We start from the raw sequence: 72089 nt of genomic DNA, 5'->3' as shown, positions 1-72089 counted from the left end.
GGCCAGAGACTTAGAAGCCAAAGTACAGAAAGCAAATCCATGTGACATTCCTCAGGCCCCTGGATAGTGGAATAGATTCTTGCCTGCTATGTTAGCCGGAGAAAGGTTTGTTTATCTTAAGACTAGGAAGTACCTGAAAGACCCGATCACCCTCCCACAAAGGAGAGAACAGAGCGGCTGGTGGGGAGGGGTTCCTGGTGTCCAGGATCAGCCTGTTCAAATCCATCACCAGCGCTTGAAAAACGGCTCTCACCTCCCTGGGGGCGGCAACTGGTCTGCTGAAAGGTAGCGTCCATCAAACATGTGGTCAAAGGAATGACATTAGAAAACATTTGGGAGAGACCAACTTCAGCACAGAAACTTCTTCAGTCACAGCTTCATTCCTTCAAGTCCTCAGACTTTCAGGTTTTAATACAGATATTCCTGGGAAACCATGAATCTAGGTGTTTGCATTTAGCTTTTTTCAGGTGTGTTGAGTGAAACTACCTCAGTCAGAATCAGGCGGGAAACTTAAAAATGTGTCTTCCTGCCCCAGCCCTACCAAATCAGAGCCTCTAAGGGATGAGAAAAGGGGAAGGGTATCAGTATTTTAACAAATGCCTCAGGTGACTCTGACATCCTTTGAATTCTGAGACCCTCTTGGGTAGGGTTGGGGGCTGGGCAACAATTGATAATAAGCATGTGGGGCAGGGTTGACCTCCTGGGGTGGCAAACCAGAAAAGAATGGCTCCCTGTGGATATGTGATATGAAGGGTTTTGCCAATGAGCCGATAGGTCTTTTTCAGGGAAGAGAGATCTTGACCCCCATCAAGTCTCTTAAGCCTTACTACACAGAGCATGGTCAGAGCAATGCAGCCTCAGCGACACCCTGGAACTTGTTAGAAATGCTGACTCTCAGGCCCCACCCAAGATCTACGGACTCAGAATTTGCCTCTTAATACAATCCCCTGGTAACTCTCTTTCAAGTTAAAGTTTGAAAAGCACCGGTCTAAGGCTGGTGGCAACACCATAAGATTGTTTTTGCGTGTTGTAGCAGATGCCCCTGTCTGGGGCTATTGCAGATCTAAGAGCCCAGGTCTGCTCCTCTTTGTGGTTCTGCAGCTCAGCCAGCCTGGGCCTCACACTGAGCAGACAAGACTATCCCCTGTCCCCTTGCTTGCGGCTCTCCACCTATGAGGTGAGGTCAATGTGGGGGGTGCAGAGGTGCCTTCAGCTGCAGCATCCCCCAGCAGCTGGCAGCTTTGCCCACCTGTTCCTGAAGAAAGAACAGGAGGGTGCAGAGGCAGTCACCCTGGTTTGGCAGAACTGAGAGGTAATAGGACAAATGAGTTAAACTGTACCCCCACCCCTTTGATTGCAGACTATGTAGGTAAGAGTCACAAGGGAGAAGCCGGGCTTCATCCCTTAGCATTTTCCCTGCAGAATCCTACTGAGTTTACTCCTTCTGAAGTTGGTCCTGGCTGCCCACTTGCTGCTTTAGCGCACACCCACACCATCCTTCCTCTTCACATGCCTGCCAGGAGATTTGTTACTCTGCTCCCAATATGTGGCTGGCCAGGGGCCAGAGTCTGGCTGCCGACAGACTGACTAAGTTAGCCAGAGCGAGGGCTCCCCACTCCATGAGCAGCAGCTGGCACGGGCTCTCTGTCCCATGGGCTGCAAAAAAGTTTCTTGGCACATCTTGGCCTGGGCATGGCTGGGGGCTGCTCTGGAAGTGTGCTTCAAAGTCTTTTTGGTTCCATTCTCTGTGCATCACTACATTCCTGTCTGTTCTCTCTCTTCCTCTTCTTTCTTTATTCATCTCTTTAAAAATATGTGTCATTCTATTACAGTTGTCCCTGGTTTTTCCCCTTTGCCATCCTCCACCTAGCACTCCCCCTCTTCCCACAGTCAATCCCCACCCCACTGTCCATGGCCATGGGTCATTCATGCGTGTTTTTTGACTGATCCCTTCCCTTCTTTCTACCATTATTCCCCTCTCACCTTCCCTCTGGCGGCCGTCAGTCTGCCCCATGTTTCCATCTTCTGGTTACTCTTTTTTCATCTCTATTTCCTTCTACTCTTCTTTCTCCCCATCCCACCCCTCCATCCATTGTTTATGTCTATATTTAGATATACTGCAGTCTCACACAGCTCTGAGACATCCTCCTTCAACCTCACCTACCCTTTCAGGTACTGCCCTAGTGTTCTCTCCCCCAACACTGTGACTTCTTGGAACAAGTGTCTTCACATGTTATTTCCCATTCCTGACTTTCATTTGTTCCTTTACTCCCTGCAACTTGCCTTTATCCTCACTGCTCCATCCAAATGGCTCTGACAAAGGTCCCCAAGCATGCCATGTTATAAATTCTGCGGTCATTTCAGTATTTCTGTACTTGAGTGCTCAGTAATATGAGTGCTCAGTGACAAGTGCTCAGTGACACACCCTCAATCCTGAAATGCTCCTATCTCTTATCTCAGGAAGCACCCCAAACTCCCTGCTTTCTTCCTAGCTCCTTCTTGGCTGCTTTTGTCTCCTCTTCGATTTGACCTATAAATGTGGCAATTTATTTACACTCAGCTCCGGGCCCTCTCTTCTTCTCCTGAAATTTAGAGTCTAAATTATTTCATTATAGGAAAATAAAGTCATTTTTTTTCTAGAGCATCTCAGTGTGGGCTGAGACTCATTTGTAAAAAACAAGCAAACATAAATATTTAATTTCAAACCATTAAGTGCTTTAAAGGAAAAATTTAACTAGAGAGACAGTCTAGTGGAGAGCCTTGTTTATAATGATTTATACTGGTAGCGAGGTAAGGAGTGTCTCTGAGGAAGCAACATTTAAGCTGAGACCTGAATGATGAATGGGAGCCGGGCAGGTGCAGAGTCAAAACAAAAACAGTAAAGATTAGTGCTGATGACATCCATATTCTTACCTCCAACCAATACTATTCCTTGTGCTCTAGACTGTTTATACTTTCTGGCATTTCCATTTGGTTGTCTCTAAGGAATCTGAGACATACTGTGTCCAAAACAGAAGTTTGGATTTCCTCATATGTGCTTGTTTTCTCCCCAGACTTCCCTACTTTAGTAAATGGCTCTATTTTCCACTTGTAGCTCAAACATAAACCTGAGTGTTCTTATTGACCCCTCTTTTCCCTCTATTCCCACTCCAATGAAAAGACCTGTTAATTCTACCACTAAAATATGTGAAGAATCCATCCAGTTGCTCAACTGCCATGATTCTGGTTTGAGCCATCATCTTCTCTGATGCAGAGAATTGCAGTAGCCTCTCAACTGCTCTCCTGGCCTCTGGGCAGGCCAGCATCCCATCCATTCTCTATGCAACAACCAATGTGGTCTTTGAAACATGGGGGTTGCTTAAAATCTTTCACTTAAAATACGAATTCTCTGACATGCTCTACATAACCCTGCATGATCTGGCTCCTACTCATCTTCCAAACCTCACCTAGGGCTACCTTCCCCTCACTCACTGCCTTCCATCCTCATGGCTATCTTTTAATTCCGCCAAACCACCCCACTCTTGAATGCTGCTTGTGACAACTCAAGTGATGAAGACATATGTATTTCTCTAAACTGTTGCATTCCTGTTTCACAGAGCAGTGGAAACTTACCTCAGCCAACTGGTTTGCTGGTTTTTTCCCCCCTTTCTGATGTGGTCTAACTCCCTAGACATTTATGTTGTACCAGGTAACTGGGTTGGTAAAGGCCCACTGGTCTTGAGTCACCTGTCCAGGAGGATATTCACTGAGACGTCCTTTGTTCTCCTAATTGTTGGCTATGAAGACATGCAGGTCACCCTTGCAATGAGTTCCTAATCCCTTTGCTCATTCATGAACAGTAGGGATGCTCCTTGTGGCTTTTGTGATTTGTTCAGAAGCCAGGACACTCTGCCTGACTGTGTAAGAACTATTTAGATTCCCTGCATAACCGTTGCCTAACTGAGGCCTTGCTTCCTCTTGACCCATACCCCTCACCTCCCATTGGATCTTCAGGATTGACAACACCTCTGGCTTATTCATATTCCCTCCACCTCCCACATGCCTGGGTATCTTTCCTAGTCCAGGGGAGACACTACTCTCCTGAAACTCCATGTCTCCCAAATATCTCGGCTCTGAACAGAGTCCTCTACAGACACCTAAGCGCTGTTAGGCTTTTGGAAACTAAAGCCAGAGATATTCATTTCTTTCTGTCACATCTGCTTTAAAGCAATGGACACTTGGCACCGAGCAGCCTGACTTGAGGAATGAGCAAAGGAGAAAAATAATAGGAAGATAAAACATCAGTAAAATTCCAGGAAGATCATCCTACCCCATTTCTTCACTGCCTGCCATTCCCACCTCATTAGTTAGGATTTCCAGAGAAATAGCAACAATAGGAGGTAGATAGATGGATGGATAGATAGATAGATAGATAGATAGATAGATGAAAAGTAGGTTTTAAGGAATTGTCTCACACAATTGTGGGGCAAGTAAGTTCAAAATCTGCTTGGCAAGCTGGCAACATAGGGAAGAGTTGATGTTGCTCTTTTGAGTCCAAAAACAGAACTCCTTCCTTCTCAGGGGATTCCAGTCTTTTATCTTAAGGCCTTTAAGTGATTAAATAAGCAGGAATGAAGAAAGATTGGCACTGGCTTTGCTGTTGGTTGAAGCGCACGCTTATTCTGCTGTGTGGATGATTCTGTAGTGCCTTTGCTTCCATGGTGGTGTGGAGTAATGGGAAAGCTGGTGGCTCCCCAGTATGGTAGCCACTGTAGCTGTGGAATCCCCAGGAGGCCAACCTGTCAGCTGCCATGTGCTAACCATGCTCCTGAAGGCCAGATGCTCTCTTGCACAGGGATACAGTCTGTGTCTTCTAGCTGTGCTTTTGGAGCTACAGCTGAATGAGTGTAACTTACAACCCCAGGTTCCTTCTACACAAAGAGAAGTATTATTTGTATAGCAGTGAATATATAGTCAAGAGATTAAGGGATCAATCAAGTAGGAGCTGGGGGCCAGTACTTTAACCATCTCTAGAAGCAAAAATGGGAATTGAAGAAGTAGTTGGTAAGAGCAAAGGCAATAGCTACCAGGATCAATTTACAATCACTTAATTCTCTTCAAGGTCCACTCTGTTTTGATTATTTTAACTAATATCCTAAGGCGCAATGCTAATTCTGTTTATGCTATACTGTATGTAACCAAAAATATAAGAATCAGGCAATTCTGGTTTTAGATTTCACTTAGAATCTCCCATACCTTGCTCACCTGATAGTGAAAAGTACAGATAAGACTAGTTGAACACCCCGATGATGTCTAGAACATAAACAAGTATGGTAGGAATGAAAAGGTTGTAAGTATTCCTTGACTTCTTAAGGAGACAGAGGGTCTGATCAGATGATCACCAGATTTATTACTTCTCCTCCACAGAACTGAGCTGAACCATGCTTTTAGTCTGTTTTTTTTCATTATTATGAATTTTGTATTCCAGAATGTTCTGAGGATTTGAAAGAATTGACCTAAACAGAGTTTAAACATCCAAAAGTTGATGGATCAGTTTGGTTTCATCTTTGACCTGCTAGGGGCAGCAGGCACCTTTGTGTCTGTCCCAATAAACGCAAAGTCATTTTTCCTATTCTAGTTTCCCCATCCCAAACTCTGAAGATGAAATCCAGGTTCTTTGAAATAGTGTAGATCTGATATTGAGATAAGATTTGTTTCCTGGGTGTAGGTAGATACTGAACTTTTGAATTATCCAGTTTTTAAGGTAAACGACTTATAAAATCTAAAGAACATTTTAATCATCAATAATACATTCCAAATTATAAGAATGACAATAATAAATAACAAAAAGCATAAAAAAGCTGTAAATTTATTGGCTAAGATAATTATAAAAATAGCCTAGAACATAAAATTGGACCCAAACTATATAATGCAATTTATACAAATAGCATTTTTTAAAACATGTTCAGGCAAAGAGCTAATAAATTAACTAGATCTTTAATATGAAATGGTAATTTTAATTCATTTCCCTAAGTTTGTAGCAAGCAGATTGATTTCTATTTGAAGTCTTTATATTCACAAATGAAAAAAGCATGATAACGCATCACATCACGCATTTTCTGGCTCTGCTGTTAATAATGAGTATGACTAATGCTTTAAAAGCATTCTTTTTGGAAGTTCTGGTGCTAGAGGAGTGCTTTTCTGTTACTGGGGGAAATAGGGTGCTCTGGAGTGATATTGGTAATAACATGGGCCTGTTTGGTGGTGACACCAGGTAATCTGTTGCCAATAAAAGACATGTAGAACTGGGTAATACTGCTCTACTGCTCTACTAATACAGTAGACTTAAGTCTACTACTTAAGCATATTTGAAAATATTTTATTTTGGACATAAATGACTTTCCCTACCTTCCTGCATCAATATATGAAATATTTGGGCAAAAGATTTTTTTCATGCCAGCAAGTTAAATTCTCTCTCTTAAAAAAAAAGTTAGATTCCTAATAGTCAGAATAGTACTGGCTCCAATTAAGATGTAATATCCAGAGTTTTTCATTTTTATCCACTCAGGGAAATAGTAGGTAATGAAAAACAATCTCAAAGGAAAAAAATAAGAAAGCCCCACTCAAAAAGAAGCCATTCATCTGGAATCAGCTTGGGTTCATTTCGGGGGCAGTGGGGTAGCTCCTCCAAATGTTGCCTTTTCATCTCCTTTGGCACTCCATAACTCTACTGGGGGGCTGGAAACTGAGGGAAAGTGGGAATTCACTTGTGGACTAAACACTGAGAAAATCTGTGTAGAGAAAGAAAATCCCTCAGTATTCATGCTGAGAAAATTGCTAGGTGAGCTACAACTGCTGATTATTTACCAAAATAGCTAATCTTATTTCCCAAGGGTCCTTCTTAAAAAAAAATTATGAAATGATGAAGTACAAGGCGAACCAAGCAGATGCCAAATGCATTTAGCCAGTAAATCTGAGATTGGAAAAAAAGTCTTGCTGTTCTCTTCTGTATCTGCCCTGCCCCAGATATGACTCACTCAAATTCACAGAGCCCAATCACAGAGCAGGCAATCAGTGGCTAACTGTGACTAAGCACTTCAGGAAATTAGTACTCTGGTTTCTCAAATGATGGGTCTGATGATATTTTCACATCTTGGGACCTGCCTCACTGTGGCATGGCATCATCCAAAATGCCCCTCAGCACTGGTGAGGGGCAGACACAAGAGGATCCCCAGCTTGAAAAGGACTTTGAAAGGCTAATTGTGTGGAGATGAATGGTTACAGTCACTGAGCTCTTGAGATGGAATGCAACTTATGAAACAGAGCATTATTATTCCAAAACTTACATTCTGCAGAGGAAGGCTAACTTCTCCAACTGGTTGGTGAGCTTCTCAATTGTTTACCTCTGTGATTCGTTTCCAAAGGGTAGCTTATTTCCTAGCTCTCACTGGCCAAAGGGAAAGACATCAAAGATCCAAGTTACAAAGAGGTATTTGATTTCGGGTACCACCTGATTACCAAGATGTCGACTTTCACCACAGCTCTCAGAGGCTGCTTGGGTGGTTTCTGCCGGGACTCTGAGCTTTCTGGCCCCAGGTGGAGGCAGGCCTCCTCACAGACTTCCAAAAGCATGGACCTGGTAGTTTCAAGCCTACTTACTGTTCCATCCAATGAACCAGAGACCAGTCCCAACTGGACCAGTTGGGAAAGGGCCAGGGTTTATGCTCAAACCCTTTTTGTGATTCTAGGCCTCACTCAAGGCAAGTTCTCCATCATATAAATGAGTTTTAGAGAAGTCTTTTCTTTTCTTTTTTCTTCTCCTTTACATGTGGGTTCTAATCCCAAAGTCCAGAACTTGGAGAAAGGGCTTTCTCAGACTCCTTTGGAGCAAAGCCCTGGTGATTGTTTGAATGTCCCAGGTTCCTGAACCGGGAAGGCAGTTTAGTTCTGGCTGCTGCCTTCATTGTAAACAGGTATTTAGGTGACTTTTTTGTGACAATACTTGCAGTTAAATACAAGTATCTTATTCAAACAGGAAATTCACATTTTTCACATTCTCTAGGCAGAGCGAACATGCTACAGAAACAGCAGCACACTGATTAGGAATTTGTGGAATGTGAACATTCTTCATACCTTTCCCTCTGTTGAAAACAATGCTACTTTCTCCATCCTCTTCCATCCCAGGTATGTCAATGGCCCCCCTTCCAGAGCCTGCCCTGGAAGGTAGTTCATTGTTCACCTGGAAACAGCTGAGAGGACTAGAGCATGGCACAGTGCTATGGAGTCAGCCTTTGGAGTTTGAAACAGACCTACTTTCAAATCTCCAGGTCCACCCATCATTTAGAGAGTAGGGCTTGAGGAGGACCAGGAAGGCCTGGAATCCAGAGAGCCAAAAAAGTGATAGGGTCTGCTGCAAAGTGGACAGGCAGGACAGGTAAGACAGGTAAGTGGGCAGGGCCATGGAGAAATGACTTTCCAGAAGCTTGGCTGTGAGGGAGCTTTTTTTTATTTTAAGAAAGAAGAGACCTGGCCATGTTTATAAGCTTCAGGGGAAAGTTCAAAAGTGGGGAGAAGAAAGAAAAAGAAAGAGCAAAGGCCCAAGAGCAAATGGATTCAGAGTGCCAGAGGGAGCTCTAGGCAAGAGAAAATGCAGCTTTTTCTATGAAAACAGAGAGGGCTGGAAGGTGAGTTTGGCTACAAAACAGCCTAAAGAACTGAGGGTGGATGTTGAGGGAGTTCATGAAATAGAGGCTGTTATGGACTAAATGTTTATGTCCCTTGAAAATTCATATGTCAAAGCTCCTAATCCCTACTGTGTTGATATTTGGAGGTGGGGCCTTTGGGAGAGTATTAGGTTAGATGAAGAAAAAAGGGTGGAGCCTCCAGCATGGGATTAGTGTCCTTATAAGAAGAGGAAGAGACCAGAGCTCTCTCTTACCCTGCCCTCTGCAAAGCAGAAAGAGGGCTCTCACCAGACACCGAATCTAAGGACACCTTGATCTTGGACTTCACAGCTGCCAGAAATGTGAGAAATAAGTATCTGTTGTTTAAGGTACCCAGTCTATGGTATTTTGTTATAGTGGCCCAAACTGAATAAAACAAAAGCTTTGGTCACCTGCTGAGAGAAGTGTGATCACAGCTGAGGAGAGTTCAGGTCAGTGCATTGGTGAAGGTTTACAGTGGCAGCCGAGAGAAACAGGGGAAGAAAGAGCTTGTGAAAGGATGACTGTGCTAAGAGCCCAGCTGAGGTCAGAGGACACAGATTGTTGTCAGAGGACAACAATGTGTCAGAGGACACAAAACCACAAAAATGTGAATTCCTCTGGAGCCCTCCCATAGGTGGGAAGGAAGAAAATACAAGGAAGAAAATACTTTGACCCTTGAACAATGTGGGGATTAGGGGGTGCTGACCCCCTTTGCAGTTGGAAATCTGAGTATATCTTTTAACTCCCCCAAAACTTAGTTTTACCTAGAAATCTGCAGGAGATTGGTTCCAGACCCCTTCAGATACCAAACTCTGTGGGTGCTCAAGTCCTCTACATAAAATGGCATTGAACAATGCACACAGTCAGCCCTCTGTATTTATAAACTCCCAACCATAAAGTGAAAATAGTACAGGTATTTATTGAAAAAAAAAACTTCAGTTCAAACTTATGATGTTCAAGGGTCAACTATAGTTGGGTAGACCTATGGGAAAGGGTTTGTGGGACTGAAACAGAGAAAGAAAAGCAGCAAGAAGGTTGAGGTTGATGGAAAGAGAGTGACAGAAGAGCTAGGTCCTAGGATCCAGTCACGATGTCAGCAATGGGCTAAGAGAAAACAGTGGAGATGAGTGGTGGATGGGCTGGGAAAACCTGGGTGGTGGACCTGGATGAATAATGGATAGGTGTGAGATTAGATGGCTAGATAGATAAATAGAAGCAGAATAAGTCTGAATTGCTAAAGTGGAATAGAGTTGAAGATTCTTGATAAGACATTATCAAATACTGCTTTTAGAAGATTAATTTTCCTTTTCTGGAAAATAGAGGTAAGGTATGACTTAGAAGACGAATACAATGGTTCAGATCAGAGTATGTGGGGCAGCTTCCCTTCTGTGCCCATGGCAATCACCATTAATGGACACCCACCTCTCCTGCTAAACTCAAAATTTTTTTCAACATAGGATTCTAGTAGCTACTGCCAATTAATTGGAATTGGCCCATGAGGTGGAACATGCTCTCAGTTTTGGTCCAGATGAAAGGGAATAAGCTTGAGTTAAGTTTTTAGCAGCAAAGATAAAGTGACAGCAACATAAAGCAGACAGACCCTAATGGAGGGACATCTCACAGTCCAGCCTCAGTTCCTTGGTTCTCAGAACCCTGAGAGAGCCAAGGGTGGCTCTAGGGACAACCCCAGAACTCCGAGTTGCTTTGGGAATATCCACAAACACAGCTTCTACTAAAGCCCCAGAGCTCATCTGGATGTTCCTCCTTGTCCCAGATGGAAATCCCAGGTCGGTTAGCTTTGGCTGGCTTCCAGAGGTGGAGAATGAGGCAAAACTAAATAATCTTCCACAGAGGGATGGATGAGCATTTCTGGCCTCAGCTTGGTTGGAGTTCATGGGAGGAGGCAGTTAGTTCTCTGTAGTCACTCTGGGTCACAGTGTTCTAAAAGCTATACCCAGCCTGAGGCTACTAGAACAGCAGTTTGGGGCCCATCTCTGAGAAACACTTTTCGTGTTAATCCTTTTATCCTTTGAGCTGAGAGACTTCAGTGGCAGGAAGCCTATTTCCTTTCTCTCTGCTGGAACTCCTTGCTTTTAGGCCTTTGTTTTCTTCAGCCATTGCAACACTGACCTCTGATTATACAATATGGGTCACATGCAATGTCACAGTGACCTAATGATAGTGACTGAGACTATGGAATCCCAGTAAGCCCAGTGGTGGTAATACATCAGATATGAATATAAATATTTAGCAATACTAATCCCTGACTTGTCAACACAACTTCCTTTACACTGTTATTAATATTAAACAGGAAAAGTCACCTTTATGTTATTCTGGTCTCCACTTGTTGAGGAATTTTTGTTGTTACATAATGAAATGGCTTCAATGTAAAGGACTTAGGGACTCTTTTTTGCTATTTGTCTCTTTGTTCCTGTTTGTTTCTCTTTAGGCACTCATGAGTCCCAAGAACTAGAGATAGAGGAAAACTTTCACATGTTCAGTGATACAAAAGGGCCTAGATTTAACTGAAATATATAAATGTGTAAAGGCTTATTGAAAGAGTTAAAGGAAAGCACAACACTGAGACTGTGTGTGTGTGTGAGAGAGAGAAAGAGAGAGAGAGAGAGAGAGGTGATATCTCAGCAGAGAGAGGATGAGAGAGTGAAACAGTCTTGAATGAGCAGGTGGAGGTATAACCTGAAACACCTGTGACCAGACACACATCTGACAGGTTTGAAGCGCGACAGTAACACATGCCACATGTTACTCATCACCCTGGCATTTCACGGAGGCTGAACTATATTAGTGTTCAGCTGCCCACACTTTCAGGTGCAGTCTCTTTCGGCTAGGACCACAAATGTAACAACGTCCCTGTCATTTCGGATCACGGTAGAAATCTAGTAATTGATTTAAAAACAAGTCAATATTTAAGATAAATACCAAAATTCCTAAAGCTGAAAGCCACATTCCCAACAGGGCTTTAATGGCTACCTGAGAGATTCCTGTCCTTCTCCCTCTCAGTTTAGCAGAAGGATCTTTCCTCAGCTAGTAGGCATTAATTGAGCATCTGTTGATGAATAAGAGGCTACATGGATTAAGACAAGCTGACCTCAATAAGTTTACAAACTAATTAGGGATGCAAATTAACCCACCATAGGCCTGCTGTTTATAGACTTACTATATATAGATATCCTACATGTTTGGTCTCCCCAAATTCAAGTGTTGAAACCTAATCCCCCATATAATGATATTTGAAGATGGGACCTATGGGAAGTGATTAGATCGTGAGGGTGAAGCCCTTTAAGAACAGCATTAGTGCCTTTATGAAAGAGACTCCCTCACTCCTACCACGTGAGGACAAAATGACAGATGGCCAGCTAGGAAGTGGGCTCTCGCCAGCCACCAAATCAGCCAGCACCCTGGTCTTGGACTTCGTAGACTTCAGAACTATGAGAAATGAAGTTCTCTGGTTTATGAGGCACCCAGTCTATGGTATTTTGTTATAGCTACCTGAATGGACTAAGACCGAACCTCTGTGATTCTATCCATAGTTACCAAAGAGCACGCAAGATGTGCTAGAAGGAAACCTGTGGAATCTAGGGTAAAAAGAAAAATTTCTGAGGAGATGAGCTGTTAACTATTTCCAAAAGCAAAGCAATACAAAGTTTTGGGTTATAAAGTAGCTCTGAAATTTTTAATTGCAAAACGAATAATTTTACTTTAGAAAATACAAGTTAGCACCACCAAGAATTAAATACAAGTTAGCACCCTGCACCCTAGGCCCTGTATTTTTCACCCCCTCCCCTTCCCTTTCTGCCACTCTGGTCTGATCCACTTCGAGCCAAGAAAGTGTCCTCATTAGATTTCATTTCACAAGAAGTTTCTCCTGCTAAAACAAGTTTAAAAACTACTGCTAACCCCCCAGGGCAGTTAAATCTGCCTGAATCCTGCTTTCCTGAATCCCTCACTTTCTGATCCCTCCCCTTAGCCTAGCCATTCAGGCCATTCTGTTTCTGGACACAGCTATCTGTGTACCCTGGTTTCTCATCGCCCTCCTACGAGACTCTGTTTCTAGAATACAAGGTGCACATTCCTACTCCCAATCTTCCGCCCACACCTTTCCACCACAATATGAGCCCAGCTCTTTCCTTCAAGTATTTGCATTCAAACTCTGCAACTCAAGTTTATCTGGCTTTATCGGCCTATGAATCACAGCAGTAGCAGCTCCCTACATTGCTCCATTGCAGTGACACAAGACCTCCAGGGGCCCTCAAAGTCACCCACAGAAATTTCACCTCAATCTGCATTTGACATGTACTCACAACATGCCGAGAACAGGTGGGCCCTGCTATGTTCTTCATTTCCTGCTCTAGCCACTCTTATGTCCCACATTTATGCATCTAGATATGACTGCCACTTCTGCCCATGCCTTCCATGGATCCTGTAAAGTTATTTCTCCTAATCCCAAGACTCAACTCTCAAGGTGCCAGAACTGTGGCCTGTGGAGTCCTCAAAGCACAGGTGTTAGGTCAGCCTCCATTCCCTCAACTCCAAGGGACACTACTCTCAGCCCTGCTAAAAGCATCTCTCTGGGTATTTGCCCTTTTCTACAGGTTCATTCCAGAGTCCTTCTCAGTCTCCTAACCTTGATCCTCCAACGAGGCACCCCTAACAATTCACTTAGTCAAGTGGAGAGCTATTTGCCCAGCAGGCTCATCAGACATGCTTGGGAATATTCTAATCTTGCTGGTGTAAAGAGTTTAAGTTCAAACAAGGATTCCTACTACATTCCCCTGAAGACCCTGACACTCAGCACCAACCTTTATAAAACCTTCTCTGACTATCTCAGGCTAAATAAACTCACAGTCTGCTGTAGCAGTGACAGTTGTACAATTAGTTTGGTAATTAATCACGCATTTCCTTGTGACAGCTTTTGCATTCTCTCATCAAATTGGTGTTAAAATTTTTATTATACTAGAAGATATATATATATATATATATATATATATATATATATATATATATAAAGAATATCTTTCTAATTCTGAGAAAGGAATGGAAAATCAAGCAAGATAGCCTTCTACTCTATCAACCCTTAGGACACAAGAATAACTCAAATAATTAAAAGTATCAGCATTTCATGTTTATATCTTGCTTCATCACTGATGTAAACACCATGGTGTTCATTGTTTTGTATTTGTAACTACTTTGTATTTGTGCATGATATTCAGCAGGCACTCAAATACCAATTGGTTCTTTCATTGTGGGGTTGGGTGGGGGTTAGGTCATTATTGATAGCTTAAGATGGTAAGGAGTGGAAGACAAGACAAAGTACAACAGGAAAGAAAAAATTACACAACACAAAAATGTCCAGAAAGAATAATTGTGAAAAAAAGTACTTTATCATTTTGGTGATAGAATAAAAGATTCCTAAAGTAATCTCCCATTTTATAGGCATTGCTTCAAACACACATATTGAGTATCTTATTCACCCATTCAACAAATACGTATTAAGCACCTACTATGTATTTAAGAAGACAGACAACATCCCTTTACTCCAGAAACTTCCAGTTTGGTGTAGAGAAGCATACTCATCATTTTAGACTATGATAAATACCATAAAAGAAATAAGCAGAATGGGGAATAAAGACGCAGCTCCTTTGAATTAAATAGCCAAGAAGTCTTTCTGAAGAGGTGATATTTGAGCTGAAACAGACAGATGACAAGGCACCAATCACACACAGAGCCATGATAAAAATGTTCCCAGGCCACTACATGCAGTCCCACAGGTTGTATGTGATCGACAATGGTGCTCCCTAGAGTTGTGCAGTGCTGTAGTGCAGAATATTTTAGGCATGTATAAGTCAATTCATTAGCATAATTAATTTATTTTGCTCAAGTAGATTTGCACATCTATCAACATGAACTTAGTCCATCTGAATACAAAGGCAATCAAATTAGGCAATCACCACGTGGTGATTCAGGTAAGTCAAGAAAATGACTCTCAGCAAACTGTAGGCTGCAACTCATTGTTCAGTTTATGACTATACGTTTTCCATTTCTGGAGACAAGGGAAATGAGTCTAGAAATTGGCATACTTTAAGTGGGGAAAGCTTGAGATTACTTTTGGAACCGATCCATTGTCTATTCCTATAGGCACAATGCCAAGAAAAGGAACCATGGGTAATTGCCATCCAAGCCTATAGCTGGCTTTCATGGTGAGAAATCTTCTCGCTTCAGGAATGATCAGATGTGGAATTTTTGAAAATAGCTTCTATAAGCACAGACTGTACTATTAAAGGCATGCCACTCAACCATTTGACTCCATGGCTTGGTGATATCCCATAATGACAGGTTAATGGATTTCATGCTTAATAAAAACAAAAGGGATCATTAGACTTCTAGTAAAGTCAACACTATAGCTCCTTGCTGGCCACAGATCCCCTATTAAACTGGCTTCAAAATCAAATGCACCAAGAACCTTTAAGGTCACAAACTGGTTTAATGGCTTTCACAGTAAGGGTAAGCTTTCTATCAATTGAGAATTGAGGCAAGGGAGACTTAAATAGGAGTGATGTATTGACCTCAGGTCACTCTGGAAATGAGATAGCAGAACTGAACCCCTATTCCCTGAATCCCTCAACTGATTGTACTTCCTCTCTAAACTGTGCACATCAGTTCTCATGTGTCCAAGTCAGTTCTGAGGAGGAAGTTCCAGTCACTCCTTCCCACCTTCTCTGGCATGTAAACCCCAACAGGCAATCAAAGAAAAGGGGACCTGGCAGAAATGCAGGGCATGATGGAGCAGAAGCCATGTTCCTGGGAAGGTGCTTCTTTCTGTTTCTGGGGAGGAACAGAAAGTCATGCCCAACTACAGGGGAATGAAAAATACAGTCCAGTTTTGGCAGATAGTATTATTCAGGAGCCTCCAATTGTAGGAAGTAGGATGGAGTTGTCCATCCACCAGTGACAGGTGGAGCAGGGTTGTTCTGGGAAATCAGACTCAAAATAGGTGGTTAAATGGGTCAGGGCTCAAGACCTGAATTATGAAGGTAGAAGGACTGTAGACTCTGGAACATGCTTTGCAAACTTAACTGTGCATATGAATCACTTGATATGTTGCTAAAAATGCAGACTTTGATTCAGTAGGTCTGGGGTTCTGCATTTCCAATGAGCTCCCAGTTAATGTCAGAGCTGCTGGTTCATGCACCACATTTAAATAGCTAGGGGCCTGATTTCTCCCCTTTTTTCTTAACTATCACTGGCCCAAGAGGAATGGAGAAACCCAGTGCTCTACAGACTGGGCAATAACACCACACTGCTGACAGGACACAGCAGCTCATGGGCTGGGAGCAATCAAAGCCCTCTCATTAATCCCAGGGCGGGGATTGAATAACTGGCTGCTGGATGAGGCTCAGAACAGAAAGAGGGCATAAGGAAATTATCTAGTTAGAAACAAAGATGGGTCATATTTGACAAATCAAAGGGAGAGACTTAAAATCTCTGTTATTCCATCTCCCTGTTACAGTAAGGAGTAGGCCAGACTAGGTAATAGCTGGAATGCATTTCGGCATTTTTAATGCAATTTGGATGATGAGCCCCGAATTACTTTTCCAATGTAAACCAATCAAGCACATTCCAGTTGGAGTGTCTCTACCAAAAATAAACTTCTTTATGAATGTATAAAAAGATAATTAGACTGTCTCCCAGGCATTGAGCCTATTCCCAAAGGTGGAGCAAAGCCAGAATGTCTCAGAATAAAATGAAGGCACCAATTTAATGACTACAGTCTCCCCTCCGCCCCCTGCCCCACCCGTCTGCCCTCTCTCCTCTGGAGTGGCAGTTTCAGTCTTCTCAGAGCTGTGGTTATCATTCTAGGCTGGTCGACAGCTCCAGGCTCCATTCCTAATCTAAATTTGTCATCTTCCATGTTGTACTGTTTGTCTCAGGAGAGACTGGCAAAGAGGATTCGTGTCCTAGGTCAAATCCTGCCCAACTCCTGGAATACCACCCAAGCTCACACCGTAGGTAGGGTGGGTTAGCAGTGCCAGCGCTGAGAGCATCACGCACCTTCCCCCTTGTGCACACTTGACCCCTGAATGAGGCTTGAAAAGGCTTACAAATAATCCCTTTTTCATTTCAAGCACTGTCGCAGCTAAGACTAAGCACCATGCCTCAGCCACCATTGATTCTGAAATCAAATGCTGTCTGCTTAAAAAAACAAGAAAAGCTTCTTCCAAGAATAACTTCAAGGAAATCAGAAGACCATTCACTTCTCAGTCCATCCATAATGCAATTCAAGTGTCCAAAAGCGTTCACTGCAAAGAAAGGAATTGTAATATATAATACAATTTGAAATCAATTTGCATTCAAAAGTGTTTCTTTTTTAATGTTTAGCAACTTCCAGGACACGGGTAGAATGGGGGGGCAAGGAGCTTGTCCTCTGGCTATTATGGTAAATCGATATACTGAATAGCAATAATACACTAAATTTTTAAAAAACGAGTGAAAAACGACTCTACTCACAAACCAAAAAAAAAAAAGGTAGAAATATATGTAGTAAAGAAACTAAGTCAAATAGTTTTAACTCAGAAAAAAATGTCTAAATGTCTAAACAGAACTAAGTCTTACAAAGTTTGGTTTATGGGGTCCACCTTTCACTGTGGCTCTTTGACCCATATTTTTACACCCAATTCGTCGTTACCTCCCCTTCCCCCTTCCACCACACCACATTTCAACTGGTTGCTCCCTTTAAAAGGGTTCAGTTAAATCATGGGTCACATACAATAGCTACCTCTTGTTTTTATAAATAAAAATTTATAGAAAACCGGCCATGCTCATTCATTATGTACTATCCATGGCCGATTTCTCCCTACAATGACTGAGTTAAGTACAAAGCCTAAAACACTTGCTGATTTCTTATAGAAAAAGCTGGCTGGCTTCTGAATCTAGTCCTTCACTGTAAGGTATGACAATTTTAATTACGTTAATCCTCCAGGCATCATTTGAATTTTTATAGGAAGTCACTTCTCAGTCTAAAGAAATTAATGGCTAATAACAGGATTTCAAAAATTAACAGTGGCATATTTGGAAGGTATTTTGGGGTGGGGATTTTTTTAAGTTTAATTATTACCTACTCCACCTACCTGTTAACCCAGTTGTGGGTCCACCTATTAAGTATTTTCACAAAGTTGAGAAGGTTACAATGGTGTGGAGAAAGGCTTGAAAGAGTTTCCTGAAAGGAGTTAAGGGGTGATGCAGATGGCCTTCTGGAGGAGGAAACACACTGAAGAGATTATAATTCATCTCAATCGGACTCAAATGTTTGTTTTTATCATTTATAAATTAACACAAACGTTTTAATGTCTATTTAAAGATAGACAGATTTCTGACTTTGATTTCCCTCTGACCTTTTACCTTTTTACTTTTCACAAATCTTCAGCTTCACAAAATAAATCTTTTTTTATGGCACATAGAAGATCTTCTCTCTGGAGTTCCCATGAGCAGTGTTATTTATTTCTAAAGAAGTCTCCTATAGGCTCTGGCCAGGTAGCTCGTTTGGTTAGAGCATTGTATCTATACGCCAAGGTTGTAGGTTCGATCCTGGGTCAGGGCACACACAAAAATCAACCAATGAATGCATGAATGGATGAAACAACAAATCTACTCTCTCTCTCTCTCTCTCTCTGAAATCAATAAATAAAATTTTTTAAAAATATAAGAAGTCTCCTACAGAAAGTTCAGGTCGCAGCTTTGCTTCCAGAACCTGGAGACTCGATTTGAATTAGCATTATTAAGTAGACTCACCAAGACTTTGAAGTGGCCACTGTTTCCACATAAGGGAAACGGGAACATCTGGTTTGCCATCCCAAAGTGAATCAGAGTCTGAGCTGGCACAGCAGTAATGATCACTCCTAACTTTTGCATTTGTTCAGGATGTTACCTCCCAAAATGTTCTCCAAAACATTCTCTGTTTAATCCTCAAGACAATCCCTTGATGTGAAAATTGTCACCCTTTTTAGAGGTAAGAAAATGAGGGATATGAAGGGTTAACTGACTCACCCTAGATCAAACAGCTGTTGGAGATGAAGTCAAATGGAAGTTTTAAGTCTTAGGAGTCCTCTCAGGGTAGAGGGTTTATTCTCTGAGCCCATGTTGGAGGAATCCTGAGGCCTCATCAAGAGCAGTTATACCAGTACAGTCATTAGAACTCTTAGAGGTCAAGGTTTTGTCATTTTCAGCATAAGAATGGTAACTGACAACCTAAAGAGCCATAGACTTCATTCAGATGTGCCCATGAGCTACCCATGTTGAATACCACGGTACCACTGCATTTGGTTCCTGGACCCTGCTGAGATCGTGGTCACATACCACTAGCACTTTAAGGGGGCTTTATGCAAACTAGAAAAATTAGACCAATTACACAAAGGTGTCCTTTCCCGCAGCTCACCAAGCCTTGGGCCAGGATTCAGCTCAGCAAGCTGGGCAGGCCAAATCCAGCCCCTGCTTGAGCCCTTCACCCAGACAAGGCATCATTGTCCAGGCACAGCCAGCTGGTACAATCATCCTTAGCCCACCTAGCTCAAAGACCTTCCTCCACCAAGAGGGGACTTTACTCAAAAGAAAGAAAACCTGATTGGGAAAACCTGAATCCATATGGGACAATAAACACTACATAGTTTACCAAGAAGGTAATAGTGACAGTCTAAGTTGAGATAGTGACAACAGTCTTTCTGAGCTGGAAAACCAGAGCTGGTCATCTTCCTCTCACTTGGTTTTCCCTCTTAGTTAAGCCCCTTCTATAATCCACCCAAACCCATTTTCCCTATTAATTCAGGTGCTGCCACATTTAATGGGAACACCTTTGAATTGGAAGGAACATACAGCTAGTAAAGGGGTGGGATTATTCTTTGTGAGTGAGTGGGTAGCCATCCCTTTCAACCTGTCTCTGTCACTTTATGACAAGCAATCCTGCTGGGATAGGATACCTCCTCCAAACCTACACATTTCCAAAAGGCCAACCACCATCAGAGCATGCTGAGTCCTGCCCCATTCTCCTTCTAAATGTTCTAGGAACTGACATCATCTCACAGGCCAATGGGCAAAGTCCCACTGAGCTCATTAATCATATTCCAGTGACCTTTCCTGCTCAGAGATCAAAGGCAGCAAGAGCTCACAATCCTCCTTTGAGTTGTATTTTTATATGATTTGAAGAAAGAGTGGATCCAAGAGCAAAAGACCAGCTCCAACTAACCTTGAGAGAGACCAGTAAGGTCAAATTACTAGGTTAGAGCTACCAACCCAAGAAAGTAGGAGGCACGTTGACTGTGAACATAACTTATCCCAGCCATTCCTTCTTCACATGCCACAGCCAAGTAGCATTAAGAACAAGACTACATGGCAGGCATAGAAATGGACCCTCAGGCTGAAAGGTTCAACTGGCACTAAACACATTCATTTTAAAAGTGCCCTGCCTTGCATTTACACAGTGTGCTGAAGGGCCACTGAAAAGATTTCGCATCTTATTCTGATAGCTACTACCACCATGGTCCACATAAAAATTGTCGAGCAAACAAGTTTGTTTCAACAACTTCTTATCACCTTTCCTACACCTCTCCTTTTAAAGCTCTATTTCCTTCTGTTTTCAAATTGGGTTTAAATCATTTTGTTACATGGTCTGAGGTTTAGTTACCACTTTTATGACACAATATTATATGACACATACAGTGGCTCTGGGTCCCTCACCATCAACTTCTGACAAATAATGGAAAACCTTGACATTTTGCCATGTTTTCAGGAGTATATCCTACTCCAGGTTAAGTTGTACCTTTATACTATTTACCTGAATCAATTCAGCCATGCTCAGTTAGGTAAAATACAGCTAAGTCATGTTTTCTGATGACATAAGAGTTCGCTAAAACATATGAGGGTTATGCTTTTTGAAAATGATTATACAAAACCATTCTTTTGATATTATGTGTACGCAGAGTAGAGTCACCACTGGAAGAGTAAATTCTACTCCCCATGATATGGTAAAGATGCCAGCTGCCATAGTAATTGTGCTTAGATTTGGCATAGATCAGCTGGTCATATCCAAATAATCCAGCAGCATACTGTGAATTGAAAGCTGTATTAGAAAACAACCTTTACTAGAAAATTACTGACTGATGTAGAGTCTAAATATAGAACAGAGAATTTTGGTAGGGTTACTGCTTTATAACCAACCAAGAATAACCTGGAATTTACTGATGCACTGTTGCATGTCACAAAAAGCTTAGGTAGGAAAATAGGTAAATATGTAGTTCTGGAAAATATTGACACTAAGATAGTACTTCAGTCAGTTTGAGCTACTGTAACAGAGTACATGGACTGGGATGCTTGTAAACAACAAAAATGTATTTCTCACAGTTCTGAGGCTGAGAGGCTAAGATCAGGGTGCTAACAAGGTTGGGTCTTGGTGAGGGTCCTCTGCTGGGTTGCAGAATGTTGACTTTTCTTTGTATCTTCATATACAAGGCAGTGAGCAGAGGGAGGAAGCAAGCTTTCTCGTGATTCTTAGGCACTAATCTTGCCCATGAGTCTTCATCTACATGACTTCATCTAATCCTAATTCTTTCCCAGAGGCCCCACCTCCTAATACCATGGGGGTCATGGGTTTTAACCTCAGAATTATGGGGAGATACAAACATTTAGTCCATTGAAGAGGGACCCAGGAATATTACAACATGGCGAGAAAGTCTTGATCTCTTTATCCCCTGGCACACTGGGCAAAGAGCAGGTGCTCGGAAAATGGCTACAGTGAACCAACTCACTATTTTCTGTAAATGATGTGGTTATACATCAACAAATTGAATAATTTGTGTGATTTAAAGGCAGATCATATTTTGCTGTTAATTACCTTCAAAATATATCTATAAATATACATAAGCCACATGGCCCTTTTCAGAAGAGTGGATATGTATCACCAAAAACCATCAATGGTACAAAATTATTTTTTCCTGTCTCCAAAGGAAGAGGCTTTTGATTTCCCACAGTGGAAACTAAGAGATAGAAAAAAACTCTTTCGAGGCACTCTTTGGTCTGGGAAGAATCTCAAGATACAGTCAAACAGGGTAAAGGTGGGGGAAGCCCTGCCCCAGCATTGACCCTAAGGCTCACTTCCCATAATTCATTTGGTTCACAGAATTTTCTCTTCTTCCTAGACACCTGCAGGACAGCCGCTTGCAGGTGAGGGCTGCTAGGTTCTAGGAAAGGCTCGTGGCTGTGCCCTGTAGCCGGGTGTATAACGCTGGCAGGTCAGTGCACAAAACCTGTGTTTAAACCACAGGGACTCTGTTTTTTGCTTTCAAGCTGCCTGAGGGAAAATGCTGACATCTCACTACCTCTTTTTCTGTCTCTGTCTTCCTGTTGATCTGTGCGTGCTTTTATAACCTTCTCACTTATGACTCATTGCACTTCATCCTAAAAGAGTAATAAACATGCATAACGAATTCAGACAAACTGTTAGTACCAGTTGAGGTAAACTCCTTTTAATGAAGGCAGCCCAGAGCAAAGAACTCTATTTAAAAAGATGACGGACAAATTAGAAGGTGATTTCTTCACACTATAAAAGTTTTAGAATCCAGAAGGATAAAGCTGAAAAGGAGTCTCAAAAATCTGGTATCGTAACCACCCTCTAACTTTGTAGATGAGAAAACTGAGCCCACAGGGGAAAAATGACAGAGCCAATGGCCATCTCATTCCTGACTCATACTTTTCAGAGAGGAAAGTTCACTCCAGGAATTTTAATTTTTAGAGCAATCAAAATATGATTTTATTTTAAAATATTTAACTTATATACAAATCCTTTGGAAAATACCTATATACAGTAAAGACAATGGCTCATGAAATCAAGTGGGAATTTCTGTGGTGCTACATTTGTATGCTATGTAACTCTAAACCCTTGAATAATAGATTTTATTTCATATACAAATAAGTTTTAGTAATTTTTATCAATAACTTGTGTTTGGAATAAATACATATTATGAACAGAACCATCCAGATGGGCAATTAATAAACATTCTTGGATTATATAGTGACACAAAAACACTTCTAAACCATGAAAGGAGACAAATTATCAACAAAGTCAAGCTCACCTTTTTTACTTTTGATAACCTTTGCAGATAACCTATCAGCTGCCTTCTTACCGCTCTCCAGTGTCATTTCTACCGCCTGCCCAGGGGATTTTTCAGGCAGCAGCTGTGTGAAACTGGTCGTGTACACTTGGCACCCACACACACATACATGCATACACACACAGGACGCTCCTGGTAACAAAAGCTGGCACAGAACATTGACTCAATTCAGTAGAAAAGAAAATGCTTTTCTTTCTTTCTTTCTTTACTTCTTTAAAAAAAAAAAAAACCTTGGTGCAGGCACCATTCTTAGAGGCATGCTGTCACTCTGGGCTTTTGTCCTAGCTGGCTCCTGATTTTTAATGCATGCTGAGAGTGCCACTCCTACAAACACACTCATGGAGGCCACTTGGACTGCCTCCACCTGCCCTCACTTTATGAAGAAGCGTGGATCCATTGCTATTATGGAGCTTGAAGCAGAGCCAAGAAGAAATCCCAAAGGGCCTCTCCCAGACACGTGTTAGTAGATCAAAAATGAGACACAAATGATAGTATGAAGCCTCCAGCACTTGTGGGGTGAAGTGAGAAGCTGTGCTGTAGGCCAGGAGAATGTTCTTGTAAGAGAAAATAAAATAAAACATGTTACCCTTTACATATGAAGTTCCTTCAGACCTATCATCAACAGGGTGGGTTTTCTTCTGGGTTTTTCCCCCCCTCAGAGTGGGAATTGGAATTTCTTAAAGCAAAAGTACATATTCAAGAGCAGTCCAGGCTAAGCTGAGAGGTGTGTCCATGAACTTCTAAGCAACTGGTGTCTCTATCCTGCTTATCAGATAACAGAGGAAGTAATGGAATATACTCATTTATACTAAAATGTCTCTAAGACTTGAAAGAAATGTTATTTCTTCCAGAGGTATCTGCACTCCAGAGGTCCATGCAGAGCAAATAATATTTAACCTAAAGGAATATACAGAAGTAGTGGGAGAATTTTAAACCCAGAGATTTTAAGTCACCTTAACCAGGAAACCATTGATTAATACAAGGGTAGATCTAAATCTATCTGTCTGATGAGGTAACGGAAAAAGGAATATCATACATAGGAAACCTAGAAGGATAAGTCATGACTTCTGCTAGTTTTTCCTCCTTCCCTTATCAATCATTCTATCCCTCATAATGGTCTCGGCAGCGTCATGCTTCCAATCCCATGGAACTGTGACTAAGCCAGTTCTGATGATTCAGCAAAGCATGTCACGTGTTTTATCGATCAAAATAAACTGAATTCTGAGTTGAGTGAAAATGAAATTAGGGGTCAGAAACAAAGCCACAAACAAAGGGTGGAAGTGTTAGGCTAGCACAAATAGCATGCAAAGACGAAGGGATTGCTAATGTTTTTATGAGAAAGAAGAACACTTAAGCTAATGATGCTTGATTGTTTTTTCCTTTTTATTGTGAGAGTGAGAAGAGAGAAAAAACCATTTAGTTGTGTCAGTGGAGTCAGAGAATTTATCAGATATTTGGTGACCAACCTTATCTGGGCGTCTCTCTGTCACTCCTTCAAACTCATGCATTTTACTATACTCTCCAAGTCCAGCAAGACACTATCAGTCATTCAGCATCAGTGTGACTGGGGGAGGGGGGAGGGGTGGTCCCCCGTGAAACAGGTAATCCAGGGGTGTGTGGCCTGTAAAAGATTTAAAAACAACAATAAAGCCAACTAAAAAGCCAATTTCCTTTCTATTATCACCATGACAAGCAATTCTAAACAATGTTATTAATAAAGTATTCCTTGTTGACCCCCCCCCAAATCTCCTGTTGGTCTAGATGTTAAACAATTGCCACCATTGCTGTTGGGTTTTAATAATATAAATGTAAGCTTCAGCTGAAAACATTTTTTAATTGCTTCTCCTTTAGTAACATATTCTATATGGAAGTCAATTCAGAGAATTAACTCCGTGCATCTGTTTTGAGAGTATGTACATAATAAAGCTTGCTTTAATTTTATGTATTTTTACACTCAATTAATTTGAAATAAACAATGATAGCACAATCATTGTAGAGAAACCAGAATTTGAGTTCAATTCTGTCATTTTATGTGAGCACTTAGAATTTTTTATTATGTCTAAATTTTCTGGGAGTTATTGTGAAATGGGATTTTTATATATCTCTGACAAATACATCCCCATATTTAAGACTTTTCCTATTCTTTGCTTCATGTGAAAGAAGCCTTTCAAAATTAAAATTAGTAAAAAGTATTCTTTCATCAAAGAACGTACACATACAGGAAGAAAGACAAGTTTAACAAAGTCATTGACAAATTTGTTAAAGTTAATCACAAAAATAAAAACTGTGAGATTACTACTCTTTACTGTGAAAGACTAATATTTGGGTCTAAGTTTTCATCTCATTCTTTAAAAATACATTAATAAATCAGAAGCATTACTCCATAATATTTTTCCTTCTTTGGATTATAATATTTATTTTATTTTAAATTTTTATCAATATGACACAAAGTTTTATAAAAGACCATTTCTTTTCTGCCATTATTATTGGTTTCATGGTATGATTATTACTAAAAATAATGTCAAATAGGAAGAGGTATTAGTAGTAACCCACTCTGAATGTTAAATATTAGCCCTGGCATCCTAATATATTCCCTGTTCTGTTTGGACCTCCCTGAGTCTCTCTCCCTTCCATACACTTTTATCCCACCCCCACCATCCCACCACCTATCACCCCAATAGGGCCTGTTCATCAAATGTTTTAAAAAGGTAGATCTGATGCACTTAAAATAATTTATGTCTCCTTCAAGGCTCTTCTTCCTCTTTCTTCCACTTTTTCTTGTAGAAAAAGGAGTGAGGTTACAAAATTAAAAAGGTTAAAACTCATTCCTCCACTGCTTCCGCACTTGTTGAGAGTAGTGATAAGCAGAGGCCCCCACTCTCCAGGACCTGTGTGGACTGGCCTGTGCTGGGCTGGGATTGGGGTGGGAGAGAGGGGGATTCAGCAGTCCTACTCGAGCTCTCAGACCCCTGTATCAAGGGGCCTCCAGACCGGAGCACTCAGCAGCTTTCCATCATGGAAGGAACCTGAGGACCCAAGTCTTAGCACCCTGATGCCACCCTGATGCTACCCTGATGCCACAAGCAAACTTGGTCCTATTCGGAGTGATGGGAGGTGCATTGGAAGTCAGTACTGCCTGGAGCCCACATTCCTCTGGCCCTCCATGTCTTATTCCAGCATCATTCTCAATTCCACAGAGAGAAGGAACTTTATATTCTAGCCTATGCACACACACCGCCAACTCTGGTCAGCCTGATGCTCCTAACTCTGAATAATTGACTCAAAGCAGGAAGGAAGACCTTTCTCATCCAAATTTAGCACAGCATCGTTATGGTTCCTAAGTCATCCAACTGTGATTCATTATGTCATTGAGTGTCATATTTCTTTCATGTTGGCGACTGGGAAGAGGTACGATAAATACCATTTTTTATTTTTACTTACAGAATATAATGAATTCCACCGATGACCTATTTTTAAAATCCACCAATTAGATGAAATTGTAAAGTTCGCCATAGTAACAGCTCAGTGTCAGTCGCCCTAGTGAGAACCACACAGCATAGGAGGCCCTGGCCAATCACAGGGCAGAGTAATGTTACCATCTCATAGCAACCAAGAGATCTGCATGGCAACATCAGTTGCTATATAAAAGAAAAATTAGAAACAATATTCTGCTAGGGAAAAATAAAGGTATTAACTGTTAAGTCATACTTGAGTCATGGTTATAAGGACCTATTCTAAAATATCCACCTAAAAATAACTCAGATAATACCTGTGAGATCCAGGAGTCCTTGCGCCAGAGACACTCTACCCACCACCACCTGGAACCACCGAAGTGAGAGAGAATGTGCATAGAACAGACCGCTTTTGAACAGAATAGAAAGAGTCCTCAAATACTAGAACAACCAGGCCTATTCAGAGGGTAAATTACACATAAATCACCACATTTAACCCCGTGAGGGAGGCAGGGCAGAGAATAGTATCGCTAAATTCTCCATCTCACTTCCCATCCCAAATTTGTTTCTCCTCGGCTTTCCCATCTTGATGAATGGCAACTTAATTCTTTCAGTTGCTCAGAACAAAACCTCAGAGGTTATTTTTTTTCTCACACACTTAATCTAAACCTTCAGCAATCCCTGTTATTTCTACTTTCAAGATATATCCAGAATCCAACCACCTCCCTCCACCTCCCACAGCTACACCCTAGTCTAAATCTCCCTGTCTCTTGCCTGGAAGTAATAGCCCCCTAATCTATGGTCCTGCTACCTGTCCTTGCCCACCTACAGTTATTCCAGCACAGCAACCAGAGTGACCCTTCCTTCCAAAACACAAGTTCTAGGTTCACAACTCTCTGGTGAATTCTCATCCTCTCTCAGGATAAGAAACCAAGTCCTCATCGTGGCCTACAAGGCTGCACACAACTTAGCTCCTTCTCATTCCCCTCTGACCCCATCTGCTATTATTGTCTGCTTTTCTCACTTGCTTCAGCCACACTGGTCTCCTCATTCTTCTTCAACACATCAAGCTCGCTCCTACCTCAGGGCCTTTGCATTAGCTATTTCCTCTGTTTGGAACATTCTCTCCCCAGATACCCTCATGGCTCACTTCCTTAGTTCCTTCAAGTGTTCACTTTTCTGACTTATTTTAAAAGTGGACCCTGTGTACTCAAACCTTTACCCACAGTCCCTACTGCCCCTTCCTGTCATAGTGGGCCCTTAGAACAATGCCTGGAATTAGGGTTAGGCAACTCATACCTGATTATGAGTAAAGGAAGCCCTGTTTTGCCAATAAAGTAATTGTGCTCCAGAAGCTAAATGATTTCCTCAGAACATATTAGAGCCCAGACTTGAACTCAGACTTACCAGTGACTCCCCAAATTGTGTTGTACCTATTCTACCATATTTTGGTTTTTCTTTTTCCACAACTACCACCTCTTCTAGTAAATGCCATGAACCCAGCAGTTCCCTGGGAAGGTAAGAGGGACTGCTGGGCTGACAGGGTGTAATAGAAATGGTCCTGGAATCAGACAGAGAGGAACTCCGACTCTAGTGCTGAAATTTGCTAATTGTGGGTCTTTTGCATATCTCCTCCCTACAGCTCTGTCGTCTACAAAATGAAGACAAGAATAGTTGACTCATAGAAGTTCTTTAATGAAGAGTAAATATTGGGAAAGGGCCTACTATAGTGCTTGGAACATAGCAAATGCTGAATTATTATTTTAAAAGTGAAACACATAAACAAATGAACCAAGAGGTGGCCAAAATGAGAAGGTAGCCATCTAACCGGATCACAGTCCTTGCAGAAACTGTCCTAATTAATTACATATGTTTTGGTTTCTCAGGAGACAACTGAAGTGCAGTCCACCCCACCTTCCAAAAGGAGGGAGACATATTATGCCCCCAAGTTTGAGACAAGTCGGCTACCTTTCTCTTAAAATGGAATGTCAGTTTTCTTCTCAACGTACTCAGGGACCAAGCCCCACAGTCTAATGATACTAAACATGAGATTTAGGCCCAAGGTTTCTCTTCTGATTATTCAAAACTCTGCCTCATCTCACTCAAAACATGATCAAGGCCAATGTGACCTTTGTCTCAGTATCCACAAGTCTTCTGTTAACCTGTGAGTCCACGAAACTGTATATATAATCATGATATACATTTCAGGCCATAAATTCTGTTTAAATGCACATATCTAACCAAGAGTGGGTTCGAAGAGTCTTTTGAAAGGTGAAACCCTAATTTTAAATGACAAAACCAGGGCCCTGCCCCTGCTTCAGATGGCGCATTTAAATCATTCCACAGAGCTCTCAAGTGAATTTAGATGGATGCCCTCCAGCCATCGGGAACAGCAAGGCAGGTGGGGCTTAGGACACTTTAGGGCACAGGTGGCAAACACAAGGCCCATGGGCAGAATCTGGCCCTCCACCTTGTTTTATCCAGCCCAGCACTTTGTTTCTACCTGGTAGCAGCACCAAGCTCTGCTACCAGGTAGAAAGCACTCCTTAACTGTTAAGGAGTAGTTACATTTATATAGTCCTAAAATTACATTCGGCCCTTTTGGAGGCAACTGTGAGGCTGATGTGGCCCCCGGAGAAAATGAGTTTCGATACCCCCGGTTCAGAGAGTTTATTGTGAGGAACTTGGGACAGCTTCAAGCAGTGGGGCCTTTGTCTGATGACCGCTGGAAAGCTGAGCATAAACTGTGGAGCTGGGGTTTGGGAACAGGCTAGGCTGACCTGCAGGCCCAGCTCGGCAGTTGACACCTGGGGTGTCCAGAGCCCTCTCTATTTGCTGAAGGACTCAGTAAGCCTGGAGAGAAAAGCAAGAAAAAGAGAACTTTGGAACCGAAGGGGGCTTGGGGAGGAGGTCAAAGATCCAGATGCCGGAATTCTGCCTGGAGGCCCTGGCTGACTGTTGAAGTGGAAGAACGCTTGTAGATGAAACACAGGATAATGCCTCCCAAACAGCCTCTGAGTCAACTCTAGGGCTCCTCTCACGTTCCCCAGAGAGAGGTCTGTTAGGGAATAGAAAAGATAAGTCTGTCCATTCAGAGAACTAATGAAAAGATCGTTAGAAACAAAGCTCACCCTCAGAGCAGATTAAGTCTGCAGACAGCGGGAGTGGCTCCTGCAACAATTACAAAAAAAACATTAATGACTTTCAAGGAGAATCTGAAAGACAAACTGTCCTTAGATGCAGGCATGAGGGGGCCATGGTTTGGAAGGCCCCATGTGACATCAACACAAAGAAGAAAAAATTGTAAAGAACACGTGGATGTCCGTCAGGCTCTGGGTCTCGGCTGTGGCACACTGAAACCCTAACCCTCAAAATCTGCTCTCCTGACTTATTCGCTCCAGGCCCCAGGGAAACCGTTCTCTGCCTCCTTTGCCTTGCATCCAAATGCCATCACAGATTGTGGGTTTTGTGTTTGCAGACCTCTTGGAGATGAACACTGCTTCACAGAGTGAGTAGGATTTGAGCAGCTATGGAATTTAGGTAAGAGAAGAGGACAATTAACTTGGCCCAGTCTTTTTTCTCGATGTAAACGACATAGATGATTGCATAGCAAAATACCATTTTACAGTAGTGCTTAAAGACAATTTTCTTTTTTTTTTTCATGTTCCAATTTGTGGTTCAAAGAACGGCACATATTTTATAGCTTATTATCTCGACTGGAAACATTCAGATAACTCCATTGATACTTTTGTCTCAGCCTCCACAAATGTTAGGAACTTCTGTGTGAGTGACCCAGGATCCTGCCACAGGAAGGAACAGGACCAGAGCACCAGTGGCCCCGATTCTGCTACACAGGGATTTATTGCCAGCCCATCTATTACTCAGTGCTTGCGTGTTCTCTCTGAGAGGGTGCGGCCTGAAAAGGCCAGGGTTACCAAACACTGAAACCAAAATCAGCATATTTGGCAAACATTCTCTAATACTAATGTAGATGGTACCTTTTGACTCGTCCAACGGACCAACTGAGGAAGCACATTTGAAAGCCGACTTGCCACAATAGGGGGGACATTTAGAACTTTTACTCTCTTCTTTTCTTGGGGAATGATGCAAAGAGAACCTCCAACTTCTCTCCCCACCTGCTTGCTATTTTTACCCCAGGGAGGAACAGCTGATCCTGTGGTCAGAACTTGACATTTATTGAGCCACATTCCTAAGGATGATGGGGGCAATTGAGTCTCATAAGAGGAGAAACAGGCTCTGGCCTACATCATTAGATTCTTCTAGCACACCCCTGTGCTTCATATCTCCAGATAGTAGGAAAACCAGGAAGGACCTGTCACAAGGGGAGGACCACCATTCTACTTCTGTCCCTGTTCAGCCCTGGCTGACTCAGTGAGAGGATTTTTAGTCTACTCAGCTGGTTGGATTAGTGATTGGAATCTGTGTCACAGGTCTAGTCATGTGCCTGTGACTTTATGAGTCTCAAGGCTGAGATTCAGGGTCAGAGAGAGGAGATTACAGGTCCAAATCATAACCCCCAACAAAATGTGCCAGAATTTCTATTTTTGAAGGTGTATTAGACAAGGTCACCCAGTGGCTATAAGGGAAGACCCAGTAATTCAAATTTTAGATTTACACAGTATGGAAGGTCCTCTCCCTCATGTTTCAATCTGAGGCTGGCAAATAACTCTGCTCCACACAGTCATTTGGGCCCCAGGCTGACAGCACCTCTGCCATCTTCAGAGTGCTTCCAAGGATGCTCCAGTCTGGCCATCTAGAAGCGGGAAGAAGGCACTCCAGGACCAGAGATTCCTCCTAAGCAAATGAGGAAAGTTGCCCATATCAGTTCCTTCCATGTTCCACTAATGAGATCTTAGTCAAAAAACTTCATGTTCTTTAAAGGAGGGTAAGAAATGGGAGCATGGATTTGGTAGACAGCTAGTGTTCTTCACCACGATGGAGTTATTGAGCGTTGTAAGAAATTTGCAGGCTGCCGTTTTATTCAAAGGTGGACATTCTACAGGAACATACTAAAATGTTTGTTTATATTCTGGATAGTTGACTGGCAGTAGTTGCTCATTAAAAATGTTCAGGCCTCAATCATGTCTTATATACAAATTGGGGCCGAACTCTCAATCGTATAATTTTTCAATTATTTGACCAGCTTCAAAGACTTTAGGATAAAAATAAGTAAATACGGATTCCTTTTAGAAGCTTCATATAGCCTGTCTTCAGATGGAAGAGGATAATCCACAACCTTAAGATTCCCAAGTTAATGAATTTTATCAGTTTCTTTGCCCACCACTAAAGCTAATCAACAATGAGTTTGCGGCCCATCCCTCATAAAAAGTGAGCTGTGGCCCTTTTAGCTAAGAAACACGGCCTACAGGATATATTAGTTTTATTTATTTAAAGTCTTCGATCAATAATCCTAACTTTCTATATTTCTAACTTCTCCAAGTAAGATAATTAGAAAATAATATACCTGGGGCATATAATTCAGTTTCCTCTTAAAAATTAATGCTCTTAATTAACTTTTAAAAATTAAATTTTAAAAGCTATTTAAGATCATTTCTCTCATTAAAAAGTTGAATACATCATCCTTTAAATTACTCATGATTTCTTACGTAAGCACTCATGTAGTAAATTCCTTCCGAAATCCTGCGCTGGATATTTTTCTATTTTCAAATGAAGGTAGTGCAAGAACCATACAATCTACCCACCACTCCCTATTTGTTTAGCTTCTGAGAAGATTAGCACTAAGTTTAGTGATCAACTAGAATAGCTAATTCAGTTCTTGCATTTGAATTCTATGCCCCTGCTTGGTTTATACTTTAATTATCTTTTACTTTGGAATAATTTTAGATGTACAGAAAAGTTATAAAATAGTACATATAGTTCCCATATACCTTTCACTCAGTTCCCATAATATTAACACCTTACTTAACCTGTCAAAACTAAGAGATTAACATCGGTGCATTATTATTAACTAAACCACAGACTGGGTTGCGATATCACCAGTTTTTCCACTAATGTCCTTTTTCTGTTCCAAGATACCACATTGCACTTAGCCCATCTTGTTTTAAATGAAAGACGGTTCATGGTTGAAAAACATTTCTAAGAAATTTAATGACTAGGAACTGTAAAAACATTTATTTAATATTTGCAAAAAATTTCTTTCTCAAAAAACAGTAGAGACACTAATTTGTTCTCAGGAAAATTATTCTTTTGTTCAGGGGAAAAATACAATGAATGGGATGTTCAGTTATACAAATGAAAAGCAAATAACCACTTTTTAAGGCCATGAAATAAACTTAAGTAACTTTCTTATTTTCTTTTTTTAACTGTTGTTCAGTTACAGTTGTCCCCATTTTCCCCCATTACTCTCCCCTGCTCTATCCACCCCTACCTCCCACTTTCAATTCTCCCCCTCCCACCTTGTCTTTGTCCATGTGTCCTTTATACATGTCCTTGACAATGGTGTTCAACATAAGCTAAGTGTTCTGTTATTCAGTTTAGTTGGGTTAAAGCTATGTATATGCTGGCTTTGCGCTTCTAGGTAAGATGACTATCAATAGAAAGATGGTAGTTTCCTTCAAATGAGTGAATATTCCCACTGTCAGTTATCCTAGAAAAAGGCAGAAAATGTGGACTTGGGAAGAAAGCCTTAGTTGGGGCATGTGGGTTCTTCCTTCTCTCCCAGTCTTAGACTTCAAATAGTGAAGACATGTTCAGGGGAAATCCCAGCAGTGGGAATGAGCTGGCCCTTGCTACCTGGAGACAGGTTGAGCACCTCCAATCTCCTAGATTTGGGCCTTGTGGGCTCTAAGAACACCCTTGTATAACAGGAATATCCCCTAGATTGTACTTCCCCTGTGCTAAACTTTCAATCAAGTCTCACCCAAAATTGCAGCCTAGCCTCTGATATGCTGTAGGGAATTAAGGAAAGAGCCTGTGCCAGGTTTAGGATGAAGCTGCAAAGAGGAAAATAGTAACTTCTCTCCCAGTGCCGCAGGCAGAATCTGGCTGAGGCATGGTTGTTCAACAACAAGGCTAGAAAAGAAGCTACTGGTTCTCTTTCTAAATGCACAGGATTCCTCACTCTCAGGACCTCTGAGAAATTACCTGGGGTATTTGATGGGGGTAACTTCCCATAGAGCCAAACAGAGGCTCAAAGTCATCATAAAGTGGGTATTAAATGTGACTTAATTTTGTGGTCCCAGACTACTAAGGTCTACACATATAAGTTGTACAAGTGTTTCTATTCTGGTTTACTTTAACTGTAAGCCAGAATTAATTAACACATTTAAAGTGCATTTATTCATTCATTTATGTTTATGGAGCACCTACTTTGAGGCTGGCACTGTTCTACACACTGGGGGTAAAAGAGTAAAAAAGACAAATCTGACTTCGTGAAAAAGTTTTTGCCAGCACAGGAGAAAATGCATTGCAAGGTACATTATGTGCCTTCTAAATCCTAATTAAGAGTAGGGAGAATTGTCAATATTTTAATTTTTAAAACTAAGATTTAATTAAAATATGGCTTTGCTACATGATAAGGAATCTGATTTGGTTCTTAAAATTAGGAGGATTGAGTCAATGTAGTTTATCAAGAATAATTTGGGGAGCACATCTCCACCCTAATGTAATTTTCTAAAAAGAAAAATGGCCCTCTTAAGACTTTTGGCTCTTCTGTACACCAACCCCAGTGGAAACCAATGAGATTTCCTCTTGGTTTGTGGACAAAATCTAAATACTATCTGGACCATTCACATCTAAAAAAAAACCCAGAATAATAAAGTCTTTAGAAACAGTCTAGTTGCAGATATTTCTTTTGGAAAAAAAGCACTAAGGTAGGGCATCTAAATCTTCTAATTGCTATTGCTGACATAGTCTGTTGTAAAAATACAATAGTGCATAGGCAAGGACTGGAAGATTCCTAACTGTCAAACATCAGAGAGATACTATAAATCATCTCTCTGAAAAAATATGGCTGTCAGAGCCTGTGATCCTGGTTGCAAAGATATCCGTGACTTAATAATGCTGGTTATGGAAATTAGTGAAAAGTTATAAATAAAACACAGTACAACTAATTTCTCAGATGTTTTTGTTCTCAAGTAAAGATCTATTGTACATGAACCAAGTGACAGCACAGCTTTCTGGTGGGTGTAAAACTTTAGAGATATGTTCACTCTCATTTGCTTTGTCTTTTTACTCTATCAGTCTCAATAGCATTATAATTTCTTGCTTTGTTATTCCCCTCTCCGATCCACCTCACTAGCCCATGCTTAGAAATAATTCAGCATCTGTCTGGGCATTTGTTTGCAGGATTATCCTACATGCTGCTTCATAGGAGAGGAAGAGTCGTAATGCTTAGATATGGGGAACTAATGTTTGCAAAGTGATTCTGTCACATGCCTCTGAACTCACACTGCATTTCCTCTTCTAGAGAGTCTAGTTTTATGGACTCAGGCCTGCTGCCAAATTAAAAATAACTAAAATTTGGTAAGAGGATCTACTCCAGTCAAGTGCACCTACAAAATGACCCACTATGCCTGTAATTCCTGGTGAAGTTGCATCTATTTATATATTCAAAGGAAGCAAGTCAGATTGTCTATACACACTATGGGGGGAGCAGAACAGTTCTTCTCCCAGTAAAATAATGGTGATCAAATGCTGTCCTGTTTTTAACTAATTCCACTTAATACCAAAATTTTATATATGTATAGTATGAAAGATTAGGAATGTTGAGAATTTTGTGAACACAGAACTCTGAATTAATTCAACTTTCTTCAAACAGAATTTGAGGTAATGATGCTAAAATTTCAAGGACAACTAAGGCAGTTTAGATCTCAGAGCTAGGTATTCAAATTTGAGATTTGTAGCTGAAACCTTGCTAGTTTACTTCCCACACAATGCATTCTTCATACATTTGGAGGCACTGGGAACTTCATTGTAATTGAAGCAGACATCTAATCTTCTGGTTTCTAAATAGAATTAAGAAAGACAAACTCTGAAAACAGAATGAAGTACATTTTGGAAGAGTTATACTTACATCTCTCTTGACTGACAATGAGTAAGAGTCCACCTTTTCTAAGTTATAAAAACCTACAGGAATCTAGGTCAGGTGTTGACTCAGGGCCCTTTGCACGCACTGTTCCCTCTGGTTGGGATGCTGTTTACTTTCCATGCACAGAACCTCAATTTCCAATCTAATCTCAGTTCACTTTTAGGGCCTTAGCTTTCCTTATACCTCAGAAGAGGTTGAGTGCCCCGTATGCTCGCACGGTGTGTATCTCTAACTCCACTTTTAGTGCTATCACCCCTTTTTTCTTTAGTGACTGATTGACATCTTCGTCCCCCAATAAACGTAAAAAAGCTGAAAGACCGCAGACCCATATCTGTCTTGGTCAACATTGGCTAGCCATGTGCAAGGGAGTTGTTCAATAGGATTTGAGTGGAGAAATCAATGCACGTGAGTAAAAATAACAGCTATCATTTATACATTTGTGTACAACGTGTCAGTCTCTGTACTGTTTTACATATGAAAATGAGTGAATAAATCACCATAAAGATGAGCACCAAGAACATTAAAATCATCTGAACAAATAGTAGATTTAATCTTAAACAAGTTATGCATGAAGCCTTTTTGTTTACATAAAATTTAAGGGAAAGTCTCAAAGTTCAGTATTACATGACTTACCTAACTTGCAAACTAGGTAGAAACTCAGGTTTTATTGGTGAACTTCCAAAAGCAATGCCTGGAAAACACCATCCAGGATGAAACAGTGAAATGCTGACAGTAGCCAGGGAAAAGAGGAGATAAGGGATAGGAAACCCAGGGTAAATGTTTTATTCAGATTCTAAAAGAGGATGTGACCCCAAAAGGATTAGATACTGATGCTGTATATATTATTTTGAGAACTGCATTTTTTTTTACTCAACACACTTTGACCATCTTATTACACCATTAAATGCTCTGCTGCAACATCTTTTCAAGTGACTACAAGAATTCTAGCATATATACTTCCAGCCAAGATGGAGGTGTAGGTAGATACACTTTGCCTCCTCGCACAACCAAAAAAAGGACAACAGCAAATTTAGAAACAAAAAAATAACCAGAACCGCCAGAAAATCAAACTGCATAGAAGTCCAACAACCAAGGAGTTGAAGAAGAAACATCCATTCAGACTGGTAGGAGGGGCAGAGACAGGCAGCCGTGGCAGAGAGGATGTGGATTATAATAATGAATAAAATCACCAGTTCCATAAAAAATAGGACTCAGGGTCTATGGGAAAGTCAGTGTGGCTAACGTTCCTAGAGCAGTAAAAGCTCCTCCAAAGTTAATGCCAGAAACAAATGATAAGTAACCACAATGATTCCACCTAAAGGAAATCCTGTTGTCCAGGATGCATTTCAGCCACTCGGTCCATTCTTACAGTGCAACTGCATCTCAGATAATGAGACACTGCCATAAAAAATAAATAAATAAAACAACAGCTAGTGAATCCATTGAACTCCTTTGTCTAAGACTGCTACTTAGTGATGCCAGGTCTTATTTCGTATCAGTCGTTACCTTGAAAAGCTTTTTTGAAAAAGTGATCCCAATCTCGAAAAACAGTAATAGATTCCCAATCTGTAAAAACAAAACAAAAACCCCTCCCTGCTGGCTTTAATCTTCAAACCTACATGCTCTCAGATGATGAATTTAGTGAATAAGACAAAGCCCTTAAGATGTATTTGGATCTGATAATTAAGAGATCTTGGAGGAAAAAGCACAACAGACAAGAACTTGTCCCAAAAGTTTTATTCCGTTTTCATATTTTTAGTGAAATTTCATTTGCAAAGAAGTGGCTTTGACAGTACTCTCACAGCTTGGGGTGTGTGTGTGTGTGTGTGTGTGTGTGTACAAGTTCAGGTGTTTAACTGCTATCTTTCTCCCAAAATGGTAGTTTTTCTCCCTTTAACCCACTGCTTCAAGTCACTGGGTATCAACTAGCACAGGCCAAAGCTTCATGAAATGAACACTGCTTAAACTTGATGAAATGAAGCATTAAGACCCACGCTGTCCTCTCCCTAGAGACTCAATGAATCCTCCACCAATTCTTTCCAGCAGTGTGGCTCCTGGCTCCCAGGGTTGCTCATTTCTAGCATGCAGAACTTATACATCTTTGCTATGGTACAGATTATATGAAAATCTTCTTCTTGTATATTTAAGGTAACTGAGAATCTGAAACATTCACTATATTAATGTTACCCAAATAGCAGAAATTAAATCAGCCAAATGGAGACTCTTCTCTCTGGTAGGTTACAAGAATAAGAATAAGAATAAGACTAAAAGAATAAAGAGAAAGAGAAAATGCAAATGTACCAATATGTAAAAATACCTTCAACTCCAGAGCCGCTCAAAACAGAGTCCCAGAAAGCTGCCTTGCTACTAAAAGAGCCCAAATGAAAATACAAAAAAAAAAAAAAAACAGTTCTGTAGAATAGGATAAAGTTTCAACCTTTGGAGAGCTGGCTCCAGAAAGGATAAACTCGATCCTGGATTTGTTCACAGCATCTCACAAGCTGGCACAGAGACCAAGGAAGATCTGACCTGGGAATCTCAGGAATGCCATATCTCAGGCTTATGGATGTACTCGTCACAGAGCCCCAAACACATGAAAGTTCTATTGTCACTATCATGATCTCACTGCGGGAAGTGTTAGGTCAGATGCACATTTGAAATAAAAAAAAATATTTCTCTGGGCTAATAGCATAGATCTGTATGAACCATGACATACTCCAACCCAAAGAAACATAACCAGTTCAGCAGAGCAGAAAGAGGTCATTTTCCAAACTGGTTGAATTCTAACAAAATTTCCTATAGGACAAGAAGAAACTATGTCGTATTTCCCTGCAAACAAAGTAGAGTGGGCAAGGATGATAACCACTCAGGAGTGAGTCTTGGCATGGAGAGAAATTAAAGAAACATGTAGCTGGAGATAAAGGCATTTTTAGAGGTTCCTAGAGGTGGGGTGGTATCTCAGAGAGATGCAAAATGAAGGAAATGTTTAGAAAAGAGGATCTGCAGGTCAGGAACACCATGCCTCCTGCTCCACACAATGCAAACACTCAATAAACATTTACTGACTTGAATTAATATGCCTCATCGTTCTAAAACACAGTCTAATGCCTTATTAGCCAGTCCATAAAAGCCCTCAGGAAAGAAGGTGATTCTTAACTTACGTCCATTTTATATTTGGAAAACCAGAGGCATGAAATGGTTAGGCGAATCCTCAGTTCACCCTATGAGTTAGAGGCAGAGCCTAAATGAGAGCCCAGATGCACAAACGCACACCAGCCACCACTGAACTGGCCAGCCACTGACAAAGGCAGTTGCTGAGGAGGCAGGAACTCCACGTTAAGTGGAATTTGAAGTCCAGACTCAGAGAATTTTAAGATTCCTCAAAATTAACTCGCCAAACTCTTCCAAAGGCTCGCTCAGCAACTTGGAGCTTCCACGTTCATGTGGGAAATTATGGAGGAAGAACTCTAAGATGCCACAAGGAAGACTAAGAAGTGCCAAGGTCTTACAGAAAGGGCATGAGCTCTGGAGGCAGACAGTTCTGGCTTTGAATCTATCTTTATCATTCATCACCTATTACTTGAAGCAATTTACTAACCTCTCCAATATTCAGCTTCCTTATCTATAAAATGAAAATTATAATGACTATATTGTAGAGTTGATGTGGAAATTGAAAATGTCATATAAGCCCCTAATATTAAGGCTAGTACCCTCAGACAAGGATTTGATCTCCAAAATATATAGAGAATTCACCCAACTCTATTCCAGGAAGACAAACACCCAATTAAAAAATGGGCAAAGGACCTGAACAAACACTTCTCCAAGGAGGATATATAGAGGGCCCAGAGACATATGAGAGGATGCCATCACTAGCCATCAGAGAGAGGCAAATTAAAACCACAATGAGATACTACTTCACATCAATCAGAATTGCCATCATAAACAAAACAACGAAAAACAAGTGCTGGAGAGATTGTGGAGAAAAGGGAACCCTAGTGCACTGTTGGTGGGAATTCAGACTGGTGCAACCACTGTGGAAAACAGTATAGAATTTTCTCAGAAAACTAAAAATGGTACTGCCTTTTGACCCGGCAATTCTGCTGCTGGGATTATACCCTAAGAATCCCAAAACATCAATTCAAAAGAACCCAATGGTCATAGCAACACAATTTACAATAGCCAAGTACTGGAACCTAAGTGCCCATCAGTAAATGAATGGATCCCAAAACTGTGGTACATTTACACAATGGAAAACTACACAGCAGAAAGAAAGAAGGAGCTCCTACACATCGTGACAGCATGTATGGAACTGGAGAGCATTATGCTAAGTGAAATAAGCCAGGTGATGAAAGACAAATACCATATGATCTTATCTATAAGTGGAACCTAATCAATAAAGCAAACAAGCAAACAAAATATAACCAGAGACACTGAAGTAAAGAACAAACTGACAGTAACCAGAGGGGATGGGGAAGAGAAATAATGGGGGAAAATTGGGGAAGATTCATCAAGGAACATGTATAAAGGACACATGGACAAAGCCAAAGGGGGTAAGTTGTGGGGAAAAATGGAAGTGACTGTATTTGAAGAATAATAAAAAATAAAAGAAGTTAAAAAAAAGACTAGTCCATAATAGGCATTCAGAGATAAACCAAACAAAATGTTACAGTAGTGATTCAACTATGAATAGCAGAGCATTATACATTTAGAGGACATGTGAAGGTCTCCACCAACTTAATAAAAGGATATTTACAATGATTAATAAACACAGGGACAGGGCATTCAATCTGCAGATCACAAGGATAATTTTTCAAGTATGAGAAAAATGCTATCCAGCAGCTCACGAGCAGATGTCACCCTGGAGTAGTGCCCTTGACACAGGGTAGGCTGCCTTTCATTGTCTGTTCTTCTCTTTTTTGCTCTCAATTAGATCTTTCAATATATAGTGTTCATCAAATACACCACATACTGTGTGTTGGCATATTTATATACCATATAGACGGTGATTTTACTACAGACTCCCAAGATTGAGGGTGGATGTCATATGCACTTAAATTTGCCCAAAGACTTGAGAGTTAAATTACTGAATACTGCAGCCAACAGCAGGATTTATGACAAAATTGGTTACTGAGAATGCATTTGGGAGGTTCTTACCCTCTAACTAAAAACTCAATTAAACCAACACAGCTTAATACATTTGGAGTTTTATTTGACAATGTAATTGTTGATATTATTTCTGTCTTTGTATCAAAGGGAAACCATCCCTTTTCCACAAGGAACTGATCTAAAGGTAGTTGCACTTCTGAGAGAGACATACTACAGAGATTTAGCCCTGGGAACCTCCAAAACTATAGGTGTTAGATAGTATCAGTGTTGAAAGAACATCAGTGGCCTGCTGAGAACCTTGAAATACATTCCATTTATACCTCTTTTGACCCATGATGTCAGTCCAGGTGCCATTTAAAGATCTGTAATAGTATGATGACTATTTAGAACAATTTAAGAATTACCTCCAAAGAGCAATCACATGGTGTAAAAAAAAACAAACCAGAGGATAGTGAAGACAACTGATTCCTGTAATGAGTTAAAAATCTTTGCAGCTTTCTCACTCCTTTAAGTTGATATAAGTCAGAAGAGTAGGTTGAGGAAAGCCAGAAGAGCTTTTAAATTAAATTTACTCATATATGAATTCTTTTAACATGATCAAAGCTGAACTTTCACAGAGAAGTTTTCTCAACATAAAGGCAAGCAATTCCACCTTCAAAGACATTTTAATGTATGCTCAACAGCTTTGGTTACATAGTACTCTGTTTTCTTCAAAATTAAATCTAACACTTATAAATTTTGATCAACAATACAGTCCTAGTTTTCCAAAGTTCATGCTTAATCCTAAAGGCCTAAGGGGACACTGTGAAGTTAGGGAAGTTTTTAAGGGCTCTGCTTTCTCTGCTTTTCCCTAAATGTTGAGCTTTCACTAAGTTCCATCTTTTTATCTTCCATCCTCTTCTTATCCTACTTTACAGACTTTCTCTGTGTGAACTTGTCTACTTCTCCTTACATGATGATGACTCCCAACTCTCTACTAGCTGTAAGCTCAGGCCTCTTTCCTGAACTTCAGACTCATGTATCGAAATGCCTTCTGGACATCTCTACCAGGATATCCCATTCTCAGATTCATTATGCAAATTATGAAAACTTTTTCTACCAAATGTACTCCCCTTTCTCATTTCCCTTACTCATGACAAGATCCATGCAATCACTCAGGCCAGAAATCTGACAGCACAGTGCTATAAGAGCACAGGGGAGATTTTTAAGCACAGTAGCAATTGACTGCAGCATAGGAGAGCAAGCAGGCATTCCAAGTATCATCATATAAATATAGAGACACCAAAATGAGAAAGACCATGGCACGTGTATTATTAGTCAGGATAGGATATCCTCTGCTGAGCTCATAAAGAAACTCCATAATCTCAGTAGCTTGTTACTTTTATTAAAAAAATAAACCCATGCCTTTATGCTTAATTAACATTTGACAAAGGAGGCAAAAACATACCACGGAGTAAAGACGGTCTATTCAATAAACAATGTTGGAAAAATTAGACAGATAATATGCAAATAAAATGAAACTAAACCACCTTCTTACACTATACATAAGAATAAACTCAATATCAACTAAAGACTCAAATGTAAGATTTGAAACCATTAAACTCCCAGAAGAAAACATAGGCAGTAAAATATCAGACATTTCTTATAGCAATATTTTTTTCTGATACATCTCCTCAAGCAAGGGGAATGAAAGGAAACATAAACAAATGGGACTACATCAAACTAAAAAGTTTTTGCACAGCAAAGGAAACATCAACAAAATAATAAGATAATCCAATGAATGGGAGAACATATTTGCAAATAATACAGATGAGAAGAGGTTGATATTCAAAATTTGTAAAGAACTAAAAACAACTCAACACCAAAAAACCAAACAACCCAATTTTAAAAGTGGGCAAAGGACCTGAATAAACACTTCTCCAGAAGGAACATATAGATGGCAAATAGACATATGGAAAGATGTCCGACATCACTCATCATTAGAGAGATGCAAATTAAAACCACAATGAGATATCATCTCACACCTGTCAGAATGGCTATCATCAATAAATCAACAAACAGGTGTTGACAGGTGTTGGGGAGGGTGTGGAGAAAAAGGAACTCCATGACTGTTGGTTGAAATGCAGACTGGTATAGCTACTGTGGAAAACAGCATGAAGTTACCTCAACTATGACTCAGCAAGTCCACTTCTGGGAATATATCCAAAAAAAGCTAAACACTAATTCAAAAGAATATGAATCCCTACGTTTACTGCAGCATTACTTACAATAGCCAAGATCTGGAAGCAACCTAAGTGCCCATCAGTAGATGAGTGAATAAAAAAGCTGTGGTATATATACTTAATGGAATACTACTCAGCCATAAAAAGAAGGAAATATTACTTTTAAACAGCATGGATGGATCTGGAGAGTTTAATGCTAAGTGAAGTAAGCCAGTCAGAGAAAGACTAGTACTATATGATTTTACTCATCTTTGGAAGCTAATGAACAAAATAAACTAGTGAACAAAATAGAAACAGACTCACAGATACAGAGAACAGACTGACAGCTGTCAGAGGGGAGAGAGGTTTGGGGGCTGGATGAAAAAGGTGAAGGAATTAAGCAAAAAACAAACCTCTTAGACACAGACAACAGTATGATAATTACTAGAGGGAGAAGGGGGTGTGGAAGGTAGAAGAGGATAAAGGGGGTATAAATGGTGATGGAAGGAGACTTGACTTTGAATGAACACATAATATACAAATGATACATTTCAGAATTGTGCACCTGAAACTAGTATAATTTTATTAATCAATGTCACCCCAATAAATTCAATAAAAATTTTTAAAAATCTGATGCCAATTGCTCAGCTTTACTGCAACAGAAACTTGGGATTGCTGCTTTGGTCTTGCAACCCACTGTCTTCAGCTTCTGCACTTCTTGGCTTACAGAAAACAGAATGAGCATGAAAAATTCAGACCCCTCTCAGCTTCCTTGAACCAGAAGTGTATATCCCTTTTGCTCACTTTTCTATTATCAAGAATTTGGTCATTCTCAATCTAACTGCAAGAGAAATTGGGAAATATCTTCTCAACTGTCCAGGAAAATGAAATGAGGTAGTGAACACATAGCATTTGCTTCCACAAGATGTTTAGGAGGGAACTGTTAGAAGACTGGCTTACCTAAAAATCAATTGAGATGGTGGGGGAAATGTGCATGGTAGGGAAAGAGGGTAGACAGTGCAAGAAAAGACAAGAATGTAGGTAAAACTAAAGCCAGCATAACTACCTAGAAGTACTAGGTGCCATGCTTGGGATAGTGGGATTGTAAAGATCAAAACAGTGCAAAGACGGGGAAATGTGGTCAGTGGAGAATCGCAGATCACAAACTTCTCAACCTGAGATATTCCAAGCAAAGGGCCAGCTCCTGCTTCCAGGGCCAGCCTGAGTTTCCTATTGCTGTAAGAATCAGTGGAGTGTGTAGGGGCGACTTTCCTTGCAAGTCCCCCCGTGTGCCACAGATGAGAGTAATCATGACTGAATGAGACATGATGTGATCTGCTTGGGGAGGAGAAGTGGCCATTTTCCCAGAGGAGAAAAAGGCCTCGAGCCCCCTCCTCCAGGGCCTTTCATTGGGTTGTAATACACAGGAACACAAGGCGACAAGGATCAAACAGTAGATAACACTTCAAAGAAATCTGAGGACTTAGTCTGAGTCCCAGTCTGTCAGGAACAGAGTTTTAGGGTTTCCTGCTTGAACCCTTAACATATGAATGAAAGCACTCTTAGCAGAGCAGATTTCACAGGTTTATCAGGAAGTCTTTGTGACGCCAGATTTTTCCCCAGGACTCGCTCTAGCAAGGCGAGGAGCTGCACCTCTCCCCAACAGGTATTCAGGCTTAAGGGGATTAGAACCAGGAAGCGCTTCTCCCAGAGGACATGGGGACTCGGGCTATGTCAAAGCGGGATGGGGGCGGTGGCGAGGGGGGGTAGAGTCCATTGCTCTTTGTTGCAGCCCCCTGAGTCCTTCCATGAAGGCCTCCCAAGTGATCAAGTCTGGCTTAGGTTGCCCCCTACTGTGAGCAGTCTTGCCCATCATTGACTTCCGACCAAGCTTTGGGGGCAGGGAGAGGAAACTGAGGCAGCATTTGCTACCAGAGACAAGCTTTGTCTCCTGCAGCTGGCACTCCAAAGGTCGTCCCTCGCCCTTAGCCACAAGGGGTCGAGATACAATTCCTAGAACCAGGCAGAGGGGTCTACAACAGGAGTGCAGACTGGGGTCTGGGACTGAGCCTAAGTATAAACAAATGAAAAAGCTTGTGATACCGTGTTCACTATCTCTGGACACTGTGTGATCCTTCCTCAAATAACTCTGTTCCTCTACTTCCCCCATGCCACTCCCATCTTAGCCACCTCCTAGCTCCCACTGCAGGCTCACCTTCCAATGCTCTCTGGTTCAGCCTGACTTTCTTCTGGACGTTAGTGAATGAGATTTCTTACTCGCTTTGCATCTGATGGAGATCCGCCTCCAGCAGTATGTATCCCAGCTGATTTCCACTCTGTTTTACACTCAGTCATCTTCTGCCAGTCTTGTCCAGTCAAAAGATAAAATGGCAACAATAATGCTAACATTTACTGAGTATTTAAAACATGCCTGGCAATGTTCAAGCTATATAAATATATAAATATATGTACGTATGTTTGTAAAATACATGTGACCACCATAAATAGATATAGATGTAGATCATTTCATTCTCAGACCAATGTCATGTAGTAGGTGTTATTATTGCCTCCAATGTACATACAAAGAAACTGAAGCAAAAGAGGTTAACTTGCCACATTCATATGGATTATAAGCAGTCAAATTGAGATTTTAATTCAGGATGTCTGGCCTTCACCACTATGCTATACTACTAAGTGAAAATGATGGAGGCAGGAGAGAGAGAGACAAGATGGCTTGATGATCTTTAAAAAAATATGTGAGAAGCAGTTGTGATTAGCCCTGAGAAGGCAGAAGAAAGAATCCCCATTGGAAAGAATTGCAAAGGAAGAGGTGCCACCAGTGGATAAAAAGCCTACAATTATTCACACAAGGGGTATTTGTATTCTCGAAAAAGGACTGTAGAGGATAATGCCTGAATTTTTATCAATGGAATTTCACATGCCCTGGCAGGTGGGTGGCAGGGACATTTAAACCCCTTGAATTATATCTCCTGCACCCTGCCTCAGAAAAGTCCATTCGTCTTGGCAAAGCCCCTCCCACACATACACAATGTGAGGTCTCGAGCAGGCTTGTGCCTGGACAGCTTGTCAACCCAGCAGACAAAATGAGAACTGTTTCTTCAGCCTGCAGCTGGCTAGCCCTTTCAGCTGGTCTCAGCTGCCAGGAGCTACGCATGCAGCAGGGCCACACCCCTACATGAATATTAATGAACCTTGGGGTTGAAGATGGGGATTTCAAAGCCTCTAAAGGGATTAAAGAAACCTAGAGACTTCCAGATGGGGTGGCAGAAGGAAGGATAAAGCCTGGTTTCACCAGGACATGACCTAAGCAAGGTCAAATTTGTAAAGGGAGCTCATCACTCCTTGCAGTTTATCGAGTTTTTCAATGTCCCTCCACACAAACAATGTGCAGTTTCTGGTGCCTCATTGACAAGCTCTCTTTCTAACACTAGAAAATACGAAAACAACTGAGAGTAAGCTATTAACTGGGTATTAAGTGCATGCTTTATAACTTTTACCCAGGTAAAACACTGTGAACCAGAAGAAGGAAATAATTGCCAAGAGGGACTTGTAGTTAATTGGGCTTAAATTCACAACCAGAGTCTAGCAGCCATTGCCCCCAGAAGCCTCTCACACTCACTGCATTTCAGAAAAAAGCCATAGGCTGAACTGTGGGCCTTCTGCAATGTGCTCCCACAGTCCCAGCCCATCCTTATAAAGAAATTCGTTCTTGGAATCCTATTTTGACCAACAGGCTGAGACCTGACCCATCCAATTGGAGCTGTGTAGCTCTGCTCTCATTTGCATTTTTTACCAATCTATCAGAGCATTTCTGTAATGACTGATCAGAACTCACAGTTTTGATCAATAATGACAGTGCTATTTGGACCAATCAAACTGTGCGAATTTGGAGTCCTCATTTACATAAACATGGACCAATCAGGAACCAGGGCAAGCATTTTTTCTCCCCTTTTTCTCAGGGGAATACACTTCCCATTTAAACAGAGGCTATGTTTCCCAGTTTGCAAATTGTTCATTTACATAAAGTTTCTCCTCTTTCTGCACCCCAAATTGGGGAATCCTATTGGCATCATGTTGCTTAGAGCAAACTTTTGTTGACACAAAAGTTTTGTTGAACTTTTGTTCAACACCACCCCCTCACACACCATCTTATGAGGTATGTTAATTTGCGTGATTTCATGATTAAATCTATGGTTTTTATATGATTCTCTGTCTATGTCATAGACTAGGAACTTTAAAATAAGCTTTGAAACACATATACACTTTGATCTTTGGGGGGCCTAATCAGGTAATTAACTGCACCTATAAATACTTACACTTGGCTCTATTATTTTTATTAGTGGAGAAATTTCCCAGCACACATCATCTGAAAGAGTGAGTAGTACTCAAATGTATTTCACTGATTTATAAGATAAGGCAGGCTTTGGGGGAGTGCATTCTCTGTCTTTTGTTGGTGGCGAAGCAATAAGAGGTCACTTTAGAATTCACTTAACAGAAATTACTAGAAACTTTGTTGAGTGTGCCTATTCCATCAATCCTTCCATTAGGAGGGATACTTTCCTACAAGTTAGAAATAGAGGAAATAACACTATTCGGGGGAAATCAAAGAATGAAATGAGGGAATATAGCACATAGCTACTTTAGATGAGAGCAGACCCTTCCCCAACTCCACTTCCACCCCAGAGAACTGAACCAAGTGCAGATGTAAGGGGAGAACCACTGAGAACATCAGTGAGATGTTATGGGAAGTAGGGCAAGGCCCAGACAAAGTACACAAGCAAATGTCCCAGTAATCATGGATTCTGGAAATTATAGTCTAATAAACTTGCCAATAATCCCCAGCAAAGTTATAGATTGGGTAGTTAAGCTGGCAGCTAGTAAGCACTTAAAAAAAGATGACTGTGAGGAACCAAGAGAGTTCATCAGAAACTGGTCAGACCAAAGTTTACTTTTTTTTTCTGTTTAGTTCTTAAGTGAAGTACTTGATGAGCACATCAGAACGCTAAAATCAAAGAACATCTTGACAAAAGGACACTCTATCTCTCTCTACCTTTTTGGGATGGATTCAGAATTCAAAATTCTCAAATTTAGCATTTGGCAGACAAAAGAGAATAAACTCTATGGCCAGAAAAAGCTGGGTTTCATTCCTTACTCTGCACTCTGAGTTTCAGTTTTCACAACTGCAAAATGGGAATAGAATATCTACTTCATAGATATAAAAAATACAAATAATGTACGCAGTACAGGTACTCAAGAAAGGGCAGTTACTGTGAAGAAACAAATTGAAAGGTAAAATTTCAAATACAAACTCAAGAAAAAGAAGAACTGAATTGAGTAGTTCATATAAAATGTGTTTTATTTACTCTTTTTTTCAGTATGAAATAACCAAGTAACATGTTTAGGTGCAAACTGAAGCCGGTTAACATAAGTATGTATGTCTAAGCAAAAAACAAAAGAGTCCCAATTAATTTCAGTTTGTCAGATTCTATCTAAAATCTTTTATCCCTTCCTGAGTAGCACACTTGAAAAGTAGCAAAGAAAAAGTTAAGCAACATTCAAGATGTTGGGAGTCCCAGAAACCACAATATCTGAAAAATATTTGAAAGAAAGGAGCTATTTATCTAGGAGAAGAGATTACGTAATAACTATTTTCTGATACCTGAAGAGCTATGATGTGGAATATAATCTTGGTCTCTACAGCTCCAAAGGGTAGAACTGGAACAAATTATTGGAAGTCTCAATGAGATAGATTTTTGGGTTCAACATGTAAAGCTGTTCAACAATGCAATGAGCATTCTTCAAAAAAAAAAGCTCACAAATACTGAAAATATTGCTGCAGTGAGTAGAGGCCAGCTGTCAAAGACAATGTAAAAGAGATTACTGCACTGGAAAAGAGAGTAGCCAGGTCTCAGATTAGAGTTAGTAATGTAGCTGTATGCTACCACTCCCAGCCATTGCAAGAATGATGAATCAACGATAACTCTTTTTCCTGATTAACTAAATTTAGCCTGACAATCTTCTAATGCTGTGCTCCAAGCCAACTAACTAACATCGCCAACTAACATCAGTGTTGACAGCCCACCCAGATGACCCCTTAGAGTCTCTAAGATCCAATGACTTAGAAATTACCCCCATAGTATAAATATAAAATGTCCATAAATTAACTAGAAGAGTCACAGTTAAATGCAAAAATATTCCCAGATATCAGTGTATGTGTGTGCCTATATCTGCATGTGTGCTTTTTTGTGTATATGTCCCAAACCAGAGTCACATGAGGAAAATAACTCCTTACCCACAAGAGCCCTTACATGGTGAATCTCAGTGGGGACATGGCAATAGTGAAGGGTATTGCTTAGTGAATACCCATCCATTTCTTATATACAAAATTCAAAATTTTTCTTACCCTGTCCCACCCCTTATAAAATTTCAAACTCATTTTGTAAGTTGTAACTTTTGAGACACTAATGACAAGTTAGTATAGAAAGAGAGAATTTGGGGGGTTGGCAGAAATAGGGCTGGAACACTTAGTAAACCCTTAAAAAAGGGGATATTTTATGATTAAGCAGAAGTAACCAAGGAGAGGTCAATAAGAGACTAAATTACAATGTCCAGAGATACAGCAGACTAATAGCCCAAGCTGGTGGATTGGCAGCAGGAGCTTCCTGGAATGGGTAGTAGTTGAAGACAGGAGACAAGAGATCCTCTCTTGGTGGTTGGGATTATTTTCCTGGAACCTCCTCTTCTTATGTCAGGCTTAGAACAACTTGCAGCATATTTCACTTTGATTTTCCATGGCTTCACTGTGACCCGACATTCTTTTAGCACTCCTACATTGCGAAAGCTGAACACCATCTGTCATCTGATCAGCGCGCAGCAGTCCCTCAAGAGCTTAGTAAATGCCTTTTCTATGAAGCATCCTTCCCTTTTAAGCATAATGGGATCTTATAATTTAACTTTCAAGATCCACTCAGAAGAGATAGGATGATAAAACAGGTCCATACGTAAACATTCTCTCGCTGGGCAGCACGACTATAAATATACCAGGATGTTCCTTTCTTGAACTAACAACAAATTATCTAATGATCTTCCACTGCCAGGCTTTTTAAGATCCCTTCTCTCAAAAAGAAAGGATGGTGTGTTGGTTTCTGCATCATCTCTTTATGAAATGGTCATGAACTATTATTCCAAAAAAAGATTATTTAAGTCACACAAACTGATCCAGGTGAGAATCTCCTTTGCCCTCCTATTTTCTCAAAATCTATAGGGTAGAGTCATAAACTACAGTGGGTTTTACTAATAACAGCTCACCAGAAGGACAAGCTATTTGGAAATTAGGTCACATCTTAGGGCTTCCTGCCAGACTCACACAGGAATAGTAACATCATTGCCAGAAGTATCTTTGAACACAAAGAACAATGGCAAATAATGTTGTTCTGCTGGGAAACGCTGAACGGCTGGATTCTTTATAGGGTCTCTTGGAGCAAAAGTTACCTAACAAAAATAAAGGGGTGTAGGGGAATGTTTTCAATGTCTGCCTTTTTGAAATAAGCTACTTCTCCGTCCATTTTATTATAATGTATATTCCCTGGCATAGAGCAAAGGATTAAAATGTGTGGATAGAGAAATGAACAATTTATTTTCTTTCTCTATTTCTATTACCCCCATATTGCCTCAGAGAAACACATGAATAAGGAGCAGTGGAGAGCTCAGGCTCTCCCTTTGGTTTCTGTTCCTGATGTTTGTGGAACATTTGGTTAGGGCTTTGTGTTATCAAGTGGCCTCTAAGTGCTTAGCATGCTGCCTGTCACACCACCTGTCCTTCTTACCTTGGACAGGGGTGAGTTTAAAGTTTTGCTCCAGAAAACACCTGGAAGCGTGTTAGAACTGTAGAGTCTCAGGTGTCACCCCAAAGTCAGAATCTGCATTATAAACGGACCCCTGGGAGACTCATGTACACATTCAAGTTTGAAAAGCACTAGTATAAAGCCTGCTTAGAGGATGGATCCTCTGAATACCAACTACTTGCTAGACTCGAGATAGATAACCTCAGACTGAATTTCAAGTAGACAACTGTTTCCAGAAAGAAAAGAAAGACGAGGAGCCCACCAGACTTCCAGTGCTTGCAAAGTGACATCAGTCCTTAGATACATGGCAAGGGACAGAGCATCTTCTTCAGGGTTCCCAGACTCAGTCAGCACAGGCAGGCAAGGGGCAATCTCTACTCTACAACTCAGCAAGAGCTGAAAACTATCCAGGGCCTCTACTTATTTTTCTTCTGGGTGCTCCATAAAAATTGTTGCTAAAGCATTTCAAAACTTAAAATTACAACTCATTGCTTAGTTGTCTATTTAAAGAATAAAGCTCTTTGGGAAGCGTAAATACTCATTCCAGAAGAAATCAATAGAAAAATTTAATCAGTTAGTGATAAATTATTGTACGTATTGATTACCGTGGCTTTCAGGGCTCTTAGTGGCAACAGGAGAAAGGCTAATCTTTCTGGAATGTGTGTGCACTTGGAGCACAGCCTCCTGGGAGCAAGGGAGCTTGCCTATCCATCAAGAGTGCATTATAAACAAATTGTAGGTGAAAATGCCTTTATCGTGATAGAGCTCTCCATTTCAGCTACTCTTTAGCATTTACAGGGCAGACAATACTAAGGAGGGAACAAATGTTTAACAGCCATCTGCTTTGCAGGCAGAATTGGACAGGCTAATTCACACGTAGGGTGGTACTCTAATCATCCTTTTATAGTGCTGCCAGCGGCATTGTTCAGCATTGTACTGAAATACTTTTCTTCAGTGCAAACTCGAAAAACATGCCATAACAGCTCTACCGCTGGTTATGTTTTAAGAGACTGACACATGACTGATAATGGATGAGAGAAAATACTGGAAACCAATATGTGTTCCTCTGTGCATCGAATTTCACCTCTGTCAATTTCTTCACAGAGCTCCCACTGCCCATGGCCCCTCCACCCATTTTCCCTGGTTAAACCCTACTTGTTCTTCAGGAAGTTCCTCTGTGTAACCTTCTCAGAGCTCACAAATTAGAGTTCTCTTTTCTTCCTTTGTGTTCTCATAGCAAGTTACGTGATCTCCTAGTGTATCTTTCTCCCTTACGTTGTAGTTGTTTGACACACTTTATCTGTACTGCTTGCTACACTGAATGCATTTTTAGAGGTGTGCCTTATTAGTTTTTGTGGCTTTCCATCTAACACAATGCTAGGACCACACACATTTTGTGTGGTCCTCAGCTAGTTATTGATTTGAACAAATGAGAGTTTATTGAGTTTTCATTATCCAGTGTCTCATGGCCCAGAGTGACCACAGAACAATCAATACAGAAAAGGAAATGTTAGGAGGAAAGTAGTCGGGTTCCACTAACGTCTTAATTCTCTTTGTCAACCAGTCAACAAATATGTAACTAACACCTATAGTGCACTTGAAAAAAGGAAATTATAAAACAAAGAGGAGGAGGTTACAATTAAGTTACAAAGGCAAAATTTTTAGGGCTAGTAAAAGGCAAAAATATAAAGCAGTGTAAGTTTTAATCATTATCTTTTGTGCACGATCTGTCCCCTCCCTCTGATTTCCTGCTGTCCTCAAGAGTTTTTTTTTTTTTTTACTGCTTTGCTATGTCCCTCTATGTGTATCAAGTGTAGCTTTTCTCACTTCATATTATCATTAAATCAGGAAGTTAAGCTTGGGCCTAGGCTATAGTTGGGGTTCAAGTATTTCTATTTCCAAGCAATGACCCAAGGACCATGCCTGAATTCTTACAATAAGGAAGTGAGAGAGAATTTGAAAAATGCTGTGATCACCAAGAATTGGGAAGAGAAGTGGCCCAGATACCTCTGCACCAAGACCCAGAAAACAAAATGAAGCACCCAGTGAAGCTTGGGACATTCTCCCCATGGAAGACAGCTGGGCTACAGTGAAATATGGATTGAAGGACTAACAGTATTTTGACACTCATTCATTCACTTACTCATTCATTCATTGTTAACATACGTGTCGAGCTGCTAGCAAGTGTCTGGCACTGTACTGGGCCCAAAGATGACAACATTAAAGAAAATAGACAAAGCTTCTGACCTCTTTCAGCATATTGTTGCTATGTGTTGACAAAAAGTCACCATCTACAGAAAGTTACGTCTTTTTAAAATTTTCCCCAGAAAGGGGGTGGGGGAGAATGGCAGAGCTGAAAAAGGAAATGTGGTCTCAGTCACTCTCCTGGTCCATTTTCCTCCTGCTGTTTAACTCTGCATTGCTTACTGGGTTAAATTAGCATTTTCCTTTTTGGATTAGGTCAGTCTGGAAAACAATAAGAATTCTCTATTCCAAACTGTTCTAAACACACTGGCTGCCAGTCAGGCTGCCTACTACAGAGATTTTTCCTCTGTTAAATTCTTTTCTAGGATTATTTAAAAACAATATGAAATGCTTTAAACTGATCTAACAAGTAGTATTGCTTTCCACCAACATTATATAAAAGTTTTGAAAAAAATAGACACTTGGCACTCGGAGGCTTGAAAGCAGGAGCAGAGCTGAAATGGAAAAGCATGTGGTCGGTGGGGGAGCCCATGTGAAAAGCCCGGCAGGAAGCTAAGTGTCTACGTATGTAAGTGGGACAAAGCCTGCAAAATCCGGGCTGTTTCTTCTAGGAGGACCATGTTTGCGTGATTCGGGTTCCACTATAATTTATTTACTTATTTTTCTCCTTTTCAACTACAAACATACTGGTAATAGGGACTTAATCTCACCAGCACCTAAAAGAGTGATAGGTGTGCATTAAGCATAGCTTGGTATCTAACAATAATATGAGAAAGGAAGGAGAACAGGAAAAGCCTCAATAATTACAAATATTTAAGATGGATCAGGTTGTTTTTTGCAAGTGGAAGGAGTTCATTTGGAGCCACGCCTGTTGACAATGTGATAGATCTCCATCAATGCCAGATATTGAGATAAAGTGGGGAGATTGGAGGAATTCCAAAGCCATATTGAGAAACTGAAGCACTATTGGGTTATAGCAACTGCATTTAATGAAATACACTGAATATCTCTGAACAGTGGCAAATGTGTTAAAAGTCTTTTTGATGCTTTGTAGTCACACCTCATGCATCACATAGTGGACTGTGTATTATTGACCATAGGGCCTGCAGGAATTCAAAAAAGGAGCTCATTATTAAGAAAAGTTTTCATCTGGCTAATTTTTTAAAATGCTAGTATTACATCTTGACACAGAAATACTGGACTAAAGAAGTGGGGAATCAAAAAGAAGAAATGACATACTAAAACTGATCAGCATCTCAGCCAAAAAACGAGTAAAATGATTAAAGAGGTCCCCAAAATGAAAATCTATGAAGAACAATGAGGATGCCATTGTTGATAAATAGCAAATAAACTCTGACCTGTTTAAATAACAAAGAGGACTCTCTGAGGAGACACTGGCAGAGCGGTCTTCAGCCAACGTGCTCCAAGAGAGCTGTCTGACATCTGTGTAGTTGGTGAGTGTTCATCTTGCACACTTGGTGAAATATTTTGGCCATGAGCTCTGGACAATGGAGTTCCTCATAGACTTCAAGAGCAAGATGCAGCTGGTCCTTATAAATGGATTAGAACCCATGTATCATGTGTGGTAGTTTTGACAACAAGTAACAGAAAACTCTGACCCAAACTGACTTATAAGAAGGGTTGGAAAACAAAAGCCTGTTTACTGGAGCACATGTACAGCCATTCACATATATGCATATGTGTTGTGTAGGGCTGTTTTGGAGCTACAACAGCACAGTGGATTAGCTATGACAAGACTTTACAGCCTATGACTCTTAAAATATTTACTCTCACACTTTTAGAAAAAGTTTGGTGACCTCTGACTTCATTAGTAGGTCATTTTTAGTCTAATATACTAGAGTGCTCACAAATGTCATCAAAGGCTCCAGCTTTTTAGAATTTTTCCCGCTGCCATCTTCAGTGTTGCCCTTCTCCCAGGATGGTCACCCTCATGGTGTCAAGAGAACCGACAACAGCAATCAGGACTGTATAATTCCTTGCTTATGTCCAGCAGGAGAAAGCATAACATCTCCTCTAGACATGAAATATAAATTTTCAATCAGATTGGGACAATTTAGGGTGTGTGTCCATCACTAGATTAGTACAGTTGCCAGGGAAGTGCATGCACATATTGTGGCAACCCCCGCTGGGGATGGGTGGGTCCAGAACAACACCAGCATTGCTTAGAAAGAAGACAGTGGAGGCTGGATAGGAAAGAGTAAACAACAGTGTTGAGACAGCCATGTATGAAGGACTTGGGGAAATCTAGAATGCTCTCAGCCCTCCATCTCTAAATCTCTGCTTCTCTCTTTGGCTCTGATTCATTGTCCTTTCTCATTGCAGCCTGTTTTCTTCTACTTCTCTCAACACATGGTGGAAAAGAAAGCTTCCAATAGCTCAGATATTTGCTATTACAGTCTTATGGTTCAAAGAGACAAATCTCTTTTTCTCCATCTTATTTTCAAGTTTCTGGGGAAAGATTTTGATTGGCCCAGGCTGGGTCAGGAGATCATCTTTCAGTCAAAGGACACCTTATGTTCTAGAGCCTGGAGACTCTCACTCTAACTATGTGAGTGTGGAGAGAGTGTCCATTGTAGAAAAGGGTGTTGGGCAGATGAGCCAACAGGTGTTGCTACAATCAGTTTGTTTCTTCATGGCAGATTAAATAGATGTTTTTCCTTTTGAGAAACACAGACCCAGAGAAGCAGTCATTTAAACAAGATAGGTTATCTTTCTTTCATATAAAGCTGCAAGTTAGGCAAGCTGGTATGACATTTCCACCCACTCATCTGCTATGTTGCCCTTGTCATATCTGCTACAGCTCCTGCTAGCGTGTCCACCTAGTCCTTTGCAAGGGAAACTGGGAAAAAGCCCCTGCCCTTTTTCCTGAATATTTGTATGTCCAGCTTAAAAATCAGGGGTTCTATTGCTATGGAAGAAAACAGAATATATTTTAAGGGACAAATACAATAGTGATCAGTCTCTGTATAGTGGTCATTTCAGAATACACAAGATTTTAAGCTAAAAAGATTTCTTTTTAGCTCAGAAAGAAAAAAATTAGTCATCATTAAGGAACATAAAGGAGGCTTGAATAATACAACTCATGTCTTCTACTCCCATAATTGAAATTTAAAGGCATTAAAGTAACAGAAAAATACACAGAAGAGAGCCATTGTTTGTTATATGTGTATGGCTTTCAGATAAAGGCTATGCTGTGTCCTAATGAAGAATAGTCTCCCAGACTATGACAAATTTGTATCATTTTAGACAAAATTCTGTGGAATTCTATAGTTGTTGTGATTTAAAAGAAGGCAGATTACCATTCCTTAAATTCAGACTTAGACTGGGAAACATGAAAAACTATTAGTTAAGCCTAGGAACCTTTTCCCACCAGCTAACCTATCAAAATGGAAATGTCCAAAATGGCCAGGTGTATTTGCTCAATGAAAAAAGTGTTCCCAGTTCTACTTGCTGCAATAATAGCTTGTAAAGTGTCCATCAAAAGGATTTTTAACTTCCCTTCCAAATTATGATTGATGGCCTATCTTTTCATAGCCAGTTTCCTATGGGAAGAAGATTCAAATAGTATTCTCCATGTTACCATGATCTGTCCTTAATGGTGACTACATGAGACTGACTCAGTCCATTTACATTTAGAAAAACTAACAAAGCTCAGGTCTCTAGCCTATGAATGAATGGGGGGGGGTGGGGCGGTGCATAGAGAACAAGATTTTTAGTACATATAAATTTCCTGCAAAATTGAGCCTTGTTGCTGAGGGTGTTATCGTTCAGAGCAACACCCTTCCTGCAATCCAGGAGTACAGAACTTGTATTCAAGTACTATTTGGTGACAAAATAGAACATTATTCTGAGCAATAAAGTGTTATCCAAATTCTACCAGAGAACACAGATGCTGTAACATGGTAATTATTCTAAGGCAGAGTGTTTAATTTAGAAGTTAGCTAACCTTTTTGGTTTCTTTTTTTATGACATCTGTAATCTAAATTAGCAACAAACCTGTGTCTCTGAGGCTTGTACATCAAACTCCAAACCCAATTTGCAATTTTATTTTAGGATCAACAACCTGTTGATTAGCATTCAGTTAGTCTCAGAAATTTAAGGCCAGTCTGGTTCCAGGTAGTCTGCAGACAAAGAGTGAAGAAGTAAAAGGAATTAATGCTTTTGCTTTCAAGCAAGTCAGAAGAGTAACTGTGTCACCACTGGCCTGTCCCATCCTCCCTATGCTGCTCTTAGAGGTCAGGGCGAAAGTGGAAGTCACGGAACAGCTAATGTTTGTCAAGTGTGGGGAATTTGGCCTCTCCCTGTGAACCAACACAATAATTAATCTAATATTTTAGATCCTCTGCAAATCCACTTATTAATTTATTATTCTGGCAATGATTTTTCAAGCACTCATCCGTACTAGGTCCTATGCTAAACTATGAGTTTATACGGAGTGATCAGTAAGGGTCCTCATCCCAAAGGGTTCCCACTACCACCCAGTGACAGTGGTGTTCCTTTCAGTTTTAGGAACAATTGTATGCACACAGGAAATGATTAACAGAGAACATGTATAGATGATCATGGCAGTTAGAAAGAATTATGGGTAGTTTTTAAGATTGTCTGAAATTTATATTCTCCTAATGCTTTTAATCAAAATATACAAAAGTAATTTCTAACCCTAGTGTTTAAAATGGAGTGATAAATTTTGATCTATTCAAAGTTACTTTAAGTAATAGGATTGTCATGACAAGTGATGATTGCTTTTTAAAAAAACACAAATCAATTATTTAATCATAATAACTGATTCTATCTATCACATTCATAACACAGCTATTACAGCAAACCCACTGAGGGTCTCCCTGGAGTAGGAAAAAGGGCATGGGTGGACACTGGAGGATAAAATACCTTATACTAGTTTAGGACTTCCAATGAGAAAGAGAGTGAGGTGAATGACCCTTTTTTAACCTCTATACCAACCATGTTGTCATTTATTAAGCACTCATGATGCTGTGATTAAGCTTATCAGAAAACACTGTTGATCAGCCTCAGAAATTTTGTCATTAGCACACGATCTAACTCACACTACCAAGAAAAGCGTTTCTTGAAATGTCTCAAAACGGGAAGTATTAACATAAACATGTAACAGCTATGTAGTCATCAGTCCTGAACCAGTGATGTCAACAGTTTTACCCACAAACCAACTTGCTGTCAGAACCCTACCCACTTTTGGCTAAGAAAATAGGTCACATACATAAATTCAAGGCCCCTCACAGGGCTATGAATACTCTGAGTACTATCCAGACAAGGGTCATATGCGTTATTCTTCAAAAGCAATACAGAAAAAATACTGAGGAGTTGTTTGGACCAGAAAGCCTGGTAAATTCTATCCTTCAGTTAAATGCTTTTCTGATGCCTTCAGGGCAGAAATACCAGATATCTGAGTATTTGAAAGGAGGCTTCCCAAAAAGAAGGGATAGTAGAATGAGATGCTTATCGAGTTCTTTAAAAGCAGCAGTTGAAATGAACAAACTCTTGTGAGTACTTTTAATTATGCAAGTTTACAAAGTTATGTGCTCATTTTCATCATCAGAAAGAGATAAAAATGTCTTCTAAAACCACCAAATCAACACATATATGATCTTCATGGACTTTTCTCATTTCTGTCATTCCTGTCTCTGAAGATTTAAACTTTCACTCATTAAAAAATATTTATTAATTCCTTACCCTGTAGCAGACACTGATCTGGTGCTGATAATAAATTAGTGAACAAAATGTACAGAGATTCCTGTCCTTATAGAGATTACATTATAGGTGAGAAAACAGAAAATAAGCCATAAACACAGTAAGTAAGTAATTTTAATAGACATTAGAAGGGATAAGTATTATGGGAAAAGGAAATAATAGACCAGGTTAGATAATCAGGAGTACTGGGTGTGGAAAAGGGAAGGCAAGTTCAATTGAAATAGGCGGCAAGGTAAACCCCACTGAGAAGGTGAGAGTTGAGGGAACATGTAAAGAAGGTGAGGGAGTGGTTCATGTGGCTACCTATTGAAAGCATTCCAAACCAAAGGAACAAGCAAGTAATTGAATATTACTTCCACAATCACAGGTAAAAGTCATCTCTAAGTAAAAGGAATACCTTTTATCTTGTATCTTTGCACTGACATGGGTCATCCCAACTCATCTAGCTATATAAGTAATTTCATTTGGTAAAACTAAATTTTAAAATTGCACTAGTAACTGCTAAGTTCAGCATTATACGTATGCACAAGACCTAAACCCTGATAGCAACATTCCAGGTGTGTTGAGCAGGATGTCCAAGAGCACCAGCCCTGGGGTCAGCAAAGACTGCAAAGGTTCCGGGCGTGCCAGTGAGGCTTTTGCACATCACATCTTTTGGCCTGGACCCTGTGTGACACAGGAGAGGCAGAGTCATACTGCACTTGAGAAGCAGATCATCCCCCTCACCAGCTGCCTTGTTAGCCCCTGAGGTCGTCTTCCTCTGCTCTTCTGCGAGAAAACAGTGGGAAGAGCAGTGACATTCTGCCATTAAAAGGAAAGGGGATTTTGATTACAATGTGTACCACTGTCTGGGAATGAACAGTGAGAGATGGATTCTTGGAATTCAAAAGAGTTTTGAAGTACTGGATTTAGGAAGCCTGTTGTTGTTTTTCTCAAGCATAAGGAAAGCCTAAATCCTTCATTGCTTACTTAGCCCCCTGAAATTGCAAAACCACTGAGTAAACACACTGGCAACGGTGAAAAGAAGGAAGTTATGGTCCCCTCAGCACAATGGAGGGGCAGCACCTCCTTTACCAAATATCACTTTCTGTTGGGCCAGGGACCTCTGTGCCGTGCCTCCTCCTTCCCCAGCACTGGCATCATGCTGGTTAGGATCTTGTTCTCTTTCTACTACCTTATTACTTAAAATGATAACTTTCGTTTGCTTTAAAGCTACATTTTCCTAGTGATTAAAAAATAAAGTAAATGAGGTTTGCTCCCCCTCCCCAATAAAGCCACAAGTAGGAATCAGACAGGCCAGTATTTGAATCTCAGCCCTCAACTTACTAGTTAGGCAGCTTTGAGCCAATTATTAACCCTTCAGAGCCCTGGTTTCCTCACTGGTAAATTAAATGAGAATCATTTTGCCTACCTTCATGGGTAAGGATCAAGTGAGTTTATGCAGGCAAATCACTTGGTGGCTGGTAAATTCTCAACAGTAGGTAGTAGCTATCAGAGTTTACTGTTTGAAAGAAGAAGATATGGTGAGGAGTCCTCCTAGACAGAGCCTGGAGAGGAGGAGCTGCAGCAAAGGGCAAGGGGCATCATAGCAGCAGGAGCGTCTCCCACTCCTTGGGAACCCTTAAGAACAGCCACATCAGTCCTGGTGCTACCCCAATACCCTCACCTGTACTAATTAATAACTTCTCTGGTGGAACCAGAAACACTTGGAAAATTTTGCAAAAGTCAACTTGTGGTCATGATCTACCCCGCTAAGAACCTCATACCATAAGATCACACACACACACACACACACACACACACACATTGATATGTCTTAAGAACAATCAAGAATCAAAGAGGTACAGCAATTCTAGAACATTATTTTCCCTGGGCCAGAGCAGAGTCAGAGGTTTTCTGGGAATTGTCTTTGGAAAAATTATTTCTAAGAACCTCGATAAAATGAACAAGGCTAGGGTAGGAAGCAGCAAGTTGAAAGCACTGGTTAGATAGAAGGGTTCTCTAAGAAAAAGAATGAAGTAATTGGTTTGATTAGAGCTTCTTTTGTATATTGCTCCCTACCACCTCCCAGGTCAGCAGGTCTTTCCAGGTCATGCTAAAATGGTGAACAGAAAGCAAAAGGACCTGGCAGGTGCATAGAGCTAAGCTAGCAACACTGCCCCCTAAAATATTTTCACTCCTTATTGAGGAAGGAGGAAGCTGCTTCTCCTCAGGGTCCTTCTCACTGCTTTGCCAGTAATAGCATCTAAAAGACTTATGAAACAAATGCCAATGTCGGTATAAATTTATAGCCGAATAAACATAGATTGGGCTTTGGAATCCCACAGCCTTGAAGGGCTGCCTAATACCAGCCAGGAAAATTTGGATAAGTTACCTAACCTCTCAGAGCCTCAGTTTGCTCATCTGTCAAATGGGTCTTAAAAAGGCCTACTTCTCTGAGTTGTGGCCAAGATCAAATGAGAAATGTATGAAAAGTTCTTAGCACTGTGCACAACACACAGAAAGCACTCAAGAAGTGGTACTGTCATTAAGTAAAAGGAGTAATGATTCTTTAATGGTTTCTTTTAACATAAGAGTTTCTATCCATACCAAATACAGGCAGCTATTCTAATGAACCAGTCATTTGGGGCATTTGTGATTACACTGTCCAAACCAAGTTCCTGTAGAATGTTTAGAGTAATCAATCTGAAGCCCTCAGCAAAGGCCTTGGGCCTGATCTTCAATCCAAGTAACTGGAGGAGGGGAGAAAAGCATCCCTTCTTCCTTTTTTCCTAAAGCCTATTTGCCCCCCTGATAATGCTTCAGTTCTCAGACAGCAGAGACTCTTGGGAAACAGGAAGTAGCCAAATGCCTGTGAGAAAATCCCCAGATGAAGATCAGTAATGTCTCCCCCAGCAACAGTTTAGGTCAGAAGAGGGAAATTCCCCACCAGCCCTCAAAAACAGTCCCCTCAAGAAAGCCTAGAGAAGGTTAATTTGGGAAATCCCCTTAGAAGCAACAGAACAGAAACGGAAATCTGCTTCTTAAGAGAAATCTGAACTGGAGTTAAGCCAATTAGTGGCTGCCTGGGGAGCACTCTGTGTAAAGCCATCCTGCTGTTCCCATCCAGCTTCCCCTTTTCATGCTTATCCTGATGGTAACCACAGAGGAACCCAGTTGCCAGAGCCACTTGATACCCACTCTTCCCAGGCTCCCAACTCAGGGGAATTAATGCTGCAACTTCTAGCCTCTTGACATAAGCTACTGCTAAGCCAGATTCACTTCCTGTTTGGATCTCCTGTAAACCCGCTCCTGTCCCTGCCTCTGATGGTAGAATACCAAGCCACTAGCTTTTACTGAGTTCTAATCTCAATGTGTCCTTGGGGTCACATTTCTTAGCTGTTGCTAAGCTCCAGGAGGCAGGGAAGAATCCTTCCCACAGGGAAGGAAAAAGGTCACATAAACCTTGTCCTATGTAGGGCTTAGAATGGAATATCCGCTGATGAGTGACAACAGAGACAGAGTATAAACATTTGCAAAGAGGCCTGTTGGGAACTATTGACTTTGTGGCTCCCTGATTTCCACATACAAATGAGGCCCAGGTCAACCAGCTGTCCACGAATCATTCCCAATCTTCAAAGGACTTTTTGTTTATTTGATTTTTTTGGAATATTGACTTAAAATGACCATTTCAGGTAGATGACAAAATTGAGATTTTTTAGTAGAAGAGAAAGGAAAATAGACTCCTTCATTACAGCTAAGATTTCCTTTACTATGTACTTATCTAAAAAAGATACCAAATTTTAGTAAAAGGAGTTTTTTAAAGATGAACGTACTTTGGGTTTAAAACCTTATAAAATAGTATGCTTTACTAGAATGTGTGCCATTTTATGTAGTCGGGACTCATCATTGTGTGATTCACAATTACAGGTTCCATTTTCAAATATTTTTTGAATCCTGGAAAACAACTCTGTCAAGAATCACTTTCTTTGTATCTTCAAACAAACACAGTTCTTATTCACTTCAATTCACGTGGATTTTTGTTAAGATTCTCCTTTCAAAAGCTGTCAAGATTCTCAGCCACCTACTTTTCCCCATGCTTGGAGTAAGCCAGAAAACTCCTGGCTTTGGGATTGCATGTTTCCAAGCAATTAGAATAGTCATTAAAGTCATTCTGTGTACACAAAAAAAATAATTTTAATAGTTACAATTAAATGGCTATCAAAGTCTCCCACACTGGCAAATTCTAGGTAGATTGTCAACATACTCTCAAAAGGTTTTATTCCATTTTTTTTATTTGGGAGTCTATGAGGTATTCAATTCTCAATTTCTACCAAAACCAAGAAATATTTTTTTTATTTCAGGGGGAAATTTTTATCTGCTCTCAGCCTTTTCATAGTTATGAATGTGAAATCAATTAAATAATGATGCACATCAGCAAAAAAGCAAAAAACAAAAACAAAAAAAAACCCTACCCTTTAATGTAGGCACAGATGAAGCAGATTCCAGCACGGATCTGAGAGTAATAAATAAACTCATAAAAAAGGGAAGCATGGAGCAACTCTGATGGAAGTAAGCTGTTTGCCTTTGCCCTGGAAAGTTTATAGTGTTTTAAACAATTGTAAACATGTCAGTATACGTGGATACCGTCTCCATAGCAGCATAGCAACAGTTAAGAGTTTCTCCAAACATACCCAAAAGGAAACTAAAAATAGCTTGTCTTCAATATCAAAATACGTACATACACAAATTCAGACAACAGTACACAAAATGATTTGTAATTAGAAGTTCTACAGATAAAACCCTTTCACAAAAGCATATCACAGGTAGCTTTAAAATCCAATGAGTCTTGTACCTTTAGAAATGGGGTAGAGAACAGAGAGTCCAAGAGGAGGAAAGGCAGATGCCACCAGGAATTCTAAGGCCAGAGGCTCCTGACCCCAAATGCTTCCAACTATTGCTTTGTCTCCTCCACCTGACAACTCCTTGACACGAAGGACCCCTACATCCTATGTACCTTCAGTTCTTACCAAGACTGGAGTTAAGTATATGATACATACTACTATCTCTACTCATCACAGTATTTGCTCATCTTCTTAAGTTTTCTAGCCAACTTATTCCATTCTCCCTATAGAGATTGAACAGTTAGTTGCATTTTTTAAACCAATGTGAAACCAACATCACACTTTCCCAATGATCTTACTTCAACTGATACACCATGATAGAAATAGGGATCCCAAAATGAAGACAGAGTGTCAGTACATTTTTGGGGCCTTCACTGTTTGTACTATTTATTTATATCCAAGAACTACAAATATTTCAAAAACAATATCTAGTGTGAAATATTATTTTGAGAGTATATATAATGTATCAGCCAAACTAGGACACTTTTGAGAGTGAAAGTGATGCTATTTATAACTACATTGGGAAAACAGTTGTAAACCGAGGCTATTCCAGGCAGGCCCGGACAAACGGTCACACGATGTCACGTGCAAGAGTATAAGCATCTTGAGGGCAGGGATGATGTTTTATTTATTTTTGTATCATAGCACTTATTGCAGGGTTTTACACCTAGAAAGAGTTCAATAAATGCTTGTTAATGAATAAAGTTTATAATTAGATTATGTTTTGTAAAACTTTTAGAAGTATTTTTATATGTAATACTAAGCTCAGCATTTTTTTTTTCAGTCCACAGTCCATGTGTTCGGCTTAAATAAGATCACACATAGCTGTACTGGGTGAATCTTACTTCACCATCTGATCTTCTCCTTGAAAATAAAGAGGATAAAAATGGAACAGTAAAATATATCTATGAGTCATAAGAAAATAATTCTATCAGTCTGGGGTGGTTTATGAAAGCACTAAAGAAAAGCTAGAGTGTAAATTCAGATAAGAAGCAATTTCATAATCTCCACAATGGTTATTATCCTGGTTTCATTTTCTCTGCCAGGAATTTTGGCCCCAGGGGAGAGATGTAGAACAAGTATGAAATGAGTATACTCTGACTGGAAAGAATGCTATTTGTCTTTTAAGATGAGACACTGAGAAGAGTACTAACCATTGGTGAACTCCCAGGAGTGAAAGTAAGAGCCTCTTCACTTTCTACCTGGATCTCCCAGGAGCACAGGGAATGCCTCACGCAAGTCACTTATCTATTTTATGGACCACTAGTTCTTGGCTTACGAGCTGCATAAAAGGATTACCGTGGGAAGTAATCATCACACTCAAGAGGAGCACTTAGCCATCCTCCTACGAAAAGCACAATACTTCTCCCTACTCCCAGTGGAGAGGCAGCAGAGCCTGGGAGGCAGTGCTGTCTGTCTTTAGGGTCTCAGGATATGACCCTGCAGTCATGCTTTTTGGGTTTACGGGATGTTGCTTAAACTTTCTGGGCCCTCTTTTCCTCATCTTTCATGAAGAGAAACAATAACTGTAGCTCTTTAAGGGGTTATTTGTGAAAGCTAAATGATATTTACACTAAACACCTTAAACATGACTGTAAGTTATTATTCTTATCCAGCTCTATATTTCTTTGGGCATTTGGCAAGAATACTGTTGGAAAAACATACTTAATTAAAGGCAAAAATTATGCTTTCAGGTTTCCAGTCCAAATCAACCCAATGTATGTACCTAAGGCCAGAAGGAGTCTGCTAGGCCTAGGCCACTTATAAACTAGATCCACATCTTATTCTCATCTTTCTCCCCAGAATTTAATTGGTTTTTACTCTAAGGAGAATTTGAATTATTATTATTATTGTTATTATTAATTCAACTTCATCAAACCCAAGCCAGTTTGTATGCTGGGCCATAGACAGCCACTCCATTTCAGGAAAAGCAGAAAGCCTGCACCAAGAGAGTGAATTTTTTTCTTTAATATCTAATTTAGAGGCTAGGAAAGTTCCAGAGAAGTATTTCTTTACAGAATTATGCAAGGTTTTATAGTTAATGAATTTCTGGTGTCAGAGTGGAGGTGGCCCTGTATAAGTATCCAACCACAGTGGTATCTACAGAGAGTGCACCAGTTGGTTAAATAAAGTCAAATTCTGTTCAGTTTGATAATTACTGGATCTGACATTCACAGAGGTTCTTTTTAAATTCTGGAAATAAGAAATCTACAAACTCATTGAATTATGAAACATTTCAACTTTCTTATCCTAATAAAATCACCCATGGACTACATTGCCACAGGAAGTCTGGGACAGCTCCTAATGTTTAGAAAGACTCAACAGCAAGGATTCAATTTCTGTAAAAGCCACCACAGTGTGGTTTTAAAAAATGAAGCACCTGATTTAGAGTTATAGGTGACTATTCTAAGGAGAGATATTGTTTCACACCCAACACGGAATCTTCTGTTCAACAAATCCATACTGGCCTTCAGAATGAAGATGGGCAAAGGGACCCTGTTTAAGAATGTTTAGAGGCTGGAGAGTTGGCCACAATATCTGTTTCTTTTGAGTAATAATAGTGTACTTATCTAATAGTATTACCATTTATTTATTAGCCACATCAAAGGAAATCTAATTATTTCCCACAAAATAGGGGTATCTAATAAAACTTTTATTAGTCAATGCACTTAATAAATAATAAATGCCTAAATAGATCCTAGACTTTCTTAGTCTGTAGAAACTCTTAATTCTTCATATCCCACCTAAAATGTTCATGTGTCAGTGCCACAAAATATTTCTTACTTATAAAGGGAGAAGATACCTGTAAAATGGAGACATCTGTCAGACACCACCTTAATCTAACAATTAAACTTAACATCATCAGTAATGGTCACATCATGATATAATGTGACCCCATCTGTGCCTGTAACAGGTACATTAATGATTCTAAGCATGATTTCTCAAGAAGCCAGGGAATAGCCTCAGAATCTTTCTCAAGACTGATGGCATCAACTTAGAGAAGGGTTTGAGAGCCCAACATGATGCTGATGCCATCCCACTTTGGCCTGCAAGTACTGGACATAGCATTAAGTAATAGGAACCTGTAGAACATCTCCTAGGTAGCTCCATGGTCCTTGGTGGAGGAAGGATTGAAGATCCTGGAGCCTTGTGGATGGGACAGTCAAAATGGCTTTAGAGGAGAAAATTAATTGTCTGTATTTGTTTCAGCCAAAAGAAAAAAATGTCTGTTACCATTTGATCAGGGATCAACCTATTTACTATCACAGATTATTTGTAGTAACTGATGTCACTTTCAAAGCCACTTTGTTGATTAGGGTCACACTCCTATACCCTACAAATAATGCTGTGGGAAAAGTGGGCTCTAACCAGTTCACCGAAGCTTCAAAATTGTCCTCCAAAATGTAAGATTATTTGTTTGAACACCCCTAATGGTGACAAGTAGACATCCTTTAATTTGTGCTTGGATGTCACTTTTCCCATCTAAGATGGTTTCTGCTTGCTTCTTTTTATTTCTCTATCTCAGCTCCTTATCTGTTTCCTTCATACAACTTTTCCCAAGTGGTGAGTATTTTTTTTAATTCATTTGTTAGCATGATGTTGTGGGGGTAGTTTTGGTCTGTCTTTCCAATTATGTCAGTCCCAATAGCGCAGGGACCATTGCTGAATCCTGAGCTTCTAATGCACAGCCTGCCACACTGGGGCACTCTATGGATATTTATCAAATAAATAAATGAAAGGATGAATGTATAAATGAATAGATTTGATTTCTTAATATCCCAAGTTATTTGGAGTTAAGTAATCAACCTTCTGTGTCACGGCTAAAAATTGAGGTGAAAGGCTAAATGTTTCACAAAAGCCAACCTTGGCTCTAAAGGCAACTGTAAAATAAAAAGTTCCAAAATGCTTTGGGCAATGGTGTCTTTACTAGGTTAAGTATGTCTCCCAATATGACTCCTTGAAGGATAATACTAATTTGAATGTGTAAGCTGTATCACTTTTTCAGTTGTGTCATTGTTTAAAGCAAGTTGCCTTCGAGTCCTACAGAACCTGAATATCTTACATAACACAACGAGAGGAATGTTCTCACCATGACCTTCACTGTAGAAAACTCTGGTTGTCAGCTGAAGCCCATGGACAAAGTGTTCTTTCAGTGCTGAGCAGGACCACAGCCGAACAGCAGATCAGATTAACCCGTGCACCATAGCTGTGCTGACAGCCTTAGAAACACAGGAGTCCTCACTGAAAAAACAAAGATCAATATTCAGCTTCTGATATCCCTTCTGGGTGTTCCATCACTTTTATGACCTTATGGTCTACTACTTTCTTCACCTCCAGTTTGCTCTTCTGGGAAAATAGCAAGGTCAGACTAGTAATAACAGTAATACAAATCTAGAAGAACTTTCAACAAAATATAGAGTTTGAATCACAATACTTGTGCTTTGTTAACATCAAGGTTTGGGGTTGTTTAAATAAATCTTTAGCTGCTGTATTTTCAAACACTTCAAAATATTTTTGGCAGAAACCAGATGGCCTTTACTCTCTATTAACTACCTTCCAGGTGAAAGAAAGAAAACTTATTCCCTAATTATCTTATATCTATTTTATTCACTGAAACCTGCAATACTAAGCAAGGCACAGTTTAATCTTTGGCCTCAACCAAGATATTCCCAGATACAGACTTCACACACTGCTGCCAAAGCCTCACCTCGCACAAAACAGCAAATCCCTAAGTTTCACACAGATAATTTCATTTTTTAATAAAACAAAGAAGAAATTAAGACTAGTTTTAGAATAATAAAATTTAAACTGCTCACCAAAATACTTTTGGTTTGGAGCTGATGGTGTAGTCTGGAATTGCTGGTAGCCAGGGTAACATGAGGTAATGCCACTTTCAGAGAAGAGCTAAGCCATGTCCTGGTCACAGCAATGTGCCTTTACTGTTGAGAATTCATTCACTGGTTCTAAAACTCAGTTTCCAGTGTGGGGGAGGGGAGTTTCCCCCCACACCAACAAACAATTGTCAGACACTCTGTTGATGTTGGAGAATTCAACTCAATTCGGACACTCTACTCGGAGATAGGATCAGATTCCACAGGTTAAGGTTTTAATCCTACAAGACTGCCTCCACTTTAGATGCCAGTCACAAGCCCAGGCTGAGACCAGCTGGCTATAAATCAGATGTTCCCACAGCCCCCTCCTTGTATTCAATTAATTTGACAGAATAGCTCGCAGAACTCAGAGAAATATTTTACTTACTAGATCACTGGTTTGTCATAAAAGTATGTAATTCAGGAACAGCCAGATGGAAGAGGTACATAAAGCAAGGTATGTGGGAAGGTGTGGAGCTTCCGTGCCCTCTCGAGGCACACCTCTCCCAACCTATAAGGTCTCCAAACCCTGTACTTTTAGAATTTTATAGAGAGTTCATAACATTGGTAAAATTGATTAAATCATTGGCCATTAGCAGTTGATGCAACCTTGAGGTGCCCTTCTCCCCTCCCCCGAGGTGGGTGGCACTGAAGGTTTCATCCCTCTAATCATATGGTGGACTCCACTGACAGCTAACCCCATCCTCAGGTAGGTACAAAATGTCACCTCGGTAACATAACAAAGGACACCTGCCTTGCTCTCCTCACTTAGTATATCTTAATTAAGGTTTCTAGGAGCTGTGAGCCAGGAACTATGGACAAATGCCAAATATGTATGAGAAATATATTTTAGTAATTGGAAAGTGTCGCGGATATCCATTAACATGAGCAAGAATCTACCAAGTTAAAAAAGATCAAAAGATTATTGCCAGGGTAAAAAATGGAAATTATCTGCCAAGTAGAATATGTTGAATGAATGTTCGGTATTACCTGAGTGAGACCACAGCCAGAGGACAATGTGGCAGAGCCGATCAGATTTTTAAAACAGCTTGGTAGCACATAGCACTGAGTACAAGACTTGTTATTCCACATTCCTGTGGCGGATTCAGTGGAGAGCACAGAGAATGGCAGAGCTGATGGTTGCAACCTAATGCCTTCTGCAACTCAGTCAAACCTCATTGAGGATCTTTTTATTCTCTGGTTTATGAATAATCATTTTTATAACTTCACTATTTTCCATAAACTTAGTGTTTATGGAAATAAATTCTTTGTCAGAATAAAGACATATAACCCCCCCGCCAAAAAAATGACAGCCTTTTATTTTAACCTACTAGAGCATATTTTCTTTTTTTCCTTATGACCAAATTTGTTTTGATGTTTTTTCAATTAACTACTTCTTCTCAGAAGTCTAACCATCCTGTTAGGCAAGAGAGAGAGAGATAAAGTACCTTGCCCGGGATGCCTACAAACTAGCTGGTCGGGCCTCTAGGCAGCTGTATCACTTTGGCTCCATCACATGCTTTTCTTTCCTTCCTTTCCCAACCCCAGCCCCACACACCACCGGCATGCCTGTCTCCAAAGGTCCTGCAGCTCCAAAATGACCTTACCTATTTCTTCTATAGCCTCATGCAAAGCGACCACTCACGTGAGGGGACCAACCTCATGCAAAAATGACAAGTTGAAATGCTCCTTTTTTTCTACCCTGCCTGCACCCTCTGGTAACCCTCACCTCTGATATGTTATCAAGGCAGCAGGGAGGCTGAGCAGGTGTTTCTTGGGTTGCAGGAACCTAGGAATTTTTGTGGGATCATCTGTTTCTTTGGGCTTCAAGCTACTTTTTCAGAGTCTGCCAAGCACTTTTGATTAGTAGGAAGAGTCCACTCATTTGGACCAAGGTGGTCCACTGGCTTAATGATTTGTTATCCAGTTTGTACTTGAAAATGAATTTATTGGTTTGCAGTTTCACCTCATCGTGAATTGTTAATTACTATTTGATAAGACTTTAATTCCATTGGAGTATTTTGTTTAGCCATAATTTTAAAAAATGTTTTATGTTATTTTCTTCACGGTTCCCTACTCTCCAGTTTTTCAGACATTTAATTCTTCCAAATTCAGGGTATATATTAGTATATAATGCTATGCTAGGTAAGTATCAAAATGTCAGTGCACTAGTACAACATATTGGTCAGCCTCTGCTAAGTCAGACAAGTCCCTTATCAACAGCAAAGGTTTATATGTGGCTCATGGTAAATGTTGGCTATGTGTTAGCTACAGCTCTGCTCCATTTGTCATCTTCATCTGGGATCCGGGCTACATGGCTCTAGGCTGAAGAAGCAGCTTCTCCCTGAAGCTTGCTGTTCGTGGGATAAGAAAAAAAGAATAATGGTGGAGTTATGCCACAGGTCTTGACTTTTCTGCTCAAATGTGGTCTAGGTCATGTCTATGTCACTCTGTTCATATTCCACTAGCCAATGCAAGTCATATGACCAAGCCCAATACCAATGGGCAGGAAGTGTACTCTTACTCCAGGGAAACTGACCACCAAAGACCCCTGTAGCTGTACAGGCAGCAGACCATTGGGTGCAAGGATACAATCTACCAAACAATAGAATTTTGTTTCTCATTCACATAACAATTTGATACAAATGTTCCTGGTTTTTAGGCAGTTTTCCTCCTTGTGATCATTCAGATTCGGGTTATTTTCATCTTGTGGTCCTACCACCTGCACCTAGCCAGCAGATGGGCAAGAGAGAACAGAAAAGCCCCACTCACTTCTTAAAATCCTAGGCCTAGAAAAGTCATATATCTCTCTGTCATATTTTATTGATGAGCACCTGGATGCAAGAAGCCAGAGATGGGGCATGGTGAAAAATACAGCCTCTGCCTAGGCAGCCACCTCCCAGCATCACCTCCACGATGGAAGCAAGAGGATAAAATTCTGGTGATCTCGTAATCACTTCTGCCACACAAAATTTCAAGCTTCATGTTCTGGATAGGTTTAGGCTTTATTTCCAGACCCACTTCTACTGATATTGGAAGGGCCAAAAAATATTCATGGTTCAGTTTTATTTCTGTTGTTGCTGTATGGATATAGAACCTACTCACTCAAATAACGAGGCATCAGCTACTTAGAAAATTGCTCTGTCCCTACCCCACCTATCAAGTACCAAATTTTATTTCTTAACAGTTCAGAAGGAAAACATTAGTAATGATTTTCATAGTTTCCCTTTAATTTTCTGTTTCCAGTTTGAGGTTATACAACCACTAACACAGTTGTTTTTGTCTCCAAACCCCTGAATTTGCACATGTAATCACTTATTTGCTTAACTACCCAAGTGAAAAGAACAATGGGTCGTTTATAAGCCCAGATTTACAAGTACAAAGAGGGACTTCACCAAAATTAGAGATGTAAATCTATAGACTAAAATTGGAAACTGGCCTCAATGATCACAAATAACTAATTAGAAGCAGTAGACTGATAACCTCTTTATTACCATACCTCCCAACTAACCGCCACCCACTCCCTATCATGTGCCCTCTACCTTCTGGTGGCGGCCCAGGTGCACATATGGGTCAGGAACTCATTTGCAGCCATAGCCGAGGACTCCCAGAGAGCTTTGTTTCTACCTCTTTAATAACATAGTCACATTCTGTCTAGCACCTTAGTGGTTTGTATACAGCCCTTCTCTCTGTGTCTAGATAATAAGTGCCTTGAAAGCAAGATCTCTGCATGTTTATCTTTGTATTTTCCACAACACTTTCCTGGCATATAATCAATGCTTAATATATATTTATTGATGTGAAATGTGATCGTTTCAGATGAATATGGAGCC

At 40.4% G+C, this 72089-nt stretch overlaps 1 long non-coding RNA gene across 1 annotated transcript; it reads right to left on the bottom strand.

Moving 5' to 3' along the window:
* Positions 1–24247: 24247 nt before the first annotated feature.
* LOC118988904 (uncharacterized) lies at positions 24248–63038 on the bottom strand. The gene is made up of 3 exons (XR_005066868.1): positions 62957–63038; positions 35241–35297; positions 24248–24479 (listed from the first exon to the last, which is right to left on the bottom strand). It is a non-coding gene; the product is annotated as an uncharacterized LOC118988904 (long non-coding RNA).
* Between the last annotated feature and the right edge of the window lie 9051 nt (positions 63039–72089).

Source organism: Sturnira hondurensis, unplaced genomic scaffold (genome assembly GCF_014824575.4).
Source record: "Sturnira hondurensis isolate 20B ecotype Veracruz unplaced genomic scaffold, ASM1482457v3 Scaffold0006413, whole genome shotgun sequence".
NCBI classification, from domain to species: domain Eukaryota; kingdom Metazoa; phylum Chordata; class Mammalia; order Chiroptera; family Phyllostomidae; genus Sturnira; species Sturnira hondurensis.
The sequence above is the reverse complement of the archived record's forward strand: the minus strand, read 5'-3'. Positions and strand labels throughout refer to the sequence as shown.